General features: G+C 41.0%; 5 protein-coding genes across 8 annotated transcripts; 3 read left to right on the top strand and 2 right to left on the bottom strand.

Annotated features, from left to right (window-relative positions):
- Positions 1 to 3,108: 3,108 nt before the first annotated feature.
- On the bottom strand, positions 3,109 to 10,298 carry LOC306936612 (GTPase IMAP family member 4-like). 3 transcript variants are annotated; one of them, XM_079520195.1, is made up of 4 exons: positions 10,159 to 10,298; positions 9,188 to 9,267; positions 7,594 to 7,638; positions 3,109 to 5,752 (listed from the first exon to the last, which is right to left on the bottom strand). In XM_079520195.1, the coding sequence occupies exons 3-4, from the start codon at positions 7,622 to 7,624 to the stop codon at positions 4,518 to 4,520; spliced, it is 1,266 nt and encodes a 421-aa protein (XP_079376321.1). In that variant the 5' UTR covers positions 7,625 to 7,638; positions 9,188 to 9,267; positions 10,159 to 10,298; the 3' UTR covers positions 3,109 to 4,517. The 3 variants fall into 3 exon arrangements, with proteins under 3 accessions (XP_079376321.1, XP_079376323.1, XP_079376322.1); XM_079520197.1 differs by having other exon boundaries at positions 10,184 to 10,285; XM_079520196.1 differs by lacking the exon at positions 10,159 to 10,298 and adding an exon at positions 9,871 to 9,976.
- Positions 10,299 to 14,540: 4,242 nt separating this feature from the next.
- Positions 14,541 to 20,697, top strand: LOC306936613 (GTPase IMAP family member 4-like). The gene is made up of 4 exons (XM_079520198.1): positions 14,541 to 14,580; positions 15,718 to 15,791; positions 18,627 to 18,682; positions 19,238 to 20,697. The coding sequence occupies exons 3-4, from the start codon at positions 18,652 to 18,654 to the stop codon at positions 20,461 to 20,463; spliced, it is 1,257 nt and encodes a 418-aa protein (XP_079376324.1). The 5' UTR covers positions 14,541 to 14,580; positions 15,718 to 15,791; positions 18,627 to 18,651; the 3' UTR covers positions 20,464 to 20,697.
- Positions 20,698 to 26,439: 5,742 nt separating this feature from the next.
- LOC306937198 (cilia- and flagella-associated protein 300-like) lies at positions 26,440 to 27,231 on the bottom strand (the record flags this gene model as incomplete). The annotated part of the gene is made up of 1 exon (XM_079520864.1): positions 26,440 to 27,231. One exon carries the CDS (start codon positions 27,229 to 27,231, stop codon positions 26,440 to 26,442), a length of 792 nt encoding a protein of 263 aa, XP_079376990.1.
- A 2,591-nt stretch (positions 27,232 to 29,822) lies between these two features.
- On the top strand, positions 29,823 to 40,735 carry snrnp70 (small nuclear ribonucleoprotein 70 (U1)). 2 transcript variants are annotated; one of them, XM_079520180.1, is made up of 11 exons: positions 29,823 to 30,025; positions 31,527 to 31,680; positions 31,831 to 31,893; positions 32,797 to 32,851; positions 32,937 to 33,001; positions 33,144 to 33,206; positions 33,302 to 33,383; positions 37,972 to 38,073; positions 38,171 to 38,270; positions 38,882 to 38,934; positions 39,022 to 40,735. In XM_079520180.1, exons 2-11 carry the CDS (start codon positions 31,534 to 31,536, stop codon positions 39,918 to 39,920), a joined length of 1,629 nt encoding a protein of 542 aa, XP_079376306.1. In that variant the 5' UTR covers positions 29,823 to 30,025; positions 31,527 to 31,533; the 3' UTR covers positions 39,921 to 40,735. The 2 variants fall into 2 exon arrangements, with proteins under 2 accessions (XP_079376306.1, XP_079376305.1); XM_079520179.1 differs by having other exon boundaries at positions 29,824 to 30,025; positions 38,882 to 40,735.
- A 198-nt stretch (positions 40,736 to 40,933) lies between these two features.
- Positions 40,934 to 48,924, top strand: lin7b (lin-7 homolog B (C. elegans)). Its single transcript, XM_079520200.1, has 6 exons — positions 40,934 to 41,360; positions 42,808 to 42,926; positions 45,890 to 45,961; positions 46,781 to 46,990; positions 47,623 to 47,786; positions 48,056 to 48,924. The coding sequence occupies exons 1-6, from the start codon at positions 41,285 to 41,287 to the stop codon at positions 48,075 to 48,077; spliced, it is 663 nt and encodes a 220-aa protein (XP_079376326.1). The 5' UTR covers positions 40,934 to 41,284; the 3' UTR covers positions 48,078 to 48,924.
- The last annotated feature ends 23,165 nt before the right edge of the window (positions 48,925 to 72,089 follow it).

Here is a 72,089-nt window from a genome sequence, read left to right as displayed (position 1 = left end):
GCCACAACCAGCTCAGTGGCCTTGTGGTTAGAGTGTCCGCCCTGAGACTGGGAGGTCGGGGTTCGATCCCCTGCCGGGTCATACCAAATACTTTAAACAATGTACCACTACAATGCCTCCCTGCTTGGCACTCAGCATCAAGGGTTGGATTGGGGGTAAATCCCATACTAGCGTCATGTCCAGGGGATGTACTTGTACATCTATGCCGATGACACACAACTGTTTCTATCCTTCCCCCCCCTCTGCCACCCAGGTAGAAGAGCGCATCACTGCATGCCTGGCTGACATCTCACAGTGGATGTCTTCCAACCACCTCAAGCTGAACCCAGACAAGACTGAGCTTCTGTTCTTCCCAGCTAAGTCCTGCCCTATGCGGGAGCTAACTATCTCCGTAGACAACGCCCTGGTAAAGTCTGTCCCGACAGCCAGGAACCTTGGTGTTGTCCTGGACAGTCAGCTCTCATTCAAAACACACATCACAGCTGTCACTAGATCCTGTAGGTTTACACTCTACAACATACGACGAATTAGACCGTTCCTCACCCAGGAGTCAGCCCAGCTCCTAATCCAGACAACAGTCTTGTCAAAACTTGACTATTGCAACTCCCTCCTTACTGGCCTACCAGCATGTGCACTTAAGCCCCTCCAACTGATCCAAAATGCCGCAGCACGCTTGGTCTTCAACCAGCTAAAATTCTCACACGTCTCCCCCCTTCTCCGCTCCCTCCATTGGCTCCCGGTCGCTGCCCGCACAGAATACAAAACTCTGATGCTGGCATTCAAAGCAACCTTTTGATTGATTGATTGAAAATGTTATTAACAGTTTGCAGAATTACAGTACATTTCAAGCACAAACTCAATACAAAGGCTGTTAACTGTGAGTGGACGACCCAATTAAGCATTACACTTGTTTACAACAGGGTCCACCATGTTCAATTCATCAAAACATTTAGAGACGTACAAATAGACACTTCTATATAGACAAAGAACAGTACAGGAATTCATCATAATGGAGGTAAAAAGGGAAAAGAAACATATACAGTGAGGGGAAAAGGGGGGGGGGGGGGGGATTCAGATTTTACGGGGGCCAGTTTCGAATTGCAGCCATCCGTAGGTGCCCTTTGAGAGCGGTTTTGAAGGAGTCAAGGGATTCGCATGTCTTAATGACTGTTGGTAGGGCGTTCCACATTTTGGTGGCATAGGAGCGAAAATAATTTAGTCCCTTGTTTGTGCCGATTCTGGGTTGAACATGGTTCATTGCACTCCCTCTGGTGTTGTGGGTGTGGACTTCGTTAACATTAAGGAAGTATCTACACAGGTACATGGGTATCTTGGTGGAGTATCGAATCTTGTGGACCAGACCCATTGCAAGATGCTGTACTCTGTCGCCGACCCTAAGCCATGCCAGTCTGTCAAAGTGGGCAGGGGTGAGGTGGGTTCGGGGGGTGAGGCCAAGTAGGAGCCTGACCAGTTTGTTTTGGGAGGTCTGGAGCCTAGTTTTAAGGGCCTTTGAGGTGCTGTGGTACCAGGAGGTGCATGCATAGTCAAAGAAGCCTTGTACAAGGGCTCCTGTTAAGGTCTTCAAGGTGTTTTTGTCGACCAGTGAGAAGATCCTGTAAAGGAATCTTGTTCTTTGGTTGACTTTTTTGATTACGTTGGTGGCCATTTTATCACCGGAAAGATTAGCCTCCAGGATGGAACCTAGGTAGGTCATTTCATCTTTACGTGTGATAACATTGTCACCCACTCTAACCAAGAAGCCATTTGCCTTGCTGAGATTACTATTAGATCCAAAGAGAATGGATTCAGTTTTTCACTTTATAGTACACATGTATAATATATTATATAGTATAGTATGTATAGTTTACATAGATACTCCACTGTTACGTTCTTAGTTTACGCATGATTCATGATAACTACTTTTTATATATGTGATGTATGCCATGCTTTGTGTTATTGCTTAATGTAAGTCGCTCTGGATTAAGAGCGTCTGCTAAATGCCTAAATTGTAAATTGTAAATTGTACATCAAGCTGCCTCATGCTACAGAAACAGGAGATAGGCTCCTGCCCTATGGGCCTCATGGCTCGGTATGGCTACTTACTACTACTACCGTGGGCCACATACTGTACACTGTACAAAATAAAATTAACAAAAAACGAACATTCAAAAGAGCCCATTGCTGTCCAGAGGGCAAAAGGGCAGGTGCTCTAGCACCACCTAGTGTCAATGTGCACGCCACTTCCTGTCGGTTAACAGCATTTATGGCAAACAGTGTTCAGATGGGTTCAATTTCTCTAAAAAATGCTGCCCACCCAATCAGAACTGATAAATGGTACTGATATTTTGTGGTATGTTGTATATTGGCTACAAATAAATATTCTCCATAACTTTTGATTGGGTGGGCAGGACAGGACACAGCGTCACGCACATTTGGGTGGGGTCTGCACACCCCTGTCCCCTTAAGAACCAGCCCTGGTGGAGGTGGAGAAACTGGGAGGCCCCTGCTACTGAAATAAACACACTATGGCAATGATTACCAGAATATTGGAATACAGAGATATTTAGCATTGATTAAATTAAAGTAAGAAATAATAAATGAATGGAGAAAAAAGAAGAAAAAGGAAAGAATATACTGTGTATGAATTGAATTGTGAGTCTGTCCAGCGGCTCAGTGAGGTGCATAAAGTTAATGCGAGGCCAAGACAAATGTATTATGGAATACTGTAATCAAGTAATTGTTCATTTGTATTGACTGTACACGTCAAACGGTGAATATCAGCAGTCAAAGGGCTTTTATTGCAGATGATTAAAGTACAGTGTCCTTTGTCCTTTTGATAATTATGCTTGTATATTGTTTATGCAGTATCTTTCCAACAGCAACACAGTTACCTAAAAGATGATCGTCCGTGCCAACTTCATTCCATTCACTGCAATAAAAGTCTTGCTTCACTGCCGTCCTTTGACCCTTGCTTCACTGCCGTCCTTTGACCATGCACTGATATTCACAGTTTGACGTAGGACAGTTAATAAACTATATATATACACACACACTGAAATTATGAATAACAGTTATTTTTACTTTATTAGGGTGCACGCACGGCACGCCGCACACAGACAAAGCATGTGGCAGGTGAGGTAGAATGCCAATCTATAAATCTAATGATGAGACATTGAGAGGTTTGAGGAGTCAGTGTCATGGCTTCTTAATTTATACAATACAATTGATACATAAATTGATATAAATCTATTGATACATGATCACATATCATCTGTCTTTTGGCATCAAAACATGTTTGATCATTAGCTGGTGAGTATAATAATAATAATAATCTGTATTGTCCCGAAGGATATTCGGGATGGGTGCATGGTCATCAATATTGAGAACAACACCTAGATTGTAAACAAAAGTCATTTGTATAATTAGTTTACATAATATTGACTGTGTTATATCACATTTTCTTACATTACATTATTTTATTTTGACATTCACACAAATTGATGAACAATCATGGGTTTAAAATACATGACTCCAAAAGCAGCTGCAGTGGTCAAACCTTTCATTACATTTTATTACACAATTAGAAGTCATTTTTAGCTTGATCTTGAACAAAATGATCATGTCTTTTTTCCCAAGCCTGACAAATGCAATCTTTTTATATGAGCATGCAATTTTCCAAAGATCGCTATAAATTGCTGTTTATTGTAGTGTGGATTTCTTGACTTAATATGTCTCCACTTTCAGACAGTTTTTAAGTTGCTTGATTCAGTATTCAGATATTTGATATTAACTTTATCAGACACGCTTCCAATACAAACCCATTGTAACTTCAAATTCCATTTTAACCATGATAGATTCAATGAAAACACCAGATCTTAGTTCTGTTGGACAATATCAGTATTGTCTAGTCATGTAACGATATATCGTATAATTTATCGATATAAACTGGTGACAATTTAAATCAATTTAATAAAATCATGTATTGCGATCCAAACAGCAGAGGGTACAATCTCCCTTTCTTGTTCAGCTGCCTATGTCACGTGTTGATGTGTATAACTGCAGTGCACAGACAGAGACGCACAAGCAATATTGTAAAAGAAAAATAAGAAAATATTGGATTTGTGTAAAAGTAATGGTAATAAATAAACATTTTTTGATTATTTGTGTGGAAACTATACAAATCGTGAAAAATCGTATCGTGAACCTGATATCGTGATTCAAATCATATTGTGAGTTGAGTGAATCGTTACATGCCTAGTAGCGTCCTTTTAATTTAATATGTGAGGGAGGAATGTACTTTTTTATTATATTTTAGATTTATTTTTGGTGGAAAATGAAAAAGAATATGAAAAAAGCCATTGAAAAAACACGCCCCCCTCACGTAGTAGAAGAAATTACAAGGGGTTTGTATATAGGATCAAATTAATATATATCTAAATACTAAATCAACCAACTTAAAAACTGTCTGGGTCGCTCACAAAAGCTAAACATTTTTTTAAGTGAAATATCCTGTTCATTCATTGGATATTGCACTTGTCTGTAACTTTGTCAACAAGCTCTACAATGTCATCAATTGCGTCCCCTATAGCGGCCCCTATTTTTGCACCAGGTTCTCCTGCAATTTTCTCTCCGAAATTACGTCCAATTTCCATGAACGTTCTCTCCGCAGTATCTCTTGCTTCTCTCTGGTGTCGATCTTGCATCTCTTTCATTTCTCTTTCGTGAGCCTCTCTCTGTTCTTCCATCTCTATACGTTTCCTCTCTTCCATCTCACTGGCAATTCTTGCTTGTCCTTCCAGTTGTTCTTTCTTATATTTCTCTTCTTTTTCCAGAGCCTCTCTGTCATATTGTCTCTTCAGTTCTTCTGCCTCTTTGCGTCTCGTCTCTTCGTCCTCCTTAGCTTTCACTTTCAGAGCCTCTCTCATGAGGTCATAATTTCTCTTGATTTCTTCCATCTCTTTGCGTCTCTTCTCCTCATTCTCTCTAGCAGCTCTTTCTGCTTGTTTTTGTTGTTCTTTCATAATTTTCTCTGCTTTTTTCTTAGCCTCTTTTTCATATTTCCTCTCCAGTTCTGCCATCTCTTTGTGTCTCTTCTCTTCATTCTCTCTGAGAATTCTCTGTTTCTCCTCCTCCAGTGCTCTCTCCGCTGCCTGGAACATTGCAGTGGTGTAGTGGCTTCCTCCGTTCATCTGCACCATCGAATTGATTTTCACCAGCAGCTCAGTGACCTGAGAGGGGTCCTGTTTTTTGTTGTTGAAGACGTGATAGCGACCATCACATGTGTTGAGTATTCCTTGTAGTACTGGATCATCGTTCAACATTTCTTCAATCGTTTCATCCTCAAGTCGGTCACCATGCGTGAACAGAATCATGGAGTATGCATGTGACCTTTGGCCAAACATTTCCTGAATCATTTGCACAGATCTCTGCTCCTCTTCTGTGAATCTATCCAGTTTGATCATAATCAGGAACACATGTGGACCAGGAGAAGCAAAACTAATACACTGTGTGATCTCTCTAATGGTATCTTCTTTGCTGTACGTGGTGTCGAACAAGCCTGGCGTGTCAATAACAGCGACCTTTCTACCAGCCATTACACCTCTGACTTTCTGACAGTTGATTGTCACAGATCTAGTTTTAAACTTGGAGTCAAAAGCTTTAAAACCCAGCATGGTGTTTCCAGTGGCGCTCTTTCCAGCTCCAGTCTTCCCAACCATCACAATGCGAAGTTCTTCATCATTTATGATGAGATCTGGTGGATTAAAAGGATCTGGTTAATGAGGCTAAACATTTGTGGTTTCCAAAACTGCTTTTTGCTTGTCTTCATTAACCACCTAAACACTATAGCCTATTTGACAGGAGTCCAGCTAGGGGCCTCTTTCCTTTCTCTTTCTAAAATAGATCTAGCGCAACACTGTGTGAGCTTGTAGATGGTTTTGCCAAATGTTCCCCCAGAATAGAGATGCTAGGGTTCATGTGGTTAAAGATGGAGTGCCGTGATTTTTTTCTGTTTTGTATGTGTCTATTGAGTTAACATTACTCTAATAGACCCCTAGGTGGGGTTAGAATATTTAAATATGTCTTCCCTGTGTATTTTTGGTTTCTTCAATCTGAAAGCTGAAAGCCTTGAGTGAAAAGGCTCAATCGAAATACACCAGATATAGTGACATGATCACAATATCATTATCATCCCCTCCCCTAACCCCTCCCCCTTTATCATACAACAACAGCTGTGGGTGCGGCTTCAGTTCAGGTGGATCACCAACCATCACCACCCACCTGAAAATCAGGCATACTTAATGAGCTGGTGGGTGTGGCCACATAAAAACATGATTTTAACACTTTCTGTACACTTTTTTTTAATCTCTAATCATAGTACCTGACTATCATGTTTTGGGGGTTAAAAGATCACGACATAGAGCACCGAAGTCTGACGTCACTTTCAGTAGAGGGCGCCAATACACAGGTTCTTGTATTTTTGAGTGGTGTAAACCACTCCTACAACTGGCTTTGTTAGTTTACGTGTCTGTCCGTACCAAAAAAATCACACCCGTGTGAACTGAGTGGTGTAAGGTAATGAAATCATGTCTGACGTAATGTGTGCAGAGAAAATGACCACGGTTGCTATGTTCACCCTGTTCACCCGGGTGTGATTTAATTACGTCAGAAATTATTTTGAACATAGCAACCATGCTCATTTTTTCTGCACACAAAAGCCAGTTGTAGGAGTGGTTTACACCACTCAAAAATGAGCATGGTTGCTATGGTCACCCAGTTCACACGGGTGTGATTTTATTACGTCAGACATTACGTCAGACCACAGCTGATCAGTCTATATAAGACCTTACACCACTCAGTTCACACGGGTGTGATTTTTTTAGTTGCATTGAGATCCCCATATGGCGATTTTAGGTCGCCTCATATAAGAACTGTGTTTGAAAAATAAACCGACCACCCCGGCCTTTCTGTCAGGGGAGTGGCTGTGCGTCGTTAATGATGTCCATTCATATTTGATACAGCCAGTTTCTGGAGAAAATGGAATTAATGTGGCCGCAAAAGCCTTGAAACTACATAATGAAGGCAATGTCGCTGCTAATATATGTCACGCCCAGCTGTCAACACATTGCGTTCCTGAGATTCCTCGTTGACGTAAGCTCAGCTGGTGGTGACTCGACTCGTACTAACCACGAGACATTAAAAATCAATAAAATAAAAATAAACGTAATTAACATTCAGTTTCTGTTGTGCGACGGGCAGATGCAGCCACCCGTCTATACCGGAAATGTAGTCTCTGGGTTGTTTCACTCGTTTCTAACGCTTTTTTTGTTACTCTTTGGGTATATTTGTACATTTCCACCTTCAGTCGATGCTTCATATCCATATGAGTGAAAAGGCCGGGGTGATCGGTTTATTTTTCAAACACAGTTCTTATATGAGGCGATCTAAAATCCCCCTATGGAGATTACAATGCAAATAATAAGTAGACGAACATGTGGATTGACGCCCTCTACTGACAGTGACATCAGGACTTCGGTGCTCTATTCCCTCTTTCAAAAAGAAAACAAAATGCATGTCTCCTGCCAGGATACATACCATCAAGTCCCCTGTTGCTCCCTGAAGCCATGTCTGTTGTTCTTACTAGAGAGAGAGAGAGAGAGAGAGAGAGAGACGGAGAGAGACGGAGAGACATTTGTACCATTAGCCCCTTTCTCATATGAACACTGGCACATGTCCGGGGAATCAGATCGGGACATTGTCTGATGTTGGCCTTTCACACATGTAGCATGCAATGTAGAATGTCCATTTCAGATGCATTCACACAAAAAGGTAAATAGCCAGTTTGATAAGGCGAGGGGTGGAGTCTGGACGCACACATTAATTACTCCCACTCAAATATAACGCACGCACGCACGCACACACACACGCACACACCCACACGCGAGCATGCCAATCTATACTATAAGGGTTTGAGGAGTCAGTGTCATGGCTTCTTATGAATACAATTGATTAATGAATTGATATAAATCTATTGATAAAATAATGATCACATATCATCTGTCTTTAGGCATCAAAACATGTTTGATCATTAGCTGGTGAGTGGTCATCAATACACACACACACACACACACACACACACACACACACACACACACACACACACACACACACACACACACACACACACACACACACACACACACACACACACACACACACACACACACACACACACACACACACACACACACAAATGCCTCAAATGCCTTCAATTATAGTTATGTTATAACTTTATAAACTAGATACAAATACATTGGACATAAAAAAAGACAATAACATTTTATTACTACTCATTAAACTACTAATTTAGACTGAAGTAATTAAAGCGGGTCATGTTTTAACCCGAGGGCCACATTAAGTGATTAAGTGGTGGGGGCCGCATGTGGCCCCCGTGCCGCCAGTTGCCCATGTATGGTCTAACTCTAAAGAGTTGGATAAACAGTGGCTGGTGGATTCATGAACTAATTATATTACAGAGGTAACATTTGCAAGGTAAATGCTGAATATGCATAATTATGACTGACAACACTAAAGTTTCTCCATTATGCAAGTGAATAGAATAGAATACAATTTGAAAAATAGAGTATTTTGTGGGTTAATAAATAGGCCTACATTAAATATGTTATTTCAATCGGTGATCACTCCGTTGCACGTGCACGCAAAATAATACAAAATCCACATGAGCACATCCCTGTGAATGACTCGGTACATGTTGCCTGAAATTCTCCCTGTGAATGAGTATGCTGTCCGGAGGAAACCTCATAACTCCAAAATGTTTTTCAGGAAATGAAAAATATATATTTTTTAAGGAAAATAAAAACTTTTATTTTTTTAAACGATCCAATACTGCCTCATCAAAGTTGGTGTTGTGACTTTAGATATTGTCAATTACTTGCATGAGACGGAGAGAGGTGGTGGAGTTAGCTGTTTTAGCAGACAGTTTGAGGGTCCAATGGAGTTAAGAGGTTTTCTCCAATGCGTTTTTTTACTACTTTCCATTGGTTCAATATTTTCAAAAACAACACACAGACGTAAAGGGTGATTTATGGAATAAAATCAAAAACCTCAAAAATGGAGTTATGAGGTTTCCTCCGGACAGCAACATGTTGCCTGATATGCTGTCACTCACCTGAAGACGGGGAAACGAGACCCAAGGTGACGAGGCGTTCCTCCTGGATCTGGACCTTGTGGTGGTTCTTTGACTGTGTTCTGAGAGCAGAGAAGTGGAATAAGTAAGGAAGTTAGTAATACATAGATAAATACACCAACACACCTGCTTCGATGCTGAAATCCTTATGTACAACAGTGTAGGTCTGCAGGATATAAGCCGAGGAAGTATAAAGTAAAGCTATGAAGCTCCTTCAACAAGGACGACCAGCTCACTGACACATATCTGGTTATCTCTTTATAACCTCACGTCCCCTTCAGGTGGGGGGAGTCAGAGATCTGACGTTTATAAGAAGAGAGGGCCATTTATTGTAAATGCTGTGGCGGGATCTTTTCTTTTTTTTTGTTCTTTATTTATCCAGAGCAGCTGAGCACAAGTGCTCACAGCAACGCCTTGCATGCACGCACGCACGCACGCACGCACGCACATAAACACACACACACACACACACAAACACACACACACACACACACACACTGTAATCAAGTAATTGTTCATTTGTATTGAATGTACACGTCAAACGGTGAATATCAGCAATCAAAGGGCTTTTATTGCAGATGATTAAAGTACAGTGTCCTTTGTCCTTTTGATAATTATGCTTGTATATTGTTTATGCAGTATCTGTCCAACAGCAACACAGTTACCTAAAAGATGATCGTCCGTGCCAACTTCATTCCATTCACTGCAATAAAAGTCTTGCTTCACTGCCGTCCTTTGACCCTTGCTTCACTGCCGTCCTTTGACCATGCACTGATATTCACAGTTTGACGTAGGACAGTTAATAAAATTAACAATTACTTAATTACACCTGTTTGGCCACACACACACACACACACACGCGCGCGCACACACACACACACACACACACACACACACACACACACACACACACACACACACACACACACACACACACACACACATTCCATAACCTTTGATTGGGTGGGCAGGACGCACGTTTGGGTGGGCTATCCTTACGCCAGGGCTCCACCGGCCGTTACGGCCGGGCTCCACCGGGCGCGTCGCGTCTCCGTCACCGTCAGGGAATGTTCCCTTTTTAATCAATGAAGGGTGGCTCCACTGCCCGCGTTGACGGAGACGCGACGCGTGCATTAAAATTGAACCGGTGCGTTTTTTGACGCGACGCAGACGCAACGCAACGCGTCCGGTGGAGCCCTGGCGTTAGAACCAGCCCTGCTACAACCTCCAGGATAGGACTCTTTCGCCACCTACAGGACATAAGTGGACGTCATCATCGGATTCGATGGACAACCATTCTCTAACCATTAGAGAATGGTTAGAGATTAGAGACATTTTTGTCTACTCTGTCTGTGTCTCAGAGGACTGTGGACAGTTCAGAAACTCGCCTACCACCAGTGACATCATCAATGCGGAATCCATGCTAATAAAAAGGGCAGGCTTTCTATTCCTGGCAATGCCAAGGACTGTCTAAAGAGGACGAGGCACGAAGACCGTACGGGCGACGCCATGTTGCTCCATGGTGCTCCATGGAAGGAAAGAAACATGCGCAGTTGAGACCAGGAAGTTGTGAATGTTTGTGCCCAAATTTGTGCATGTACAACTCAACTTCGGCCCAATCCCAATTGACTCCCTCAAGCCCTGAGCCATGAACCCTCGTTGACTTTAGTGACGTCAGCTGTAAGTGCTTGAGGGTGAGAGGCTGCAAGGGCTCCAAATTGTTGTGAAAGGAATGGGACAGCACTTTGAAGATGAGTCCGCCATTCATGACACTTTGCATCACTTTATAAAACCTGTCCTTATTCACAGCCAGTGCCTACATGCATGACATGTCTATCATGTCTATTTATTTCGTTTTATTATTAGTTTCATAAATACACTTTCCTGTGTGATAGGGGTTGTAATATTCATATATAATAATATTCATCATAAATTGCATTTCCATATTATTTTACTTTGCTCATTAGTCATTTCTCATCATGTTTCCCTTATTATTATTATTGTTATTAAATATATAGCCTATCCTTCCATTCCGTCTCCCTTTGAGAACAGTGAGAAAGCACTATTGTGTTTGTTGACATTCTAACCGCGGTAAATAACTAATTTGCATACTTAAATGATTGACGTTCGGCGGATCCCCCTCATTCCCCTGGTAACGCTATGAACTGTGGGTAATTTCTTTGCCAAAGTCAGCTAAAGTCAGCATCGATGCTGACTTTGGCAAAGGGCACATAAAGGGGCGGGGCTGAGCCCTCACTGACTTACCGATTTCAAATGGGACATCCCTCAAGCCCTCGCAGACTTCACATGAACGCGCAGCTAAGTCAGTGAGGGCTCATTGAGTCAGCAAGGGAGTGGATTGGGATTGGGCCTTCCTGGTCTCAAGCCGTTTGTACTTAGACATGCATGGCTGATGGCTTAATCTTTGAGACAAGCATATATGCTACTGGCATATGCTATAATGGAAGCCATTGTATAGAGCGTCGCAGTCCCGCCACCTACCATGGACCAGGAAATGAATCACAATGCATTTTTTATTTCATTTCATTTTAATTTCAACCATTCCTGGTCCATGGTAGGGGGCGGGACTGCGACGCTCTATAGGAACGCATGTGAAAGAGGCTGGTGCCCGAGAGTACCCTAACGGGTCCATTTGGTTCCTAACTATCTCTAATTGAGCTAGGTACACCCTGGAACTCCCTCAAGTACCCCCAGGGGTCCCTGGACCCCACTTTGGGAACCCATGGATAATGTATTAATAAGTATTAATTCGGGTGATTATTATAATTCAGCAGCGGGGCAAGGGCTCAACTGGGCAGGCAGATGCCCACGTCGTCCAGCCAGCACTGGCTACACTTCTGATAACAACCATGACAGCTTTCAACCACGGTGAAGTATTGAACTGACATGTAAAACCAAATTCTATCTACAAACTCACAACAATGTCGCGGACGCAATGCATTTGAGCTTGTAGATCGGCTATGTTCCATATGTTTAGAACTCCTCCTCCTGTATAAGGACAGGGATGTCTTTAACCTTATTTTAGAAATGGCTTCAGTTGGCGAAAGGGCCTTTCTGTGTGGAGTTTGCATGTTCTCCCCGTGTGCCCTAGGGTAGGTATACCCTCACAAAAAAAAGAAATGGCTTTAGTGCTGTTATTCATTTAGTATTATTTATGTAGTACCCCAACCTATGTTTTTCACAGTGCATGTACTCGTCACATCCTTGCGCCAATAATCGTGTGATATATTTTTTTTAAAGGAGTAATACGTAATAAGTATAGTAACACATTATGTTCCTAAGTAATATTGCCCAACACTGACCAACACCAGACCCCACACCAGGCCAATGGGGTGAAACCATCTTGTCAATCTGGAGGAAGGGTGTTTGAACCTCAAATATGTTTGAAAGTGAAATCTCCCTACAAGTATAAATTTGACTGAGCAGCATGAGCAGTACATGCCTGTACTTTGACTCAAGTGGGCTTGTGTTACCATAGCAAGGCAGACAGCTGCATACTTTCACTTTCGGTTGTGTCGGTGGGCCATTTTCTGGGAAATGGCCTGATCTGCTGTAAAGCACGTGTTTCTACAGTAGGCAGGCCACACACACACACACACACACACACACACACACACACACACACACACACACACACACACACACACACACACACACACACACACACACACACATTTTAACCATTTATGTATGTCCACACAAAGGATATGCATATGGACACAAATATTATAGGTTCATTAAAGTTACATCTGCAAAGTCATGGCATGTGTTTTCATGATACAACAGGCATGTCACACAGTACTCTATGGGTATAAGTAACAGCGTCTCCGCCATATATGATGACTGCCAATTATAGCAGAGACACCACAATACTTTGCCAGGCTTTTTGCCTCCTTTTTGGGCATCCCAAGTTGTTGGAGCCCTCTAACAACCAGTCTGTGCATATGCCCTAGGCTGCCAAATATAAAGACAAATAGTCTGCACCTATAGCCCAGCTCTGAGATGTTATGTAGAAGTGGTTGGTATTTTATGACCTTGGTCATAAAGGCTTCCTCTAGGCTGTGGTCAAAGGTGCAGGCTATCTCTAATACAGACACACACACACACACACACACACACACACACACACACACACACACACACACACACACACACACACACACACACACACACACACACACACACACACACACACACACACACACACACACACACACACACACACACACACACACACACAGTGTGTTGTACATGAGACTGTAACAGTAACAGCCTCCTTGAACCTTGCAGCTGTGGGAATTTCCCTCTTCTGCAGGTCTGTTTGACCTCCTTTCTGCAGCGACAAAGCAATCGTTGCAAACATTCTACATTTTACAATAGAAGTCTTTGACTGGAGGATTGAGGCATTACCCTGATTATGTAACTGTAAATTACAGAAATAAACAATGAATTAATTAATTAATTCATTCATTCATTCATTCATTCATTATATGCATTCATTCATTCATTAGATTCATTCATTCATTCATTCATTCATTAGATTCATTTATTAATTAATTCATTCATTCATTCATTAGATTCACTCACTCACTCACTCACTCACTCACTCACTCACTCATTCATTCATTCATTAATTCACTCACTCACTCACTCACTCACTCATTCATTCATTCATTCATTCATTCATTCATTAGATTAATTAATTAATTCATTCATTCATTCATTCACTCATTAGATTCTCAAGAGGCCTGGGGGTGTTCTTCTGACCGGGAGCATCAAACTAATATACAATATTGCTATGGAATAAAAACTTCTATAAGACTGTGACTATATGTGGTTGTACTGGTCAGCTCCCATGCAGGTGTGTGTGTGTGTGTGTGTGTGTGTGTGTGTGTGTGTGTGTGTGTGTGTGTGTGTGTGTGTGTGTGTGTGTGTGTGTGTGTGTGTGTGTGTGTGTGTGTGTGTGTGTGTGTGTGTGTGTGTGTGTGTGTGTGTGTGTGTGTGTGTGTGTGTGTGTGTGTGTGTGTGTGTGTGTGCGCGTGCGTGCAGGGCGTCGCTGTGAGCACTTGTGCTCAGCTGCCCTGGATAAATAAATAAAAAAAGAAAAAAAGAAAAGATCCCGCCACAGCATTTACAATAAATGGCCCTCTTCTTATAAACGGCAGATCTCTGACTCCCCCCACCTGAAGGGGACATGAGGTTATAAAATAACAAATTGTCTGAGACAACCAGAGATATGTGTCAGTGAGCTGGTCGTCCTTGTTGAAGGAGCTTCATAGCTTTACTTTATACTTCCTCCGTTTATATCCTGCAGACCTACACTTTTTTACATAAGGATTTCAGCATCGAAGCAGGTAAGACACTAACCTCTTTACATGGATGTTAATGACAGCATTGATCAGTATTCAGCAACAAACATTTTGCAATCATTTTCCAAATGAGATTTTTAATTCATTTGAAACTGAATATAATTTGAATAACTTAGTCACTTAAAAAGTTTGCTGACCAAGTTGCTGTCACACCTCTGTCTACATGAAATGATAATTTCATTTTTGGAGAATTGTGTATCATACAATGGGGACAAATGTAGACATAAATAGGTGTGTGGAGGACGGGTCCCTACTATCTTGAATTGAACATGAATTCACTATATACATTAGACCCTCTGCAGTTTACTCACTTGTTTACTTTACTATTCTGCACTGGTGGACAAACAACCCCAGAACTTTAGTATAGATACTCCAGGTCAAATATTACTCAACTGCAAAGTGAAGGTTGCTCTGTCACATTCTCACTTGAGTAGGCTACGTATTCAAACATGAACATGCTTTTAAAAAAGAAGTACCTGATTATTCAAAAGTGCATTTTACCCCACACAAATCAAAGGCTTTCCATAAAGTTTCAAAGAAATATATAGTCTACATACAAGCTTGCTGTGCATTGCATCAAGACGTGTTGTGAGCTTGCATCTGCTATATTTGAAATGGTGCTTACTGTAAGTGGTTAATTCATATTGTACGTTTTCGCTTCCTAGAAATGAAGTGGAGTCAAAACTAATATTTGAAATGTATAGTGGAGTGAAAGTCATACAAAAAAGTACAAAAAATGAACGCAGAAATAGAAAATAATATCCACAGGAGTAATTTAGCAGAAATCAAAATATTTCCCGGTAATAATGAAGCAATGATTCATATTAAAAAATAAATAATGAGTGGGTGCATTTGTGTGGTAATTAACAATAGCATAATTTCCTGCAGTGAAGTTGTATTATGTGTTTAGCGTGATGTCAGTTCAGTTAATGATAATATCATATTAATATTAGAATAATTAATATATCGATGCTGTCCGGCAGAAACCAGAAATCTTTTGTATATTTCTTCATAGATCAATCAACGCTATTGAACACTGTGTCTGTGTGTTGGTGTATTTATCTATTTATCTATGCATTACTAACGTCCTCACTTATTCCACTTCCCCTTCTCTGCTCTCAGAACACAGTCAAAGAACCACCACAAGGTCCAGGAGGAACGTCTCGTCACCTCGCGTCTCGTTTCCCTGTCTTCAGGTGAGTGACAGCATCTCAGGCAACATGTAGGCCTACCTTAGAGGCCTACTCATTCACAGTGGTGGAAAAAGTACTCAATTTGTTTTACTTAAAGGGGCATTCCACTCATTTTCAACATTTTACTATGTCATTAATATACCTTAGAGCTGCTGTGTGGAAATAATAAAAAAGTCCCCCCATTCTGTGTTTCCTAGAACTGTAAGTATGAAATAAATCATTAACATGGTGAAACGCATCTTGATGACATCATCAAGATGTGTTTCACCATGTTAATGATTTTTTTCAGATCTCCAGTTCTAGGAAACACAGAATGGGGGGACGTTTTTTATTATTTTCACACAACAGCTCTAAGGTATATTAATGACATAGTAAAATGTTGAAAATGAGTGGAATGCCCCTTTAAGTAAAAGTACCATACTGCAATAAAGAACTACTCCATTACAAGAAAAAGTACGGAATTGAAATTTACTTGAGTAAAAGTACAAACGTATCGGCATCAAGATGTACTTAAAGTACTAAAAGTAAAAGTACTCATTGTGCAGAATGTCCCACTTCACAAGTTCAAAATGTGTAGAAAATCTACTTCTTGCTTGCCTCTAGTTTTCTTTTTCTTTGATGCAAGAAAGATGTATTGGTGCTGCACTGCAGCGACATGGGCATAAGGGCTACACTTGCATGCAGGCCCTTTGTCTAAGACAAATTTCTTCCTCGGGAGACAAATAATAAAGAACCTTAAACCTTGAGCATTCCAGGCAACATGTACTCATTCACAGGGATGTGCTGCATGTGGATTTTGTATTATTTTGCGTGCACGTGCAGCGTGCACGCAAAATCACCAATTGAAATAACCTCTTTAATGTAGGCCTATATTGATTAACCCACAATATGCTCTATTTTTCAAATTGTATTCTATTCTATTCACTTGCATAATGGGGAAACTTTAGTGCATGTTGTCAGTCATAATTATGCATATTCATTATTCAGCATTTACCTTGAAAATGTCACCTCTGTAATATAATTAGTTCTTGAATCCACCAGCCGCACTGTTAATGTTATCCAACTCTTTAGACTAGAGTTAGACCATACATGGGCAACTGGTGGCACGGGGGCAACATGCGGCCCCCACCATCACGGCCCTCGGGTTAAAACATGACTTGCTTTAATTACATCAGTCTAAATTAGTAGTTTAATGAGTAGTAATAAAATGTTATTGTCTTTTTTTATGTCCAATGTATTTGTATCTAGTTTATAAAGTTATAACATAACTATAATTGAAGGCATTTGAAATAAAACAAAAATGTTACTTCAGGATTTCAATTCAAAAAGCAAGATAACTGATCTACAAGCTCAAACGTTGAGTGTGTGTGTGTGTGTGTGTGTGTGTGTGTGTGTGTGTGTGTGTGTGTGTGTGTGTGTGTGTGTGTGTGTGTGTGTGTGTGTGTGTGTGTGTGTGTGTGCGTGCGTGCGTATTGATGACCACTCACCAGCTAATGATCAAACATGTTTTGATGCCTAAAGACAGATGATATGTGATCATTTATCAATAGATTTATATCAATTCATTAAAGGAGCATTCAGTGATTTGAGTGATTTGGAAAACCACCCAGTCCGCCCGGTAACAAAATGTGCACATGCACGCTCTACAGTGGGGGGAAGTGCAACAGGCCAACAGCATGTGCACCAAGGCCCCCACTCGATCATGGTTGGAGGAAGGCCCCTCTCATCCTGATTGGATGAAGGCTTTGCCACCCGCCACCAAAACTGAAACTAGGTTTTTTGACCCCAGGGGCTCACTGGGGACAGGGAGGAACTCCTTATATGGTCAGCACACTCTATAGTAGGGAGGATTATCCAGAAAAAAAGAAAAAATAAGTGATATTTAGATTAAGTCAAATCACTGAATGTACCTTTAAAGGGAAACTTCACCCTTTTTGCAAAAATATATATGTTAAAGACGTTTAGAAGATTTAGAACACTTTCCTGGGTGTCCTTTTGTGTGTAATATGTGGTAATATGTCATCGACACTGGGCACACTTACTTCCTGGACTACATGTTGTCTCACAGTCTCAGTAAGACAGCCCTCCCCTATCCACAAGGAGGAGCAGTGCACCAAAGCATTATGGGAATTCTAGTTCAGGAAGGAAGTGAGCCCACTTTTGATGACATCAGAGACACTAGGCTCACTGCTAAAATCTAAAATATCTAAAACCACATACACACATAAAGACCCCCAGGAAAGTGTTCTAAATCTTCTAAACATCATTAACATATACATTTTTGCAAAAAGGGTGAAGTGTCCCTTTAATCAATTGTATTCATAAGAAGCCATGACACTGACTCCTCAAACCCTTATAGTATAGATTGGCATGCTACTTCACCTGCCATATGCTGTCGCGTGCGTGCGTGCGTGCATTATATTTGAGTGGGAGTAATTAATGTGTGTGCCCAGACTCCACCCCTCGCCTTATCAAACTGGCTATTTACCTTTTTGTGTGAATGCATCTGAAATGGACATTCTACATTGCATGCTACAAGTGTGAAAGGCCAACATCAGACAATGTCCGACCCGACCTGATTGTGTGACATGTGCCAGTGTTCATATGAGAAAGGGGCTAATGGTACAAATGTCTCTGTCTGTCTGTCTGTCTGTCTGTCTGTCTGTCTGTCTGTCTGTCTGTCTGTCTGTCTGTCTGTCTGTCTGTCTGTCTGTCTGTCTGTCTGTCTGTCTGTCTGTCTGTCTGTCTGTCTGTCTGTCTGTCTGTCTGTCTGTCTGTCTGTCTGTCTGTCTGTCTGTCTGTCTGTCTGTCTCTCTCTCTCTCTCTCTCTCTCTCTAGTAAGAAAAACACCCTCAAAACAGACATGGCTTCAGGGAGCAACAGGGGACTTGATGGTATGTATCCTGGCAGGAGACATGCATTTTGTTTTATTTTTGAAAGAGGGAATGCCGTGATCTTTTAACCCCTAAAACATGATCAGGTACTATATGATTAGAGATAAAAATAAATAAAAAGTGTACAGAAAGTGTTAAAATTATGTTTTTATGTGGCCACACCCACCAGCTCATTTTCAGGTGGGTGGTGATGGTTGGGGATCCACCCGAACTGAAGCCGCACCCACAGCTGTTGTTGTTTGATAAAGGGGGAGGGGACGATAATGATATTGTGATGTCACTCAAGGCTTTCAGCTTTCAGATCGAAAAAAACAAAAATACACAGGGAAGACATATTTCAATATTCTAACCACACCTAGGGGTCTGTCTATTAGAGTAATGTTAACTCAATAGACACATACAAAACAGAAAGAAATACAAAGATCACGGCACTCCATCTTTAAAACAGTTTCGGGGCCCATGACGTAGATCACCGTCAAGTTCAAGGTCACGGTCATGTGCCCGAGACGGAGATTGAAACCACAAATGTTTAGCCTCATCCTTTTAATCCACCAGATATCATAAATGATGAAGAACTTCGCATTGTGATGGTTGGGAAGACTGGAGCTGGAAAGAGCGCCACTGGAAACACCATGCTGGGTTTTAAAGCTTTTGACTCCAAGTTTAAAACTAGATCTGTGACAATCAACTGTCAGAAAGTCAGAGGTGTAATGGCTGGTAGAAAGGTCGCTGTTATTGACACGCCAGGCTTGTTCGACACCACGTACAGCAAAGAAGATACCATTAGAGAGATCACACAGTGTATTAGTTTTGCTTCTCCTGGTCCACATGTGTTCCTGATTATGATCAAACTGGATAGATTCACAGAAGAGGAGCAGAGATCTGTGCAAATGATTCAGGAAATGTTTGGCCAAAGGTCACATGCATACTCCATGATTCTGTTCACGTATGGTGACCGACTTGAGGATGAAACGATTGAAGAAATGTTGAACGATGATCCAGTACTACAAGGAATACTCAACACATGTGATGGTCGCTATCACGTCTTCAACAACAAAAAACAGGACCCCTCTCAGGTCACTGAGCTGCTGGTGAAAATCAATTTGATGGTGCAGATGAATGGAGGAAGCCACTACACCACTGCAATGTTCCAGGCAGCGGAGAGAGCACTGGAGGAGGAGAAACAGAGAATTCTCAGAGAGAATGAAGAGAAGAGACACAAAGAGATGGCAGAACTGGAGAGGAAATATGAAAAAGAGGCTAAGAAAAAAGCAGAGAAAATGATGAAAGAACAACAAAAACAAGCAGACAGAGCTGCTAGAGAGAATGAGGAGAGGAGACGCAAAGAGATGGAAGAAATCAAGAGAAATTATGACCTCATGAGAGAGGCTCTGAAAGCTAAGGAGGACGAAGAGACGAGACGCAAAGAGGCAGAAGAACTGAAGAGACAATATGACAGAGAGGCTCTGGAAAAAGAAGAGAAATATAAGAAAGAACAACTGGAAGAACAAGCAAGAATTGCCAGAGAGATGGAAGAGAGGAAACGTAAAGAGATGGAAGAACAGAGAGAGGCTCACGAAAGAGAAATGAAAGAGATGCAAGATCGACACGAGAGAGAAGCAAGAGATACTGCGGAGAGAACATTCACGAAAATTGGACGTAATTTCGGAGAGAAACTTGCAGGAGAAACTGGTGCAAAAATAGGGGCCGCTATAGGTGACGCATTTGATAACGTTGTAGACCTTGTTGACAAAGCTACAGACAAGTGCAGTATCCAATGAATGACAACGGTTAAGACAACGGGATATTTCACTTTAAAAAATGTTTAGCTTTTGTGAGCGACCCAGACAGTTTTTAAATTTAAAGTTGATTTAGTATTTAGATATATATTAATTTGATCCTATATACAAACCCCTTGTAATTTCTTCTACTACGTGAGGGGGGCGTGTTTTTTCAATGGCTTTTTTCATCTTGTTTATTCTATTTTATTATTTTTTATTTGAATGCTTTCATTTTCCACCAAAAAAAAATCTAAAATATAATAAAAAAGTACATTTCTCCCTCACATATTAAATTAAAAGGACGCTACTAGGCATGTAACGATTCACTCAACTCACAATATGATTTGAATCACGAGGTTCACGATACGATTTTTCACGATTTGTATATTTTCCACACAAATAATCGAAAAATGTTTATTTATTACCATTACTTTTACACAAATCCAATATTTTCTTATTTTTCTTTTACAATATTGCTTGTGCGTCTCTGTCTGTGCACTGCAGTTATACACATCAACACGTGACATCTCTCAGCAGCTGAACAAGAAAGGGAGATTGTACCCTCTGCTGTTTGGATCGCAATACATGATTTTATTAAATTGATTTAAATTGTCACCAGTTTATATCGATAAATTATACGATATATCGTTACATGACTAGACAATACTGATATTGTCCAAAATAACTAAGATCTGGTGTTTTCATTGAATCTATCATGGTTAAAATGGAATTTGAAGTTACAATGGGTTTGTATTGGAAGCGTGTCTGATAAAGTTAATATCAAATATCTGAATACTGAATCAAGCAACTTAAAAACTGTCTGAAAGTGGAGACATATTAAGTCAAGAAATCCACACTACAATAAACAGCAATTTATAGCGATCTTTGGAAAATTGCATGCTCATATAAAAAGATTGCATTTGTCAGGCTTGGGAAAAAAGACATGATCATTTTGTTCAAGATCAAGCTAAAAATGACTTCTAATTGTGTAATAAAATGTAATGAAAGGTTTGACCACTGCAGCTGCTTTTGGAGTCATGTATTTTAAACCCATGATTGTTCATCAATTTGTGTGAATGTCAAAATAAAATAATGTAATGTAAGAAAATGTGATATAACAGTGTAATTATACAAATTACTTTTGTTTACAATCTAGGTGTTGTTCTCAATATTGATGACCACCGATTCCGAATATCCTTCGGGACAATAAAGATTATTATTATTATACTCACCAGCTAATGATGCCAAAAGACAGATGATATGTGATCATGTATCAATAGATTTATATCAATTCATGTATCAATTGTATTGTATGAGAAGCCATGACACTGACTCCTCAAACCTCTCAGTGTCTCATCATTAGATTTATAGATTGGCATTCTACCTCACCTGCCACATGCTTTGTCTGTGTGCGGCGTGCCGTGCGTGCGCCCTAATAAAGTAAAAATAACCTTTTTTACACATCTTGTTATTCATAATTTCAGTTGGGTCTCACCAGTTAGCAATTAGAGGATGCTTTACTTCATCACTAGAGGAAGAATAAGACTGGTTTCTGAAAATAAATGTTTCTATCCAGAGAGTACAGTACGTGTTAAGAATTTAAAACTACAAAAGTTAATGTGAATTCCTTTACTTTTGCCTTTCCTCACCCAGCATGCCCAAACCCAGCTCTGTACTGACAACGTTAGATCTGACAGTTCTCAGGTTGGGGGGATACTAGCTCCGGTCCATAGCTCTAATGCGTTGCATTTAGAGCTATGTTACTCTCAACTTCCGCCGCTCGCATGAATGCAGACCAGCCTCTCCTCTTTAGCTCCTAAATGTTCCTGTTTTATTAGATGTTTTTAATGGTGTGTTGTTGTCTCCACCAGGCCGAAGGCATGGGGAGAGAGTATGTTTTGCACTCCGTCCGTGTGTGTGTGTGTGTGTGTGTCCGTCCGTGTGTCCGTGTGTCCTTCCGTCCGTCCGTTACCAGCTAATCTCTGGCACCGTTAACCCGGTCGATGCCAAACTTTGCACACACACTCCCTAGATGCCAACGATGAACCTCTGCCCCACATTTTCCAGAACGGCCTGTTATAGCGCCACCATGAGGCAGCTTTTAACATGTTTTACCTAAAACTGCACCGATCTGCGTGAAACGTTGCATGCACACTCCCTAGAGGCCAAGGACAAACCTTTGACCTGCATTTTCCGCATCTGCCTTTTATAGCGCCACCAGGAGGCCGACTTTTGTAAAACACATTTTTTGATATTACTCCTCCAGATTCTATCCAAAAATCTCACAAATCGTTACAGAGTATCTCTATGGTCATGTGCTCAAGTCGGATCTGTCCCATATTTCATATTCCATCCTAATTGGCTATAATTGGCTTTCACAGTTTGCAAGATTGCCCCGTTTTGAACAAAAGCCTGAAATCATGAACGCAGCATGCAATTTACGTGAAATCTTTCACACATTTTCCTACTAGGCTGAGGAATATACCCCACCCTTTTCACATTGGCCTGTTATAGCGCCACCAACAGCTTGATTTTTGCAAAACACATTTTTGGAACAAAATGCCTCAAATCATCCAATTGCCATCAAAGGCAAACATGTTTAGATTACTCCTAAACATGTTGCCAAACATCTCACACAGTCCTATCCTCCTGGTGGAGACCTGTGCCCAGAAGGGCACTTTTTCTAGTTTCTTCTGCTTTTATTTTCTGTAGCACTTTGAGATTCCTTGGAATGTAAAGTGCGTTATAAATAAAATCCATTATTATTATTATTATTATTTAGCGTAAATAAAAAGAAAGTTTTTGCTACTCACCAAAACAAAGGCGGGTTGTGTCATTAGAAAGCCTACTTTCCTTAGTGGACGCACTCTAAGCCCCCCGTATAAACTGTACTTTTTGGCCAAAAGGAGATTTTGTTTCCATCGAAAAAAATACCTTTAGTTACTCCGCTGCGCCTTCTAACGATATTGCCCAGAGAATTGCCTCATAGAGAATATTTTCCCTCCGGTGAAAAATAATCCCTTTCTGGCCAAAAAGTACCGTTTATACGTGTGGTGGGGGGCTCAGAGTGCGTCCACTAAGGAAAGTAGGCTTTCTAATTACACAACCCGCCCTTGTTTTGGTGAGTAGCAAAAACGTTATTTTTATTTACGCTAAAGAGGAGAGGCTGGTCTGCATTCATGCGAGCGGCGGAAGTTGAGAGTAACATAGCCCTAAATGAAACGCATTAGAGCTATGGATCAGAGCTAGGGGAATACCAGTTGGTCCTTGATCCGGACCTTCTAAGTGAACTTTGAGTGTAAAAAACGGCCTCGACAAACTACTGCTAGCTGCTGCTGCAGTCAAGAAAACTACACTGAACATATGTGCATCTATTTCCGCGTATCGTAGCACCGCCCAAATGGCGCAAAGCATTGTGGGACATGGAGGCATCAAATCATAAAAATGTAATCAGTGGTCGGTCGGACAGATCAATGTGTCCGACCGACAGGTGTGTACGAAGCCAGAGTTAAATTAACATTGATTTTAAAATATAAATTGGGGTATCAGAGATAGAAATTCCATTAAACCAGGGGTCCGTAGCATAATGCGTGTGAAACTGGGGGGGAGGGGAGGTCCATGAAATTAATATGTTTCGGAATCACTGCTAGAGACTAAAAATCCTCCCTTATCGGGGTCACTGGCATATGTTTTCAAATGGGGGGTCCGTGGCCTAATTAATGTTGATTTGGGGGTCCTTGACACGAAAAGGTTTGGGAACCACTGCATTAATCCACAGATCAATGTGTGTGTAAGTGTATGGGAGCGAGTGTGAAAGAGGCTGCTGGAATCCCCCCCAACCATCGGCAAAAAAAGTAAAAACAGCTCACTCTTTTCTTGAATCTGTTGTTGAGTGATTAGCAGCCATCTAATGGCGCTGCTCACCAGAAAGGCAAACGATAAGTGTTTCTTTAATCAGTATACTACAGTCCTTCCTGGGTTCTGGTATGCTGCGTGTGTGTGTGTGTGTGTGTGTGTGTGTGTGTGTGTGTGTGTGTGTGTGTGTGTGTGTGTGTGTGTGTGTGTGTGTGTGTGTGTGTGTGTGTGTGTGTGTGTGTGTGTGTGTGTGTGTGTGTGTGTGTGTGTGTGTGTGTGTGTGTGTGTGTGTGTGTGTGTGTGTGTGTACACTTTCAAAAGTTCATGTGGGGCTAGGCTAGGCCGGCTTAGTGGTCCAGGCACCTTGGCTGGTAATCCAGCATGACAGTGTCGTGGGTTCGAGCCCCGATCCCGACGAACTTTGCCGTGTGTCTTCCCCCCATCTCTCTCCCCATTTCCTGTCTAGCTACTGTACAACTATAAAAAAGCCCCCAAAAAGTTAATGTGGCCAGCCTGCGACGTCAGTCATCTTTGATGTCAGTCAACTATGACATATCTATGACTTATGACCCCAAATTCGGGCAAGGTTTCAGCCGAACCCGAGCTCTGTTTATTTCCATTATAAAGTTAAATACTGTACATTATAGAAAACTATTATACATACACACATACTTAATGCCAATCAACTACTTGGAGGCCAGTGTATGACATCAGTACACACCAGTGTCGTACACAACATACAATGGATACAAAGACAAACAGAGAGACATTTGTGAATTTGTTGAGAGACACACAGTCAGACAGACAGTTAAAGACATTTGTGAATGTATCTTATGTCTGGAGAACCGCTGATCCAACTAAATTCACAATGGCATCGCCCTCGGGTGAAGTTTAATGGAAAAGTGCATACCGGGGGCACTGCACTGTTATGTATATGGAGAACATGAAGTAGGAACATACTGATGGACAGATGCTCTTATAGATGGCTGCCATCAAAGAAACAAACACAAAGTACACAAAGAACTGGCTCATGTCTGTACAGTGAGCGATATAGGTCGGTTTACATCATCTCTATTCAGACAAAACTCAAAAAATATAATATTTGAAATATTTGAACCGCATGGATCCTAATGTCTCTATTCTGGGCATTCCATATCAGGCGAACATTCCACGAAAACAGATTTGTGTTACAACGCCATTTTAGGTGAAGAGATTTGGTTTATAAAAATCCCACCCGTGAAGTGAAGTGAGGGGCGCTCTAATGACTAATACCAACCTTAAAAATTAGTTATTTAATGTTACCAAGAATGCATTCCACTGACATACCGACAGCCCATTTGCTCAGACACATATGATGTCAATTCTCCATTCATTGTCAATGGCATTTAATGTTTGTGTTAAGACAGAATCTACATTCTACACTATAGCTGTTTATATGAGGGGCCCTCAAAAAGTACAAAGTGATGTCATTGGGGGGTGGGGGTAGACATATACACATTACACACAAACCCATATGTTGGCTTTGTTTGTATGTATTGGGGGAATAGACATACACACAAACACCGCTCAAAAAAGGAGGGGACCAAGTATAGAGCCTGGGGGATCCGAGTCAACAAATGATATAGTGTTAGTATAGGGGTTAAGAAACAGGCTGATCCCTGACATTGTCTAATGCACTGGTTCTCAACATTGGGTCTGGTGACCCCCAGGCACAGCTCAGTGACCTTGTGGTTAGAGTGTCCACCCCGATACTGGGAGGTCGGGGTTCAATTCCCAGTCGGGACATACCAAAGACTCTAAAAATGGGACCCAATGCATCCCTGCTTGACACTCAGCATCAAGGGTTGGATTGGGGGTAAGTCCCTGCGACATACTAGCGTCATGTCCAGGGGGTGTACTTGTACATCAAGCTGCCTCACGCTACAGAAACAGGAGATAGGCTCCTGCCCTATGGGCCCCAAGGCTACTTACTTACTTACAGAGTTTGCAGTCCCAGAGATTTAAAAAAAACATATGAAATGATGATACCCTAATATATGATGATAGCCTATAATGGCTTAATCCTGGGGGATCCTTGACATTAAAAGGCTTGAGAATCATTGGCCTAGTGGGTCCTTGGCATCACAGCGTGAAAGTTCCCACCCCATAACAATGGTAGAACAGACACACATGCCGCTTAAACGGGTCCACAATCATGTAGGCAAAGGTTTGCTCCTGGTCTCGTCTCGCCGGGTAACAGCGGCCGGACGCGTCATAAGCGCAGACTTTGAGCACCGTGGAGACGACGCTGATCTCCTTCGTCTCCGGGTCCTTCTTTACGCTCACGAGGTCCTTGTAGATGAGCTTTGTGGTGTCGATGTAGGGAGAGACGACGTCTTCGTACTGGCAGAGCTCTCCTCCCAGACTCAGGTGCTTGAAGAGGCGGAAGAGGAACTCTGCGCGCTCCTCTCGTCCGACGACATGATAGTTCTCGCTGTCCTCGTCCTGAAGCATGCGCCGGAGCTCGTCATAGTCGGGGTAGGCCTCGTGGTAGCATTTGAGCACGTGTCCGGAGGACCTCACGATCTCGCAGGTGTAGATCGGGTCGAAAAGATCCATAGACACTTTGGTGCACGGCACCGGCTCCACCTCCACGGACACCACCGGGCTGTCGAGGGGAACCCAGGCCCCCGCCGCTTCCATCTTTCTCAGGCTGGCCCCCACGTCGGGGTCTTTGAAGAAACTCTGTGCAAAGTCCTTGCCGCTGTACGGGTAGAACTTCTGGTCAAAGCAGTAGCATTGGGCCGATATCCTCCCCAACATGGACCATTTCAGGAGTAATTGTAACGTGTCCTTGTCTTGCAGGAAGGAAAATGTCTTTTCTATAGGCGTGAAAGAAAACGTTTGCTCAAACGAGCACGTCACTTCGGCCATTTGTAGTATTTTTATTTTTCAAAAAGTACGTAAATGTGAACAAAAATGTCTGAAGTAGGCCTACAGCTACGCTGAAATAAAATATAATTGTGAACAAGAATCCACAAAGTTTACAATGGTCATGGCTTCCTTTGTATTTCAACAGCACAATGTATCACCATGGCAATGAATGCCCAAGACTGATGACATCATCTGTAAACATTGCAGGTCACGTGACTTACAGCAGTCCAATCAGTGGGAGGCCACCTCCCTCACAAAAGCTGTGATGTGTCGGGGGATCAAGTGGCACTGCAACAGAAGCCAGTGGTGGAAAGTACAATTACTTAAGTTTGATTGATTGATTGAAATATTTATTAACAGTTTGCAGAATTACAGTACATTTCAAGCACAAACTCAATACAAAGGCTGTTAACTGTGAGTGGACGACCCAATTAAGAATTACACTTGTTTGTACTGTACTTAAGTACTGTACTTAAGTACAATTTTGAGGTATTGGTCCTTTAGTAAATTTACTAGAGTATTTATATTTTCCAATTTCAAATACTTTTACTTTTACAAATATTGTACTTTTTGAAAAACTTAGTTACTAATATTTTGTAGATTTCGATTACAAAACATAAATTAATCACTTCAGCCCTATATACATTTCGGCCATTTGAAAATAGCCGATCTACAAGCTCACGATGCGAGGCATTGTGAGCTTGTAGATATGCTATTTTGCAAGCCATGCAAGGTACCAACCAGCACATCGGGAACAATTTGGGGTTCAGTGTCTTGCCCAAGGACACTTAGACATGTAGACAGGAGGAGCTGGGATTTGAACCGCTGACCCATTGATCATTGCTCTACCTCTTGAGCCACAGTCGCCCATTACTGTTTTCATTTTATGTTTAATAATTATTTTAGATTTTTTTATCTCCTCCGTCATCCTGCTGGCTGCACTTATTTTCCCAAACAATTATTAATTATTACCAAAAGTTTTTTTGAAAGTGAAATATCCCTAAGTACATGATGAAGCCAATACTTTTGTACTTCCTACTGAATTCCAGACATTTACTTGTAACAGAGTATTCTTACATTGTATTGAATTGATACTTTTACTTGAGTAAAACAAAGTGGGACAAGATGTGGGGACATCTTGTGTGGGACAGTCCTTCATTTCCAAGACTTTTCAGGTGTCCCACAAATTGAGACCCTTTCCCTATACCAGTGCAGGCATCAGTCTTCAAATGCCTATAATAATATTTGGCTTTCTGTTGTAAAGCTCTCTCATTGTCTCTTTTCTTGCAGTGTGTTTTTAAGCCTGTTAAAATAACATGAGAATATGATATCCCCTAGCCCATAGGCTACAGTACCAAGTCGGCCCATGACCAATTAGCATTTTAAAACAAAGTGTGGGAGAGGCCAGATAACACAAAACAAAAAGAAAGGCAATACTAGGCCTGTCCCGTCCCACTTGTCCCACACAAGCTATACTTCTGTTCTGTGCATCAAATGACAGTTTGGATGGATCTGGTCACTAACTATCATGTGAGTTACAGTGAGTACTTTTCCCCTGACAGAAGCAAACTGTGTCACACACGCGAGCATCTGCTTGCTGCTCCTCCTCCTCCTGAACAGTAGATGGCAGTGTTGACCAGAGGAAGGAGGACGAGGAGACTCGGCTAACACGGGCTAACAGCCCAGCTTTAATGATCTTAAATCCCTTTATTTTAGATAGTTTTTTTTGTAATAGTACAACATAAACATTAGAGAGACTTTAGTTGTCACTGTACAATACTTTACAGTTGTCATGTTGCACACATGCCTAAAATTGCTGATATTTGCGCCGCCCTCGTTGACAACAATGTATTTCAAACTCCAGCTTGTCACTCTCCAGGTAGCCTCGGAAACCCAGACGTTTTTTATTACTCTCCAGGCTGCATGAACAGCGCTCGAGCGCTCGGTTTTCTGCACCCTCAATGTCACTCTGTCTTACTCTACGGCTCTGGCTACAGCTATCAGGCTTTACTTTAGTAAGTCTAATGTAATAAACGTGTCTTCTCTGTCTAAAACATTGCATTTAATGAATTACATGAACTAGTAGTATATGATTAAATATAACTGTATATGAGTTTCTATGTCTGGATGGCCGAGCGGTCTAAGGCGCTGCGTTCAGGTCGCAGTCTCCCCTGGAGGCGTGGGTTCGAATCCCACTTCAGACAATAACCTTTTCGTTTTTATTAAATATAAAACCAAGCCATAGGCTTTATTGGGTTGTATATCCTCTTAGCAGAACAATAAAGTAATCAATCAATCAAATATTAGGATTCCTAAAGTATCAATCAAATATTAGGATTCCTAAAAACAAAATAAGTAAATATGCCACAGTCTTATTTAACATAGATCCATATATAGAGACTTGCGTTCAGAAATACCGCACCGGAGCGCACTCGCCAAACGCCAAATTGGTTATTTTAGGCAAGACTTGTTGTATATTCCGTTTCCATGGTTTCCATTCAGAAAAGGCAAAGATTTCCTTTTCGGCACGACTGAAAAATTACGCCGGTTTACGTCCGTCGTGAACGCTTTGCGGCAGTCCCGCCATTTTAATTATAAGGAAACGACAGACAACTCAGCACACTGGTTTTGCGACGGCGTTGTTGTTGTCTGCTGCTGCTTGTCCCAGTTCTTTATTTGGTCCGGTCATTTTCTTTTTAATTTGGTTGTAAAGGAGTGTTCCCTGTGATACAACAAGGAGGGATTACATTCGTCTGTTTGAGGCTGCAGAGCCGCTTAAACAAACTGATCTGAGGTAAGTAAATAAAAAGAACTCGCGAGGGGTAGCAGCACGAGGCCTAGCGTTAGCATTGTTAGCATGCTTAGCTATCTGTGGCGCCGGACACAATGCATTGTCAAGTTCAAGTAACATTTAATTTGTGTTGTGAAAACTCTGCCGGTTTACCATTATTTTGGGATCTATTTCATACAACCGTCTATACCATGAGTCAGCGCTGTTTACTTCTCAAGCCGTTTTGTCTGTTGTGTGTTGACTTGTGGTTGTGTGTACTGTGTAGCTAGCAGCTAGCTGCCTGCTACGCTAGTAGTAGGAACTGTAACATGGTGCGCGTGTAACAAAACGGTACACGTAGGTTGTTCTGAAACGCTTCGTGTATTATTGAGGTGAATTCGTGCGATCTACAAGCAAGCACACATAATGGCTTGTATGTCTGCTCTGTTTAACAAGCGACACTCGTCTTCATTCGATGGCATATTAGGCCAGTGGCAATGCTATTTATTATTTTTATTTCAAGAACCCCCATAACGCCAAATCTCCCCTATAGTTACAGCCCTGTAAAGGGTCCATTGTTTACAACCCCCTCGATGAACACGGATGGCACACGGACCTCACTTTGAGAACCATTGGAATGGGGGTCATCCCTATGTTCCCCACGTTCACTTACCTTAGGGTTAGCGTTAGGTTTTAAGGACTTCAGTGTTTTGTACCATACAATTGTATGGTATAAGTACAGAATAAAGAATGTTTGCTTTTGCCATCTTTGTTGAAGAAGAGTGAGCAATTTTGTTTTATTTTATGCCAGTGTTATTTTTTTGTTGGCTAAGACTAGATAGTTTAAGTAGCCTATGCAGGCCTAAAGTTCAATAGATTGTTCAAAGACTGAGCTTAAATCAGAATTTGCTACTAAAAGTAAGACTAAGTTGCTAAAATACTTTTAGAATTACTAGGTTAGATTTCTGGTTTAGGTTTATTCTAAGTGGGGAACAAAGAACCTTTTTTGTGGGGTGGAGAACATAGAACCTGGAGAACATAGGTATGCTCCCATTGGAATTAGGCCCATGGAAATTATAATCACGACTGAAAATGTTTATGATTGACCAAGTCTTAATGTGCGACTGTGTTGTAAAAGTGGTCCCATACCCTAGAGCTGATTCCTAAGCAATTAACACAATATGTGACACTATGATGTTTTAGTAACATTGTTCCTGCTGTTCTAGATAGTTAACTAGGTGAAGAAATAACAGACTGAGGCGTACAACCTTTGCTTTTATACAAGAGTATGGAATATCCGAGACTATTAAGATTCAATGGAAAATGCTTCTGACCATGATATTGCTAGTTTGACCACTACAGATGAAATAATAACCGAAAACAGGGCTGCACAACATGCTTCCATTAGAATAAAATGCTGGCTTGTATTGGAATCCAAATGAATGTAATCGGTCCTGGTGACTGAGAACTTTAATCTTGTAGTAGGCCTATCAATTAATCTTGTTTCTTTTCTTTTTTTTTAAAGGTGAAACATGACTCAGTTTTTACCCCCAAACCTCTTGGCCCTGTTCGCCCCGCGGGATCCCATCCCCTTCCTCACACAGCTAGAGAAGCTCCCCCATGAGAAGCATCACAACCAACCTTACTGCGGCATCGCCCCGTTCATTAGGCACTTTGAGGTACGTGCTTTTAAACTCGAGTATGCAAGTGGAAAGAGATGTGTATTTTACTGTGTGTACATAACAATCACAATGATTGCAATCTGCAGTGATGACGGAGAACTGTGTACAGTTATGCGTCTATTAATAATCATTTGCTTTTGTATTCAGGATCCCAGAGACGCCCCGCCACCAACAAGGGCCGAGACACGAGATGAAAGGTTGGAGAGAAAGGTAAGATGGAGATTTAAACCCATTAAAAATGTGGCAAAATGGTGAATTTTGAACTACTAATTTTGAAGGCATTTGTAGACTCGGCCTCAGGTCTTAATGAGCTAAGAACCTGGCTGACGTAAGTTTTCTGGCTGACAACTCCGGTTTTACCGGCTAGCTGAAGATTTGAGCCACTTCATTTAAAACAAGCTCGCATACCTGTGTGTGCCCTTTTGTGCAGTGAAATGCGGATGTAGCAGACACTGCTAGAATTAATGTCCAACATGTATAATAGTGGTGTCAAAAAATAATCGATTCAGCAATGCATCGCAATTGGCCGTGCAGCAGTGTGACATAATTGATAATCGAAGCCTAAATATACTATATAATTATAATACTGTATATAATGTATATCAATATTTTAAATATATATTTCGTATATCTGCCTGCTTGTATTGACTCAATGTTACCTGGTGAAACATAATCAAATTGAATTGTAACAGTGAGGGCAGTGCCAATGCACACCTCTAATGTATATCACAAGATATATTAAGTTGTAATACAAGTAAGGTACAGTAATAAGTAACCGTGTAAAGCGTAAGTGTGCATAGACAACATTGGTATTACACAATGACCATAATGTGGATTTATTCAATGTACAACATTACAATTTATATGGATACGTAAAATTTAGATTATTGTTTTATTTATTTCCATTGAAAGAGGTATTTATTTACGTCGCCCAAAGATAGATTATACTGGCTAGTATATACAGAGAAAATAAGTTGTATAGAATTGCAACTTCCCTGTTTTGGATGAGGATATAATATGCGTCCAAAAAAAGAAAATATACATAATGTTAAAATGCATATTGCATAACCATAACTACCATTTTCTATTAATCGGCTGCAAATCTTGTTACAGAGAAGAGAGAAGATCGAGAGGAGACAGACGGTGGTGGAGACAGAACTCAAGCTTTGTAAGTTTGCACATGATGAGAAATGTGTTGTTGACAAGTATTATTCTAGGTTACAGGTTATTACATTATCATGGTCTCTTTTCAGGGGATCCCCATAATGACCCTAATGCACAAGGGGACGCTTTCAAGACATTGTTTGTTGCACGAGTGGTGAGTAATAGTATAAATGTGCTTTGAATAGCAACTTGTAAAAGAGCTGCAACCGAGAAGTGTGTGGAACAAGTAAATACTGTATGTCCTCCCGTGAGGTGGCTGCATTTGATGTCTAATCATTCTATTATCATCGCTCCAGAACTATGACACCACAGAGTCCAAGCTTCGCCGTGAATTTGAGGTTTATGGCCCCATCAAACGGGTACGTGTTTTGACTCCATCTGACATCTTTGCCTTCTCGTGTTACCAGTTTGTCGATGACGAAGTGTGTCTAAGATTACCATTTATTTCTTCCAGATCTACATAGTCTACAACAAGAGGACCGGGAAGCCACGAGGCTATGCGTTCATTGAATACGAACACGAGAGGGACATGCACTGTGAGTACCACCAGAGACACATCATTAAAGCTCACATCTCACTGTGAGTCATGGGAGAGACTAGTTGTTGGGAGTCTCAATTCATAAGAATTATTGGGCATAGATAATTTATTGATCCAGCAGTGTTATCAATCATGCGATCAAACCTCTTACTGAGGACTGATTTCCTGTTTTATTGGGGCAAGGTTATATTGGGGCGGGGTCCAAAGCTGAATGCCCCTTTCCATACTCCCATCAGTTTTCTTTAATAGTGCAGTAATGGCATTCTCAAGTAGCTCCTTTCCTATGCCTCTGGGAAGTTGAACTAACTAATTATAATTTATTGGAAATGTGTGCAAGGCAAACAGATTTGTGCATGGTTAAAGTGTGACGTGAGTTGGATTGTGTGTCTGTTTGTGTCTGGAGCGCGTGTTGGTCGACTAATACTAGTGTGGCTGTGAAGGGGTTCTTTCAGTGTCTCGGGATGGGTTGATGGGCAGGTGGGGGAATGGAGGTAGAAATGTCTGACTTTCCTCTTTAAATCTGAACATATTTGCCCGTCATAGGGCATATTTTTTTAATTGTTAGGCGTTGTAGCTCTCTGGAAGAGCATGTCTCCTGGTCGGACTGCAATGGTAAGCACAAGGTCACGGATTGGTCATCAAGAATTGATTTTTGTGACAAGGAATGTGTAAGACTAGTTTTGGGAAAGCCCCTCAACTATGTGCTGATGATATTGATGTTCAGCCTCTCTTTCTCAAGGCTCTTATGAGTGGTATTCAACCCTGGTCATGGGGAGCTTAGCTCTACTTCACACTCAGTGCGACTATTACGTTTTCAAAGCCAGAGGTACTGTTGTAGTGGGCTTGGCCCACTCTTGTACCAAGTGTAGACGGTTAATAGTAGATGGGCTCTTCAGGACCAGAGTTGACCTACCCTTGGTTTATTGTCACAGTAAGGGGCTGATATGGAGGGGGTATGTGGGGGGCTCCTGCAGTGTATTAACTGTGTGTTGTTCTCATTGCCACTGCAGCCGCCAATCTGTGATGGCTATTGGCCAGAACTGGCTTGCAGATGATGATGATGGTTATGATACATCTACACCCTACTACCACAGCTCAGTATATGGTTGGTATAATGGGTTTGTATGATGGGTAAGATTTCTTTCCACCCTCCATCTCCAAATTAGGGAAGAGGAGCTACGTTCAATGGTAAAAGCTTGTCTCCTTTTGAAGCAAGGCCGCGGAGCCTTCGCTAGCTGATGGAACGTTGAGTTTGAGCTTTGACCATTGAACGCACCCCAGGCCATTAGCGTATTGATGGGTGCCCGATGAATCTGCCCTTTGTGTTAAAGCCACCTCGTATTGATGAGGACTGTAGTCTAGCTACAGTGTTACAGATCTTGTTATTTCCATTTCCGTTGCCTTTTGGCAATGCACATTGTCAGTGAGTGTACTTCATGCAGTAAGGAAGACTGTTGGGAAAAGCAAGTCCACACTAGCTTATCTTAAGAGGGCAAGTCCACAGTAACACTAGCTTATCTTAAGAGGCCAACAGCTTGGACCAAATCGGAACCGGTAATCAAGATGTGAGCAGGGACTGTGAAGAGAGTAATGGGGGGTGGGGATTCATTTCTAAAGGTAGTTATCGCCCATAGTACAACGTAACTTGGACCCATCTGGTATCTCAAGTGGGATATTAACAAATCAGATTGACTTGCACTTAACGTGAATTGAGCTGGCTTTAATAGAATAGGCTGAAGAGGGTACTATTTGATTAAAAGTTAAAATATAGGCTTCTCATACAATTTCACATCCACTATATAACCGGAAGATTTTAGTCAGGGTAATTAGATTACATTTATGTAGATATAGTGAGAAGTGAGATAGTTATGCATAAAGTGAATCACACACATAGTCGTATGACAGTGTAGACATTGGAAAAATCCCCCGGAGTTTTTTAGAAATCGATCCACGATCACATTTATTTCAGCATGTGAACACTTGATGAGCTCCCTTTTTTGTTTTGTTGAAATACGGTGTTTTTTTGTGTGTTTATTTATTTTTTTACGTTCAAGAAAGTTCAGGTAAGCAAGCACATTGTATGTCCTGGCCTCATCTGTGAGGGGGTTGTGGTAAGAGAACCCCTCAAGAGATTTGTTTCCTTTTAGATTAGATATATTTTTCTCAGATTGGCTGATTGTGTAGGACTATGGATAATTTGGTAAGGCTCTATTGAAAAGGGTAGTCATGTTTCGTATGTCCAGGACATGGAGGGGTTGTGGTAAGGCCCCTGGTACTATCCTTTGGGGGTTTGATAGTATGCACATAGTGCCTTTGCTGTGCTTTTTGAGGGGGTTCCGGTAAGGCCCTCTGAGTGTACAATGAGGGATCTTGGTAAGGCCCTCAAGTTGGGTGAAGGGCTTTGGTAAGGCCCTGTGTGTGTAATGGGGGTTTAGGATAAATATGGCCTCACCGTGGACATAAAAGATGAGCTCACTAGGCCTTGCCAAGGGAATCGTCACCACAACAGACCAGTGTAGCAGCCATGATGGGTCATCTGGATCTCACCCAATTCTTCAGTCGTAAAAGATGGATCATGTGTGATAATGGCGTTTGCATAACTTTGGGACGATGTAAGCAACTAAGCCATGATGTCCCAATGGTGGGACATTTGTGTTGACTGGCAAATGGAATGACTATAGTTTAGTTTGTGCAGGACAGGTAACAGCTCACAAGGCTAAACCATTAAAACTACTGTGACACTGCACAACAGAAACCTATACAGCCTCCTTAACTAACAAAACATGCTGCAATATACATTGCACTTCAACACCAACGCCAGTATTTCGGTGTCTTGCAGGATATCTTGAGGCTGTATATCCATTCTTTTTTTATTTTGTGTGTTCCTGGGGGTGGGGGGTCACTACTTTGCGTGAAAGCCTTTAATGGGCAGATCCAGTCCCATATTATCTGGCTATGATTCCTTCTGGTAAGAAGTTTTTGTCCCAGTGAAAAAATTAAGGGAGGCTCTGCACACTAAAATCTGTACACAATCAATAGATGTATTGCAAGGCTGCCTGACGAAGGTCAATAGACTGAAAGCTTGCAATAAACCTATTGATTGTGCGGAGCCTCCCTTTATTTTATTTTATTTCTATACTTTTGTGACTCCAGCACCTCACCTAAATCCTTTAGCAGATGAGCGGTGGCTTTTTTTTTTACATTTTTGTCAATTTTTGTCCCAGTGGGATTGGGTACACACTTAATATTTGAAATGTATTACTGCCAGAACTCATCTGAAAAATCAAAAATGCATTCAAAAGACGATTTTGGACAGTGTAGGATCATGTGATGGACACTAGCAATGCATTTTGTTTTATGGCGAAGAGACATCCAGTTGGCTCACACTGCCTGTGAGCAAATTGGATAGTCTAGATGTTCCATAACTTTTAGTTGCATACTGTTAGACGGCAATGCTTTGGCTAACCACAACATGTTTAACCTCAATGTTTTAAGTGGATTAGAATGTTAAACATCTGCCTCAAAACTACTGTACTTTGTAAATGTAATTATTGCAATATACCTTTTCAGGATTAAAGAGAATATAAGTCAAAATTGTGTAGTTTCAACTTGTACTTTGTGTGCATTTGATGTCAAGATCATATGGCTACTAGACATTATTTAGCTGTAAACCCTCTGGTGGTCTCATAGTTCTAAAAAGTAAATGGACTTTTAGTGTCTTGGATGTCAACTTGAGGCCAACCGTACCACTCCACAGGAAGCTGAACCATACCATGGCTTTTTTCTCCATCTCCATAAGTCTTCAGACAACCGCAGAACGAATAAGTACAACATTTGATGTCTATGACGATCACATGTGTTGACCTAAATGTGCAATATAAAAATTATTATCCACGCTTAAACTTTATACTGGGGAAGTTCTTGGCTTTAAAAAAAAATTGCTATTTTTCCACATGTACAGTTGGTTGTGCAGAGATCGGTAAGTCAAGTGGCGAGTGCAGAATCGCCATCATGTTTGAGTAAATGTTCACGAGGGGGGCCTCCCACTAATAATGGATAAAGTACAGTTTTAGACCGCACTGGAGCGGCACCCTTTAAAACAACTTGAGCCACGAGAGACACAGGCAAGTTGCTGTGTCGAACGTTGCAAAGTTCGACCCGTTCCAGGTGCAATCGGATATAGACAGAATAGTAAATCCTCGTCCCTCAGAGACCCGTAAGTAGGAAAAGTTGCGAGGGAGGTGTGACCATTAACTGAAACGCGAAGGCGATTCCGCAGCTGAGTAAAAGCCAAGTACTGTCCACTATATTACTGTAGTAGATGTATGCAGAGTTGCAAAGCTCAGAAGTCACGGTTAAGGCTGGGTAATCAGGTAAAGCTGTAATGTGTCGGGACACTCCTGTGGTGGAAGGAGTTCAGCTCCAATCCCCTTCAGCTTTAACCCAGAGAGCAGCCCTCTCGGCTTCACCTGCTCCTGGTCAGTATAACATGCACTCTTTGTTTCCTTAACCACAATGATGCAACCATGCACCCCAGTGACGTACCCTTTGTTTTCCCTGCCCTCGCACCCCACCCCTCCCTCCAGCCGCCTATAAGCATGCTGACGGGAAGAAGATTGACGGTAGGCGAGTGTTGGTGGACGTGGAGCGAGGCCGTACGGTCAAAGGTTGGCACCCTCGCAGGCTAGGTGAGTTACACAAGTTTGTCTTGAGTATTGTAATGTGTTGGTTGTAGGACTTCAGAGTTTGATATCCCATTCATGTTGATCATCTTCATTCAACTAGGTGGTGGTCTTGGTGGCACCAGGAGAGGTGGAGCCGACGTTAACATCAAACATTCTGGCAGAGATGATGCGTCACGCTATGATGATCGCGCCATAGGAGGGTGAGTGGTGTCCTCCGGAATTGAGGTTCAACAGAATGCTTGGGCTGTTATTTCCATGTTACGATAGCAGTAGGTGGGGATGTGATTGTGAACACAGCCTGAGGACATGCTGACTTATGGACGTTACGGTAATCGTGTTGAGTCGTTTGAGTTCACTTTCACACTGTCGCTGAGTTGCTACTCAGCTGACTTTATTTTTACTCTGATTTACTCTCATTTATGTCAATCCCTGCTAAACAACTAACCATCTTTGGCTATTGGGCTGCTAACTTACATGGCTGATAACAAACGCTACCATCTCTGGACCAAAGTGACGGAGCCTAAAACAAGTAATTACAGATCTATAAGCCCACAATGCATTGCAAAACGTTGTAGATCGGCTATTTTCGGCAGAGATTTGGTGTAGAGGTCAAAAAGTAGGTGACTGAGTTTAGACCTTGTAGACCCCAGTCCATTTAAGTGATGGGTGGGTTCCTACAGATTTCAGTTCTTTTAAATATTCTATCGCGGACGTGATATCATCGTATTAGGTTTTTGGTATCATCACATCCCTACCAGTGAGATCATTTATCTTGCAACCAGAATACTGAGTGTTCCGTTTCCCCTCCCAGGGACCGCGATCGTGGAGACCGCCCAGAACGCCCAGAGCGTCCAGACCGAGAGCGTCCAGACCGCGGAGAGCGTCCAGACCGCGGAGAGCGTCCAGACCGCGGAGAGCGTCCAGACCGCGCAGAGCGTCCAGACCGCGGAGACCGCGGTGACCGCCCAGAACGTGCAGAACGAAGGGAGCGGAGCCGTGAAAAAGAACGCCCTGAGCGACGCAGGTCCCGCTCTCGTGACCGCCGTCGCGGTCGCGACACCACTTCACGGGATAGGGAGAAGGGGGGCGTCCCCGACATGCCCATGGGCACGCCCGGTGAGGAGAGCACCGGGGGCGGCAGGGACGCAGGGAGACGCAGGGATAGGGACAGAGGGGACAGGGGAGGGCGGGAGGATGGAGGGCCTGAAAGCCAAAGCAGGGAGAGGAGTCGTGACCGAGGGGACAGGAAACGGCGCAGCCGTAGCCGCGATCGTAAGAGAGACAGGGGAGAGAGGGGCAAGGGCATGGACGGCGAGGAGGGTGCAATGGGCGTAGCAGATGGCATGATTGGGGAAGGTGGTGACAGGATGCCAGAGGAAGGTCAGGAAGGTGAGGAGGGGCCAGCGGAGGGGCCAGTGGAGGGGGTGGAGGGGGTGGAGGGTGGTGTGGAGGGTGGTGTGGAGGAGCGCAGCAGGGAGAGAGACAGAGAGCGCGACAGAGACCGCGACCGCAGGCGCAGCCACAGGGATAAGGACCGTGACCGTGACAGAGAGAGGCGCAGGGGGGACAGGGATAGAGGAGACAGGGAGCACAAGAGAGACCGCGGCGACAGGGAGAGAGGAAGTGGCGACCGCAGAGATGACAGGCACAGCTCCGTTCGGGAAGACATGGGCGGCCCCCAAGATGACATGGGCAACGGAGGAGAGGGAGACGTCGCACCTCCTCGACCAATCGAAGAGCTCAGCCAGGATGGAATGCCGATGGACCAGGAGTCCGTGCAGTCTGGTGGTGAAGGATTTGGATCCAACGAAAATGGCTTTAAGAGTGAGCTGCCGGCAGAAGAGTACTGAGATTACATGTTCGTTCGTTTTTTTTTTCTTTTTCTATTCATCAACAGTCAGACTCACTTCACTTGTACACATGTTGCTAGCTTGAACCTGCAGCAGCACCCCACCCATCCCTGTTTGACAATGATACTGTATAATTGACTGTCCTCCTGACTCTGGCTGCCTACAGAACAGGTTATGCATAAGGAACATCATGAATTAATTGATCGGCTTTCTCAACGTCTGTACCACAGCTCAGCATCATTCCTTCACACTTTCAGACTAATTGAAAGGCATATAAATGTTAAATTGCTCCCCTTGGTATTTTTTTGTTTTGTTTTTTTACACAGGACTTTCTTAACCATCAGGACAGTGATGGTTTACTAGCCTGGACTTAGCCAGACTGATATGTTATCAGTCTGGCTAATGAAAGGCTAATGGTTTGCCACTTTGCCCAACTAATCCGTGCCACCAAATGTTAATAATGTATTTTAGAATTTAAAGCTGGGTTGCTTTAATTGTATTTTCATAGTTTTGGGAGGGACTTTTTTTTTTGTTGGAAAAAAGCAATTGTTGGGCATCTTCAGATTGTAGAAGTCGATGTTGTGAAACAGTAGCTATGTTTGATCGTATAGTTGTTTTTTTGCTCTTTATTTGCCTCTAAATCAGAGAGGACCCATTGGAATCTCTTGAGTTGGACCCAATTACCGATTTGAAGAAAAATTGAACACAATACTGCATGAGCACGGAGTGGACTAATTGCAAATTTTCCACTGTAAAATGAATCCTCATGTTAAGCATCTTTAATCTTGGAATAAAAATGATTTTTTTTTATTTAAGCATGGTGGTTTGCATTTTTTTTTAATATGTACCGGTATATCTTTTCTTCCCTCACATATCTTGTGGTTTAATTTAGGACATGACTTTGATACAATTAGTATTGCACTTATATCAATGTAGTAACAATATATATGTAGGCTGTTTGGTTTAACCCACACAGCTGTGCTTTGACGTGTGTGTGTGTGTGACTTGATTTATGGACGAATGGAATCGCACCATGTTACGTTTTCGATTGCGTAAACCAAACCATTAACGCTGGTATTCTTCTCAACCAGAGAGGGAGAGAGTAGGTGCCCAGCAGCAGCAACCGAGTTTATCCAGCAGCTAATTCTGTGACCATTATAACCATTGTATTTACTATTACTGCGACATTGCGCCTCGCATCCGTGGTATATTATACAATATAATTGTCTGGTTGGTGACGGTCTACTGAGACTGAGTGACTGAAGAAGGCATTAAAGATACTAGGTAGGTAATCCGGTCGTTGTTCCGGCCAGCTGGAGCGCTTCTCCTCTTCTCCACCGCAACAGCGATACAGACAGACGACCATGATGTCATCCTATTATCACTCTGGGAAGGAATCGGACATGGCGACCATGGCAGAGCCGCTCTGCTTGGAAAGAGGTAAAGCCGTGTGTCGGGTCGGTGCATCATCCATTTTGGTTTTAATGATTAAATAAACGCGATCGAAGCGTTTCTTCGTTATTAAAACGACCGTCTGTGCCGCCTGGAGGGAAATTATAACGAGTGTATCTGGGTGTTTTCTTTCCATACATACTTTGCCAGCGGATTAGGATGTGTAGTACTGTATGATCTTAATGTGTACTAGTGTGTACTCCGTGCGGCAGTGTCGCTTGCCGAATGAGATTATGCGTCTGTCACGACGTCGTCGGTTCTTTTCGGTTAGTGACACCGTCGTACTATGGAGTACACTGACTGTACAGTGATAACATCAGGTTGAAGCAATTTGTCTGCTGCCTCCTCGATCCAGTCCCAACATAAACATAAGCTGATGCTTATTACTGGTGGTCACACACAGCTGAAACTGTAGTGACGACGACAGTCGCAGCAGTAGACGAGTCTCATGTTTACACTCACTCAGTTTTATATCCAATTGCTCTTAATGCTGTTAAACAACTGTCTGAGGAAGCGAATTTTGCTACATTGACCGAGTCAGTTTATACGTATTCAAGCCTGAAATCTATTCCTGTGCTGTGTGTGTCAACCAACCTAAGCCATGCATTGGAGCATGCTCATACACCTTATAGTTTATTTCAGCATTTGCTTCACAGTAGGCTATATTTGGCCTTCACAAATTGCCTTATATAATTGCTATAAAGGCTCTTACCAATCACCCCTTTGCCTTTCATTTATGTGCAACTGCAAGTAGACTTAATTGGATCAAGACTCTACATGGATTTTATATATTTTTACTTTTTCATATATATAATACATAAATGATAGTCTTGATCCAAGGCTACATATAAACAGACAAACCTATGATCTCTCAAAGACCGTTTAAAAAAAGGTGTGCATTAATTTTCTATAGAAGAGTGGTTCTGTTTTTAATTTCAAGCAACCCTAGGTGGTCAAACTGACTCCGCCAGGTGGGGGCGGTGTTGATTCACATTCATAAAACTAAGACTTAAATATTAAATATATTGACAATTTCATCAACACATATAAAAACTAGCCCCTCAATATAAAAATGGACCCTCTATTTGTAGCTTCTCAAAGCTTTAAGCTGGGGACCCCCTGGAAGGTGGTCAGGGTACTAAAGTATAATTCCATTACTCTGGGAACCAGAAAAACTCATGCCGGGAAACGAAATCTGAGAGAAAGAAAAAAGTAATTTTCTTGATTCTGACACTATTTACGTTAAGGCTCTATGACAATAAGAGGAGAATTCAAGTGGTTTTCTCGTTTTTGCCACAGTGGACTCAATGCAGTAATGGAATTGTACTTTATTAACCCCCTCAGGGACCCCTGGGGACCCACAGACAGACCCCGCACCTTGAAAACCACTGCTGTAGAAAGTGCTGAAATGTTTCTGGTTCTGTGTGTGTTACAGATGTGTGCAGGGTGATTGAGCTGCTGGACCGGCTTCAGCGCAGCGGGGAGCTTCCCCCTCCTAAGCTCCAGGCCCTGCAGAGGGTCCTGCAGAGCAAGTTCTGCGCTGCCATCAGAGAGGTGGGCCCTCATCTGCCAGACTGCTACTAATAGCATGATGCCAATTCAATCTCGCACCCTGTTTACAGCTATAGTGTAGCAGAGCAGCCTCAGCCTGATTGCCTCAAAAGTCTAATATCTCCCCCCGAGCCATCGGCAATTGCCTTTGGCTTTCCACGCCAAAGGCCAGGTTAGATTCCCGGGTGTTACAATGGTGCCGTGACCCGGATCGGGTTTAGCCTCACGTAGCCAGCCTTCATCTGCCTTTGCGATGCATATTGCCCCAGGCAATTGTGGGAGGAGTTCACGGCCGAAATGGTGGCGGCCAACCAGATTAGTCTGGATAACCAGGCGTTCCAGTATTCAAATATGGGGCGGGACATTGCGAGAAAAAAGAATCTTAACACTGAGAGGGACGAGACTAAAATCCACACAGTGATATTAGTATCGCTACGCAAGGCTAGATTGGGTTGTCAAAAGGGGGATGAGTATAGCAGAGTGGCTCCCCCCCCCCCCCCGAACGTCAAATGACGTCACATTGTAGGCTCTACAGAGCCGAACCGACTTTTATTCGGCTCTAAAATAGGAGTATGAATCGCGCCTATGTCTGCACCGCCCTGCATGCGTGCAGTCTGGGTGAACACAGCCGAGCACCAAATGGACCTTTACGGGTACACTCTCAGAGTTAAGGGGGTCCTTGCAAATACAACATTTGAGAACCACTGGTCCACTAGTACGTTGGGCTCCTGAAAAAATCAAAAATTATAATGGTGTGTCTTTCCCAAGTCTTTCCCACGGACACATGCCGTCTGTGTATGGACATATTGATGACCCCTGATTGTCACAATTATGCTTATTAAAAATAAAATAAAATGCAGTTGTAAATGCATCCCGAGGCACACATTGACACATATGGCCTTAATCCACCCGCCAAGGTGGTTTGAGACACATTTGACGTTAGTTTTTTAATTTGTAAATGCAGGCTACTTGTTACACTAGTACTACGATATAAAATATGTGATATTATGTACTTACATGTTGGGGGTGAGTTTGGATTTCAGTAGCATTTTGTTTTGTCAGAACACAAATATTTCTATTGATTTCTGCATCAAATTGCAATGCATCTGGGAGTCGGTTTTCGTTCACACATCTTGATACCGATTCATATGGCTTTACTTCTATTACTTTAGAATGTCTGCACCTCTGTGGTGTTGGCTTATGTGATTATTTTTATTTTCTATTTTACTCTACGGTGTACATGCAGAATTTGAATGTGAGGCTTGTTCAATATTTTGATAGCTGTGTGGCTTCTTGCACACCTAAATGTTTGCTGGACACATAAAATGGACAGCCAAATGCCACACGGCTGCTGCGCCCGGTCTTTTGGTTCAAACATTCTGGCCTGCTGCAGTGTGTAAGTCATGTTGCGTGTAGTTCAAGGTTGTATATCACATATGCTGCTCTAGCGATGTAATTGTAAACCATATATATCAACTGTTTCCAGTGTTTACTACAACCAGTTGGCCCCATGTGTCGGTAGGTTACCTACTATTAGATCACCTTGATAACTCTTGTGTAGCAGCACTGTCACCTGTCTGTCCTCTCGTCCAGAATAGGGATTGGAGTCCAACACCGTGGAGGGTATACAAATTGGTGTTTTCATGTTTGATTTGAGCATCTTTTTTTTCTTTCCTAAGTTGAATCTCACAAAACCAACACAATGGAGATATAATCCAACCCTACTCTGGACTAAAAGTAACATTTTAACAGGCATACTTGTGTATTACTAGACTAATTATGTTCTGTCACTAACTTAAAGCCTTTGGAATGCTCCAAGAATTCCTTAGTATCGTCAAAAATGTAATGACTTTGTTCAACTTCAATTGACGTATGGCTAGAGTGGAGGGTAAACCAACATAAAATGTTGGTTTATAAAATGTACTGTAAAAAGTACTACCTTTGTTGGTCCTTCAAGCACACTTGAATTCACCTTTAATGATAAACACAATTTTGACACACACTCAAACTATATGGCGAAAAATGTTCGTCGACTACCTTTTTTCTCTGACGAAAACGAAATAAAAACAAAACTACGATGATTAAAACTAAGACTAATTATATTGACAATTTCGTCAACAAATAAAAACTAGACTAAATGCTAGGGAGAAGACTAGTGGAGCAGAGATCCAGTATAACAATAAGACAATTCATTATGCTTAGTAGTTGCATGCTGAAAATAGCCGATCTACAAGCTCACTTTAGTCTACTAAAATCTCATGATATTTAGTCAACTAAAACTAGACTAACACTGACACATTTCAGTTGACTAAAATGGGACTAAAAACGAAATGAAAATGTATTCAAAATACTAAAACTAAATCAAAATATTTCTGTCAAAATCAACACTACGGCCTACACAGGCCTTAACACAGGCCTGTTTGCTGCATGTCGGTGTTAGCATGCCCTGCCACTTGACTTGTGCTGTGAGTTAAGTGTGAACTAAACCTATTTTCCTTTTTAAAGCACACTATTGCCACACACACATGGAATGTATTGACACAACTGCTGCATCAACGTTGGCGTCTCAATGTGTATATATTTTTTTAAATATATATATATTATTTAAAGGGTTAGTTCAGATTTTTGGACTTAAAGCTGTAGGAAATACTCGGCATTAATATAGTGGTTGCAAAAGCATTGGTATTGATTGCCTGAGTCCCGTTCTAGTCTTGTTTTGGTGAATTTTAATTAGTTCTGGTCAGTTGGTGGGGGTCTGGGGGTCACTCATTAAGAATGAATGAATCCACAAAACTAGTGTAATTTGTATTGTTGACCTATTTTTACCATATAGTACAACTTTGGTTCAACTTTGACCCTACAGCTTTTAACTCCAAACATCTGAACGAACCCTAACCTGGCCCTGAGTGTAGGAGTTTCATATTGTCAGAGAGAATTGCTCTCATCCCTAACCTGTTGCTCACCAGGTGTACGAGCAGCTCTACGACACTCTAGACATCGTAGGAGGACCCGAGGTACGCGCCCAGGCAACTGCCAAGGTAAGAAGTCATCAAATAGAATGCTTGGGCTGAAGCATGTTAACGAATTATTTGGCTATGCAATTTGTGGAACTTTACTAACTGAGAGATGTACTGTGACTGAGAGCTAGTTTAGTGGTCTAATGTCTAATGATTTGACTTTCAGCACAGAAGTTCAATTTTCTATGTCCTGCTATAGTTCAATACTGTACTATAGTACAGTATTGAACAAATTTTTTACGTTTTCAAGCCAAAAATAGAAAAGAACAAGTCAATATGAACACGCTTCCTTCTTCTTTTGGTACCTCACAAACATACGTTCACCTAGAAACAACCTAGAAATCAGCTTACTGTGGATCACACATGCTTTTTACTTTGAAATGTTTTGTTGTTTTTTTTTTAGATACACTTTTAAAGCTTGCATCTGAAAACCTTGGCACCTCACTGTCATACTTTTAACATTTAACATACTGTGAACATGCTTGCTTGACATTTTTAAATTTAAATCAATCAATGTACAGTTGGAGGCCATCGATATTGTCCTTTTATTTTTGCTGAGGTTTGCGTGATCTGCGCAAAAGGACAGTTAACCCATTTTGGGCGGGAACCCCTTTTGGTGTTTTAAACATTGTTATAATTTAGCTATTGAAAAATAGCAGATCTACAAGCTCTGCTATTTTTGAAAAATCGTGAAAATATTTATTTCAGAAAACTGGAGGATTTAGAAGGATCTTTCTTAACATTTTGAGGTCAGGACTAAATGGGTCAAATGATAAGGGACAATATCGGTGGCACCCAACTGTATTTTCTCTATTTGTTTCTTTCCATGGTCCCTGCCAGGCCACAGTGGCAGCCTTTGCAGCCAGTGAGGGCCATGCCCACCCACGGGTAGTTGAGCTGCCCAAGACGGACGAGGGGCTGGGCTTCAACATCATGGGCGGCAAGGAGCAGAACTCCCCTATCTACATCTCGAGGGTCATCCCCGGAGGGGTCGCGGACCGGCAGGGAGGTCTGAAGAGAGGAGACCAGCTGCTTTCTGTCAATGGAGTGGTAAGAGTGTGTGTGTGTGTGTGTGTGTGTGTGTGTGTGTGTGTGTGTGTGTGTGTGTGTGTGTGTGTGTGTGTGTGTGTGTGTGTGTGTGTGTGTGTGTGTGTGTGTGTGTGTGTGTGTGTGTGTGTGTGTTTGTGTGTGTGTGTGTGTGTGTGTGCAGGCGGGCGTAGGTTGTAAGAGTGGTGATATGATCCCAAATATTGCCCATCTGCAAAACAGCTCTCAAAATCACACTTTTAGAGCACATAGAGGAATTAATGGAAACTGTTATTACACACTGTCGGCTGCCGGAAATGTGGCGAAAATGTCGCGCAAATCTTTGAATATACAGGTAGCCTATATTCTTTCACAGTGAACATTTCTTTAAGCTTCTGGGGGTTCCCCGGCACAAAACATTTGAAGATGGGGGCCGGCGGCCAAATACATATAATTTTGGGGGTCCTTTGAACACCACTGACATAAAAACATAGGTTTTTCAGAAATCTGTCAGGATTTAGAAGACATCAGAAGGGTTAATTTATTTCCCAGAGCTGTACAAATGCTAATCATACCGCACCCTTTACGATGAAGCCGGACATGTGCACGCTGCTCATCTGTACGGTATGATGTGTGCCCTGGCCCTTTGCATGCAGAGTGTGGAGGGTGAGCACCACGAGAAGGCTGTGGAGCTGTTGAAGGCTGCCCAGGGCTCTGTGAAGCTGGTGGTCAGGTACACGCCCAAGGTTCTGGAGGAGATGGAGGCCCGCTTCGAGAAGATGAGGAGCGCCCGGAGACGCCAGCAGCACACCAGCTACTCGTGAGAGAGAACACCTCCTTTTAATTACAACTGATTTCTTTATTTATTAGCACATAAAAAAAGTTAAAAACAGAAGGGAAAAAAAATACACACATATAAGTTAGAAGCCTATAGGCTTTAACGAGAACTTCCCCTAAACTGTGCACAACTATTCTCTCTCTCTCTCTCTCTCTCTCTCTCTCTCTCTCTCTCTCTCTCTCTCTCTCTTCTCTCTCTCTCTCTCTCTCTCTCTCTCTCTCTCTCTCTCTCTCTCTCTCTCTCCAACACAGATCTCTGGAGTCCCGAGGCTAGCCAATCCCACGCCTTCACTGACCTCATTGACCCGCCCACCTTAGTACTCTTCTCCAACAGGAGGCTCTTGAACCTTATAGACAAGAAGACGGAAGAAACCAAAGTTAGCCAAATGAGACGTACCTGTTATATATCTGTATGTTTGTGAAGATGTTACACATTAGCCATTGAAATGCCACTCCACCTCTCCCCCTATTTAACCTTTTAGCAGGGAAATGCCTATATCTATATCATTGTTTAGCCTTGAAACCCTAATGGCTGCTGTGCCGAGTTATATTTGGTAGCACACAAAATATCCGATCTACAAGCTCGCAACTCGGCACGTTGTGAGCGAGTGCATTGGATTGCGATTGGATATTTTCGGTGCACGACTCCCGTGCGCAAGCAAAATATAACTCGGGCTTAATCTTGGTCCCATCGGTGTGAAGTCTGCATCCTCGCCTATAAGGGCAGAGTGCAGTACCATAGTAGCTGAATTAGCATATATAGCATTTTAAAAGTGTGTTTATTTTGTATTCTTATATGAGATTGCTAGTGTGTACTGAACGCATGTGTAGCGTGCAGTGCTAGACTTTGGTAGACGGTGAACACATAGCAGCAGCTACGGCAGAGTTTTTGTCCCTACAGCCAGCCACTGTTCTCTCATCAGCTTGCCGCCACCCAGAGGGCTATTAACCACAAGCATTAATACGGGGTGAGCACAACACCTGATCTGAAATCAGTGACGAGCAATGGGCAACTTAAGTCTGCAATGAGCATTCCAAGATGTTAATTTGCATTTAATTTATTCATGTGTCGATTTGTTTATGTAATTTATTCATGAAATAAAAGCCTCAAGTGGTTGAAACACTGTTGACGTTCCTGATACAGAGATGGTGATATAGCGTATATCTATTCTACGTCCGAGCATAGACATGGTAACGCCCCGCCTGCCTCTGATTGGCCTACAGACACTGCCGGCCTTACCAGAGTTTCCTCCGAGGTGGAAGATACGTATGCATAGAGGGTATGTGGCAGGTATGCATGTCATCTCATACCCGGAAGTTATTTGAGGACTGAGTGGCACAAAATGTACTTTCTGGCCTTGCAGGGACGTAGCTGACTATTTCGTTGCTCTACGCATGCATATGTTTGTGCTGCCCACCCGACATACAATTACACAAACAGCATACACAATTACACATAGATAAAGTGTGGGTATCTGCACATTTCTAAAGTGACAATTTAAAGCTATGCTATGCGTAACTTTTTCAATAAAACTAAATTTCAATTTGATATATATATATATATTTTTTTTTAAAGATTTGTTTTAGGCTTTTCTGCCTTTATTGATAGTTTCAAGTGAGGACTGACAGGAAAGAGGGAGAGAGAGAAGGGGAGAGACATGCAGCAAAGGTCGTCATGAACGGGACTCGAACACATGACGCGCTGTTAGGCCAGAGCCTATATGTGGCGTGTGTCTGGACCACTAGGACAGCGGGTGCCCCAATTTGATATAACCAACCTACCGTGCCAATAGGGCTGAGCCCGATTGGCAGGGACAAATTAGCCAACGGGCCAGTGGGGCCGTGGCCCAGGGGGCCTTGGCTCTAAGGTCCCCTTTGGGGAAATTTGATCTGTGGTACTAGGTTTGACGCCCTGAAAAGGGCTCCTGGGACTCTTCATTGGATGTTGATTTTGTTAAATTTAGGTTAAAAAGATGATATGGGAGCCCTGCAAAGATTACCGGCCCAGGGGCCCTCGTGGGGGTTAATCTATCCCTGCCGATGGGTCTTGGCTGGGGGCTACATAGGCAACTATGCGGAAATGCGGAAGCGAAATTACTGCCGAAGCAAAAACATTGTGAACTGAAATATATTAAAAAGTGTGAATGGAGTTTCTAGATGAAAGTGATTTTTTTGACATGCCAACATCTGCCATTGACCCCCATTATAAATGTCCACAATCAACAAGGGACATGTTGGAGCCGGGACCTTTAAACCTGTGGCTTCCTGATTCTCATGCAGGCTCTGTACCCAGTGAGCCACTGTGCTTGCTGTGTACAAAAAGCCAAAATAGATAATGATAGAAGAGCCATAGGCTTGTTTCCATTGTGGTTCATAAACATTTGAACGTCTAACAACAGCACAACAAACAATAGACAAATCTCCTGTTATTTTATTTTGTATTTATTTATTTGTTTTTGTATCAATGTTGTTACTCAAAGGCAAAAGGGAGACTGTAAGATGAACATAAATAGGTTTGGATGGGGTTTCTAGGTGTAAGTATAGGACTAGTAGCATACCAAAGTTTGTGCTATTGCCATTGAGAATGCATATTGGGCGTTTAAGTTAAATAACTCAGAAACTAAAAAGTTCTAGCTTGTGTCCACAGTAAGCTGAATAATAAAAAGTGTGAATGGAGTTTCTAGGTGAAAGTGATCTTTTGATGTGCCAAAATCTGCCATTGACCCCCATTATAAATTTCTCAAATTTGAAAGCACTATATTTCTAAAACTATGAAAAAACGGCATAGGGCCTACTATAGTTCATGGTTTTGGAAGACATACCTATAGTAGGCCTATGTCGTTTTTCATGTTTTTGGAGGATTTAAAAAAAATATGAAAATCATTATAGTTCATGGTTTCGGAAGAAATACTATAGTAGGGGAGAACGGGGTAAGATGAGCCAGCGTTTAAGTTGAACCACCCCCTTTATCTAGAAAACTAGAAAACTGTGTTGCCATGTGACCTTAAGCATCCATAATTTACACCTGGCTGTGAAGTTGGGAAGCACATGGGGAAAGTTAGAAAACAGTCTTTTACACAAAAAACTGTTTTTTTGTCGTTCAAAGTAAAATTTCGACACATGTAAAATGACTGTTATACAAAGCAAAATGTACCTAGGACTAAAATGTAATATACACGTTGATGATTTGCCAATGGATAGAACCATGTGAATCATTTAGCAATTAGCAATTAAAAGTAGCTTATTCTAGTCATTGTTTTCTAAATGGTGGATGGGGTAAAATGAACCAATGTCCGGGGGTAAATTGAGTCAATGGGAATCACTAATACTATTATTAAGTCTTTGCTACTCAAATTATACTGAATGACCTTTAATTTGCATGTACATACTCATTTAAGAGAAGTTTGCAATATTGTATTAACAATATTGCAAATATAAGGTTCTGAATAACAAACTTTATTTAATTGTCTTAATATTGTTTAAATAATAAATAAACAAATAAATAAGACTATTTGCAAATAGAGAGGGGACAGAGGGCAAGCAACCTGTTAAATTCTTCGAGACCTGGCTTCCCACTCTGCTTAATATCGAGACAGAAAACAGCAGTGTGAAGATTGACAGGTGTCGCAGGGCTGCAGGAGACATCAAGCCTGACAAAACCAGACCTGTGGTCATAAAATTTCAAACTATGCGAGATGCACAAATAATTATGACTGCAGCACGGGCGAAAGGCGAGCTGAACTACGAGGGCAATAAACTTCTTATCAGACCGGACATTTCATATCAGACCAGAATGGCAAGACGTGGATACAACGCCGTGTGTGACCAACTCATCAAAAAAGGGATACGATTTAAAATGCGCTTCCCTTCGAGACTAACTATCACATGCAACGACGAGGACCACTCTTTCAAGACCCCACAAGAAGCGGAAGACTTTCTGAAAGGCTTGGAATAAAGGTATTGCCCACATGGATCGGACTGATGGAATGCGGTTATGCGGAAAGGACTAAGGTCTCTCTCTCTCTCTCTTTCTTTTTCTCTCTCTCTCTCGCTCTCCCTTTCTCTCTCTCTCTCTCTCTCTCTCTCTCTCTCTCTCCCTCCGCCTCTCCCGTTCTGTTGTTTTTTTTTGTTTTGTTTTTCTCCCTCCCCTTTTTCTTTTTCTTTTTCTTTTTTATATCTCCCAGCGGTGCTTCACATCATACTGGTATGTAGGTTATTATGTTTGTATTAAAGGTCTAGTTTTTTATTATTGAAAGGCCCAGCTCTGATTTCAGGCACATGTTTGGGTTCTTTCCAACCCCACAACGAGCTGGAATAGTGTAGTCTGGATAAAACTATATTGCAAGCATAATTTATAACCCATGGAGTGCTATAGTAGTTTAGGGTTTAGATGATATATTTTTATTATTACCTTATTCTCCTGGGCTCTCCCTACCTTTCTTTTTGTTAATTTATTTTGTATCACCTTATCTGATATAGGCTATATGATATGATTTTGTCACGTGATCTATGGTTTAAATACTCTTAACACCTTCAGGTATCAAACAATGGATTTAAAATCATGATTATAGATCTGTGGTACAATTATTTTTATTTTATTATTTTTTTACACAGTACTCATGCAACTCTGACAATCAAACAGACCAATGTAACTCCAATCTCAATATATATATACAAAAAATATGATTTATTCCCTTAGGTTACTATTATTATTATTCTTTATTTATTTTTTCTCCTGTTTGCAATGTTTCCTTTAACACCACAAGGCCCACATTACGTGGACAAAAAATAAAATTAAAATAAATAAGAAACTGAGTGAAGAAAATGGGTATTAAAGGAGGAGATACTTGGTTAGATACTTGGTTAGGAAATGGCTATACTATTTTTGGTTAAATTATCGGATATCAGTAGCCTACATTATCTTTAAATATCTGGCTGAAATTACACCTACAGACAAGGAGTGAAGCTCCAGTATTACTAGGTTCTATAACTATTTACTACCAATTGATTCTGCGGTGTGGGGATGGGGGGGGTATGTGCGGAGAGGGGCCGATCTCAGTAGGGATTTTATCGCTCGGTAGATTGGCCTTTTACTCTCCTGTGGCGGGACTCCTCTCAGCTTCACTGGAGCGATGTTAATCATTTTAGCCCATCCATTAGGGATGAGCCGTATGTGTTTTATGTGTAACCCGTCTGTACAAGACAGTAGGGTTATTTTGTTTTATGTACTTCACCCCCTCCCCCCTCCGTTCACCTCCTCCCTATTCCAGCCATTTAGAGACCTGCCCACATTAGCTTCAATAGACTTCCAGTATGCACTCATGCAACACATTATGTATTGTATTAGTATTCGACATGAGTGATCTTAAAATTATAACCCTCAATGTGAAGGGTATAAATAATGTGGTCAAGCGTCAAAAAATATTGTCCTATTTGAAAAAAGAAAAATGTCAAATAGCCTTTTTACAGGAAACTCACCTGTCTGAACTAGAACATATGAAATTACAGCGTAACTGGGTAGGCCAGGTATATCACTCCTCATACAATACAAAAAGCCGTGGAGTAGCTATTCTTGTACATAAGAATCTCCCATTTACCCTAGAAAAGGCTGTGACTGACGATGAAGGGAGATATGTCTTGCTATCTGGTTACCTTTATGGTGAACATATCCTTTTGGGCTGTGTATACGCTCCTAATGTATTTGAGGCCTCCTTTTTCTCTAAATTACTGTCTGCAATATCCGCATTCTCAATTAATTATACCATCATTGGGGGAGATTTTAACTCCGCTCCTAACTCAAATGTCGACCAGTCAACCCCACGACCTACCCCGTCTCGTAAAAGTGTCAGACTTGGAGAACTATGTAATGATTTGGAGCTATTTGACGTTTGGAGAGTACTCAACTCAAGAACAAGAGACTATACTTTTTTCTCTCGACCCCACCAGGTGTACTCTAGAATCGATTTATTTCTGACGTCTAGAATGATATTGGATAGGACTAAGGAGTGTATAATAGGCATACAGACGCTCTCGGATCACTGTCCAGTTAGCCTGACTATCCGCCCCCCCTATAGAGACCCTACCAGTAGACAATGGCGTTTGAATCCTTCTTTGATGAGCAGCCCCCCGTTTTTGGAATATATCACTAACAAATGGAAGTTTTTCTTCTCTGTAAACAAAACTCCTGGGATGAGCCCCTCCACACTGTGGGAGGCAGCAAAGGCTTATCTCCGGGGCTGTATTATTTCGTACAATTCGGCTCAACGGAAAGAGGCCATCAAAAATCAATTGGAACTTGAAAAATTAATCTTAAAATTGGAATCTGAATGTAAACGTCTCTGGTCCAATAATTTGGCAAAACAATTAGATGCCGCCCGTTCAGCTCTAGACCAACTTCTGACAAAACAAGCTGAGTCCACCATTTACGCTGCAAAGCACCAGTTCTATGACTCGGGAAACAAACCCGGTCGACTTTTGGCTCGACTGGCTAAAGGTAAACAGAATTCTAACACAATATCCTCCCTCAAAGATGACAACGAAGTTAGCCATCACATCTCGAAGGATATAAATAGAATTATGAAATCCTTTTACCAAAAGTTATACACTTCGGAATGTGGAACCTCTGACCAGCAGAGGAAAGACTTTCTTGATAAAATAACATTTCCGTCATTGTCTGAAGAACACAGAGAGTCTCTCTGTAAAGATATAACAGAGGAAGAAATACTCAAAACGATAAAAACCCTTAAAGGGGGTAAGGCCCCAGGCCCAGACGGTTACGGCCCAGAATTCTACAAAAAAATGAGTAAGGTTATAGTCGGTCCTTTGAGAGAGATGTATGCAGACTCATTACAAAGAGGCAGTCTTCCCCAAACCCTGAACTTGGCTAACATATCTCTCATCCTTAAAAAAGATAAACCAGCCGACATGTGTGGCTCATATAGACCCATTAGCTTAATAGCGGTGGACAGTAAAATACTCTCCAAATTATTAGCAAGGAGGATAGAGGGACTGCTGCCTCTGATAATAAACCCAGACCAGTCAGGTTTTGTACAAGGCCGACACTCCATTACAAACGTGAGGCGGTTATTGAATGTTATACAGTACTCTAATCAGCTGAAACACAAAGCGCTAGCAGTGTCACTTGACGCGCAGAAAGCTTTTGATAGAGTAGAATGGCGGTATTTGTTCGACGTCATGGAGAGATTTGGACTTGGAGGGAATTTCCTTAAGTGGATTCAAACCATCTACCACTCTCCTGTGGCCAGTGTCCTTACCAATGGTACCTGCTCTGAGCCTTTCCCCTTAGCAAGAGGCACAAGGCAAGGGGACCCCCTAAGCCCATTACTGTTTGCCGTTGCACTCGAACCGCTAGCCGAGGCTATCCGGTGTCATCATGAAATTGAGGGGGTCTCACTCACACCCGGGGGCACCCCCCACAAAATAGCTTTATATGCAGATGACATTATACTGTTTCTTTCCTCCCCGAAGAGGTCAGTGCCTACTGTCCTCTCAATTGTTAAAGACTTTGGCGCTATCTCAGGCTATAAAATTAACCAAAGTAAATCTGAGGCTATGCCACTAGGAACCCTGACCCAATCAGACATCCCAGATAACTTTCCCTTCAAATGGACTACGTCAGGATTCACATATCTGGGCATTAAAGTCTCCCCCAACTTAAAAGATCTGTCACGTCTGAATCTGGCCCCAGTCACTACAGCTGTTAAGAGAGATCTGGAAAGGTGGCATGACCTCCCACTATCGTTCCTGGGACGGGCCAGTCTAATAAAAATGAACATTCTACCCCGCCTTCTATACCCCTTACAAATGCTTCCCTTATGGGTATCCAAAAAAGATGTCAAAGACCTGGAGAAGGCTTTTTCTAAGTTCATTTGGCATGGAAAGAGACCCAGGCAAAGATTTAAAATATTGCAGCTACCAACCAGTAAAGCGGGCCTTGCCATGCCAAATATACTTTTCTATAACTGGGCCTGTCACGCTCGTTACATCTGGGAATGGCTACAAGCCTATCTACACAATAAGAACTGTGTGGACTCGTGGGGCTGCTCACCAAATTCATTATGGGCACTGGTAACCGGTAATAAAGATACGATTCATAGGGAGATACGAGGCAATCTAATTATCTATAATTCTATCAGAGTGTGGCGACAGATTACCATACACATAGGGAGAGGAGACCAAAGGTCATTGCTAATACCAATCTCTAGCAACCATGAATTTGGACCTGGGCGCAGTTCTGCCATCTTTAAGACCTGGCACTCACTAGGGCTTCGTGTATTGGGAGATCTATTTAGAGATGGTGTTCTGATGTCGTTTCAGCAATTGCAGACACAGTTCAATCTCCCAAGAGAACATTTTTTTGGTTTCCTGCAAATACGACATTTTATTAACTCACTACAGCTGCTAACACCACTGGGCTCCCTTTACAGTAAAACAGAACATTTCATACGCAACTGTAGTAAGGTATCACATTTCATTTCTTCGTTTTACTCACTGCTGTACTCACTGGACTCCCAGGAGTTACCATCCCTCCGCAAATGGGAGAGAGATTTTAACAATGAATATATTGAAGACGACTGGCAAGAGGCCATTGACTCAGTTAAAAAGGTTTATACCTGTAACAGACTAAGAGAAACACAATATAAAATTCTTCACAGATTACACATCACACCTGTGTTACTAAACAAAATGGACCGTTCAATATCTCCTTTATGTTCGAAATGTCAAACAGATCTGGGTACCTACTATCACTACTTTTGGGATTGTAAGTGTATATCCAGGTTCTGGGGCCAAGTGGCACGTGAGTTAAGCGACATTTTCAAGGTGAAAATAAAGAAGGATCCGGGAGCTTTCTTACTGGGACTCCCGTCAAAAGAAATTAATTTGACACCCTTACAATTCAAACTATTTGATAAACTTCTACTTTCAGCCCGGAAATGCATTCTGATAAATTGGATTAAGGATAAGCCCCCATCTATACAAATGTGGTATAGAGAGATCTTCGGGGTGCTACCCCATGAAAGACTCTGTGCTATGCAGAGAGGAAATGATGCTTCCTTTCAGGTGGTGTGGGCCCCATTATTAGACTATTTTCCTACTGAAATTTCTCGGATCCTTCTAAAGGCCCAATCCCCCATTGAGTGGACAGACCTAGGATAGAAAAACAAAAATGGAAAAAAAAAACTGTACATGTCTGTCTACATGTGAATGGGCCCGAGGCATGTGCAATAATACTGTGGCTGTCTTGGTTGGCTTTCCTTTTTTGCTTGTTTTTTCTTTTCTTTCTGTTTTGCTTCATATGGTATGGTGTGGATGATGGCATAGATGAACTGGAGGAACCCCCCCCCCCCCCCCCCCCTGTCCCAATGTTTGTTTTGTCTGCTTGTAAAGTATGTCTGTAAGTAACTGTATGTGAAAAAATTTAAAAACCAATAAAAATATTTAAAAAAAAAAAAAAAGACTATTTGCAAAAACTGTTATTATATTATTATTGATAAGTGAATACATTATCTGTTCAAGTTTAAGCTTTTAACATTAAAATATCATGTGGTTCAACTTGCCCCAACTTACCCCTTACCTGGGGCAAATTGAGCCACATGACCACTTTTTTTAAAAAGGTCATATTTTCATGGCCCTTTGTCATAGATGCTTACTCATCATTTCAATTGATAGAAGACATCCTGAAATATGGGTAGATCATTAGATTTTACTTCCATCTCATTTTGCCTTGCTTCCAGGACAACTTAAGCAAAAAGTGGTTCATCTTACCCCGTTCTCCCCTATGTCGTTTTTCATGGTTTTGGAGGATTTTTAAAAAATGTTGAAAATCATGAAACAAATTACGTGGTTTCGGAAGACATACTGGACAGAACGCAATTTAGATTTTTCAATATTTCACATATATCGTTGTACATGTACATTGTATGTACATTATAAACAGTTTGGACCCAAGTACAGAGCCTTGTAAACAGCGCCTCAAACTGTGACTCCGCCCACAAACGGGGGAAGTTGTGATTTTCGCGTTCACTGCAATGCAATTTGCGGCATTTTCAAAACAATATTGAGCAGAGTAGCGATTATCAAACGTATTTGCAATGCCATACGTTGAAAGATCTGTTGCCCGTGGACAAGGCACGCTACCTCCGCAAGTTAGATAGCATCGGCATAGATGTTTGTCCGTCCACTCACAGTTACCAGCCTTTGTATTGAGTTTGTGCTCGAAATGTACTGTAATTCTGCAAACTGTTAATAAATATTTCAATCAATCAATCAATCAAAAGTGTGTCATGGAGGATTTAAAAATGGAAAACCGACGTTTTGCTGCCATCTAGTGTTCACCAGCAGACACTGCATGTGTCTGAAGATTATTATGGGTGCAGCAGTGCTTGACAAACCTTTTCATGTCAAGGACCTCCAAATTAATGTCAGGGACCCCCATCTGAGCACATGTTGTACCAGCGGGACCCCCATTTGAACACTATGTTGTACCAGGGACCCCCATCTGAACATGTGTTGTACCAGGGTCCCCCATCTGAACATGCGTTGTACCAGGGTCCCCCATCTGAACATGTGTTGTACCAGGGTCCCCCATCTGAACATGTGTTGTACCAGGGACCCCCAAAGAGAAGATTTATTTTTAAGAAATTCCATATTATTCAAACATTTTTTGACATTTTTTCCAAAACATTTCAATAATATGTAGATCTGCTATGTTTGAATAGCCAAAGTATAACATTTGGATGAAGTGGTTCAAATGATTGTGATACTGATCTCCAAGACCCCTTGGAGCCTCCCCAGGGACCCCCTGCAACCTCCCCAAGGACCCCTGCTGCTGGGGACCCCCTGGAGCCTCCCCAGGGACCCCCTGCAACCTCCCCAAGGACCCCTGCTGCTGAGGACCCCCTGGAGCCTCCCCAAGGACGCCCTGGAACCTCCCTAGGGACCCCCTGCAACCTCCCCAAGGACCCCTGCTGCTGGGGACCCCCTGGAGCCTCCCCATGAAGGACCCCCTGCAACCTCCCCAAGGACCCCTGCTGCTGGGGACCCCCTGGAGCCTCCCCAAGGACCCCCTGGAACCTCCCCAGGGAACCCCTGCAACCTCCTCAAGGACCCCCCTGGAACCTCCCCAAGGACTTCATATTGACTCCATCATCTGTCCATTGATACTGGTTTTAAATAGACCCATCTATCTATCTATCTATCTATCTATCTATCTATCTATCTATCTATCTATCTATCTATCTATCTATCTATCTATCTATCTATCTATCTATCTATCTATCTATCTATCTATCTATCTATCTATCTCTCTCTGTGTCTGTGTCTGTGTCTGTGTCTGTCTGTCTGTCTGTCTGTCTGTCTGTCTGTTTATTTATTTATTACTAAAGATAAATGAGAATAGATGGAGAATAGATGGACTTTCTACTATTATAGGCTGTTTATGTCTCTCTTCTTTTAGGGTTCTTTGTTTATAATTTATTCATGATATTAATTTAATTTAATATAAAACGTTTTTGAGTGCATGCCCTATGGTTTCACCTAGAAACTCCATTCACACTTTTTGAGTGGTGTAAACCACTCCTACAACTGGCTTTGTTAGTCTGTCTGTCTGTCTGTGCAGAAAAAATGAGCATGGTTGCTACGGTCACCCAGTTCACCCGGGTGTGATTTCATTACGTCAGACATTACGTCAGACCACAGCTGATCAGGCTATATAAGACCTTACACCACTCAGTTCACACGGGTGTGATTTTTATTATAATTTAGCTTACTGTGGGCACACATGCTGGAACTTTTTACTTTGAAATGTTTTGTAGTTTCTCAGTTATTTAACTTAAACGCCCAATGCATTCTCAATGGCAATAGCACAAACTTTGGCATGATACTAGTCCTACATACTTACACCTAGAAACCCCATTCAAACCTAATTAGGTTCATCTTACGGTGGACATGTTTGCCTGAAAAGGAATCTTTGAAATGTTTCATAGTTTTAGAAATATAGTGCTTTCAAATTTGAGAAATGTATTATGGGGCTCAATGGCAGATAGTGGCACATCAAAAAATCACTTTCACCTAGAAACTCCATTCACACTTTTTATAATTCAGCTTACTGTGGAGACACATGCTGGAACAATTTACTTTGAAATGTTTTGTAGTTTCTGAGTTATTTAACTTAAACGCCCAATGCATTCTCAATGGCAATAGCACAAACTTTGGCATGATACTAGTCCTACATACTTACACCTAGAAACCCCATTCAAACCTATTTAGGTTCATCTTACGGTGGACATGTTTGCCTGAAAAGGAATCTTTGAAATGTTTCATAGTTTTAGAAATATAGTGCTTTCAAATTTTATTATGGGGCTCAATGGCAGATAGTGGCACGTCAAAAAATCACTTTCACCTAGAAACTCCATTCACACTTTTTATAATTCAGCTTACTGTGGAGACACATGCTGGAACAATTTACTTTGAAATGTTTTGTAGTTTCTGAGTTATTTAACTTAAACGCCCAATGCATTCTCAATGGCAATAGCACAAACTTTGGCATGCTACTAGTCCTACATACTTACACCTAGAAACCCCATTCAAACCTATTTAGGTTAATCTTATGGTGGACATGTTTGCCTGAAAAGGAATCTTTGAAATGTTTCATAGTTTTAGACATATAGTGCTTTCAGATTTGAGACATTTATAATAGGGCTCAATGGCAACTCTATGGTACGTCAAAAAGTCACTTTCACCTAGAAACTCCATTCACACTTTTTATAATTCAGCTTACTGTGGAAACACATGCTGGAGCTTTTTACTTTGAAATGTTTTGTAGTTTCTGAGTTATTTAACTTAAACGCCCAATGCATTCCCATGGCAATAGCACAAACTTTGGCATGCTACTACTCCTACATACACCTAGAAACCCCATTCAAACCTATTTAGGTTCATCTTACGGTGGACATGTTTGCCTGAAAGGGAATCTTTGAAATGTTTCATAGTTTTAGAAATATAGTGCTTTCAAATTTGAGAAATGTATAATGGGGCTCAATGGCAGATAGTGGCACGTCAAAAAATCACTTTCACCTAGAAACTCCATTCACAATTTTTATAATTCAGCTTACTGTGGAGACACATGCTGGAACATTTTACTTTGAAATGTTTTGTAGTTTCTGAGTTATTTACCTTAAACGCCCAATGCATTCTCAATGGCAATAGCACAAACTTTGGCATGCTACTAGTCCTACATACTTACACCTAGAAACCCCATTCAAACCTATTTAGGTTAATCTTACGGTGGACATGTTTGCCTGAAAAGGAATCTTTGAAATGTTTCATAGTTTTAGACATATAGTGCTTTCAGATTTGAGACATTTATAATAGGGCTCAATGGCAGCTCTATGGTACATCAAAAAGTCACTTTCACCTAGAAACTCCATTCACACTTTTTATAATTCAGCTTACTGTGGACACACATGCTGGAGCTTTTTACTTTGAAATGTTTTGTAGTTTCTGAGTTATTTAACTTAAACGCCCAATGCATTCTCAATGGCAATAGCACAAACTTTGGCATGCTACTAGTCCTTCATACTTACACCTAGAAACCCCATTCAAACCTATTTAGGTTCATCTTATGGTGGACATGTTTGCCTGAAAAGGAATCTTTGAAATGTTTCATCGTTTTAGAAATATAGTGCTTTCAAATTTGAGACATTTACAATGGGGCTCAATGGCAGATATTGGCACGTCAAAAAAGCACTTTCACCTAGAAACTCCATTCACACTTTTTATAATTCAGCTTAATGTGGAGACACATGCTGGAACCTTTTACTTTGAAATGTTTTGTAGTTTCTGAGTTATTTAACTTAAACGCCCAATGCATTCCCATGGCAATAGCACAAACTTTGGCATGCTACTACTCCTACATACACCTAGAAACCCCATTCAAACCTATTTAGGTTCATCTTACGGTGGACATGTTTGCCTGAAAGGGAATCTTTGAAATGTTTCATAGTTTTAGAAATATAGTGCTTTCAAATTTGAGAAATGTATAATGGGGCTCAATGGCAGATAGTGGCACGTCAAAAAATCACTTTCACCTAGAAACTCCATTCACAATTTTTATAATTCAGCTTACTGTGGAGACACATGTTGGAACATTTTACTTTGAAATGTTTTGTAGTTTCTGAGTTATTTACCTTAAACGCCCAATGCATTCTCAATGGCAATAGCACAAACTTTGGCATGCTACTAGTCCTACATACTTACACCTAGAAACCCCATTCAAACCTATTTAGGTTAATCTTACGGTGGACATGTTTGCTTGAAAAGGAATCTTTGAAATGTTTCATAGTTTTAGACATATAGTGCTTTCAGATTTGAGACATTTATAATAGGGCTCAATGGCAGCTCTATGGTACATCAAAAAGTCACTTTCACCTACAAACTCCATTCACACTTTTTATAATTCAGCTTACTGTGGACACACATGCTGGAGCTTTTTACTTTGAAATGTTTTGTAGTTTCTGAGTTATTTAACTTAAACGCCCAATGCATTCTCAATGGCAATAGCACAAACTTTGGCATGCTACTAGTCCTTCATACTTACACCTAGAAACCCCATTCAAACCTATTTAGGTTCATCTTATGGTGGACATGTTTGCCTGAAAAGGAATCTTTGAAATGTTTCATCGTTTTAGAAATATAGTGCTTTCAAATTTGAGACATTTACAATGGGGCTCAATGGCAGATATTGGCACGTCAAAAAAGCACTTTCACCTAGAAACTCCATTCACACTTTTTATAATTCAGCTTAATGTGGAGACACATGCTGGAACCTTTTACTTTGAAATGTTTTGTAGTTTCTGAGTTATTTAACTTAAACGCCCAATGCATTCTCAATGGCAATAGCACAAAGTTTGGCATGCTACTAGTCCTTCATACTTACACCTAGAAACCCCATTCAAACCTATTTAGGTTCATCTTATGGTGGACATGTTTGCCTGAAAAGGAATCTTTGAAATGTTTCATCGTTTTAGAAATATAGTGCTTTCAAATTTGAGACATTTACAATGGGACTCAATGGCAGATATTGGCACGTCAAAAAAGCACTTTCACCTAGAAACTCCATTCACACTTTTTATAATTCAGCTTAATGTGGAGACACATGCTGGAACTTTTTACTTTGAAATGTTTTGTAGTTTCTGAGTTATTTAAGTTAAACGCCTAATGCATTCCCAATGGCAATAGCACAAACTTTGGCATGCTACTAGTCCTACATACTTACACCTAGAAACCCCATTCAAACCTATTTAGGTTCATCTTACGGTGGACATGTTTGCCTGAAAAGTAATCTTTGAAATGTTTCATCGTTTTAGAAATATAGTGCTTTCAAATTTGAGACATTTACAATGGGGCTCAATGGCAGATATTGGCACGTCAAAAAAGCACTTTCACCTAGAAACTCCATTCACACTTTTTATAATTCAGCTTTCTGTGGAGACACATGCTGGAACTTTTTACTTTGAAATGTTTTGTAGTTTCTGAGTTATTTAAGTTAAACGCCCAATGCATTCCCAATGGCAATAGCACAAACTTTGGCATGCTACTAGTCCTACATACTTACACCTAGAAACCCCATTCAAACCTATTTAGGTTCATCTTACGGTGGACATGTTTGCCTGAAAAGGAATCTTTGAAATGTTTCATCGTTTTAGAAATATAGTGCTTTCAAATTTGAGACATTTACAATGGGGCTCAATGGCAGATATTGGCACGTCAAAAAAGCACTTTCACCTAGAAACTCCATTCACACTTTTTATAATTCAGCTTTCTGTGGAGACACATGCTGGAACTTTTTACTTTGAAATGTTTTGTAGTTTCTGAGTTATTTAAGTTAAACGCCTAATGCATTCCCAATGGCAATAGCACAAACTTTGGCATGCTACTAGTCCTACATACTTACACCTAGAAACCCCATTCAAACCTATTTAGGTTCATCTTACGGTGGACATGTTTGCCTGAAAAGGAATCTTTGAAATGTTTCATCGTTTTAGAAATATAGTGCTTTCAAATTTGAGACATTTACAATGGGGCTCAATGGCAGATATTGGCACGTCAAAAAAGCACTTTCACCTAGAAACTCCATTCACACTTTATATAATTCAGCTTTCTGTGGAGACACATGCTGGAACTTTTTACTTTGAAATGTTTTGTAGTTTCTGAGTTATTTAAGTTAAACGCCCAAGGCATTCCCAATGGCAATAGCACAAACTTTGGCATGCTACTAGTCCTACATACTTACACCTAGAATCCCCATTCAAACCTATTTAGGTTCATCTTACGGTGGACATGTTTGCCTGAAAAGGAATCTTTGAAATGTTTCATAGTTTTAGAAATATAGTGCTTTAAATTTGAGAAATTTACAATGGCAGATAGTGGCACGTCAAAATCACTTTCACCTAGAAACTCCATTCACACGTTTTATAATTCAGCTTACTGTGGAGACACATGCTGGAACTTTTTACTTTGAAATGTTTTGTAGTTTCTGAGTTATTTAACTTAAACGCCCAATGCATTCCCAATGGCAATAGCACAAACTTTGGCATGCTACTAGTCCTACATACTTACACCTAGAAACCCCATTCAAACCTATTTAGGTTCATCTTACGGTGGACATGTTTGCCTGAAAAGGAATCTTTGAAATGTTTCATCGTTTTAGAAATATAGTGCTTTCAAATTTTAGACATTTACAATGGGGCTCAATGGCAGATATTGGCACGTCAAAAAAGCACTTTCACCTAGAAACTCCATTCACACTTTTTATAATTCAGCTTTCTGTGGAGACACATGCTGGAACTTTTTACTTTGAAATGTTTTGTAGTTTCTGAGTTATTTAACTTAAACGCCCAATGCATTCCCAATGGCAATAGCACAAACTTTGGCATGCTACTAGTCCTACATACTTACACCTAGAAACCCCATTCAAACCTATTTAGGTTCATCTTACGGTGGACATGTTTGCCTGAAAAGGAATCTTTGAAATGTTTCATAGTTTTAGAAATATAGTGCTTTTAAATTTGAGACATTTACAATGGGGCTCAATGGCAGATATTGGCACGTCAAAAAAGCACTTTCACCTAGAAACTCCATTCACACTTTTTATAATTCAGCTTTCTGTGGAGACACATGCTGGAACTTTTTACTTTGAAATGTTTTGTAGTTTCTGAGTTATTTAAGTTAAACGCCCAATGCATTCCCAATGGCAATAGCACAAACTTTGGCATGCTACTAGTCCTACATACTTACACCTAGAAACCCCATTCAAACCTATTTAGGTTCATCTTACGGTGGACATGTTTGCCTGAAAAGGAATCTTTGAAATGTTTCATCGTTTTAGAAATATAGTGCTTTCAAATTTGAGACATTTACAATGGGGCTCAATGGCAGATATTGGCACGTCAAAAAAGCACTTTCACCTAGAAACTCCATTCACACTTTTTATAATTCAGCTTTCTGTGGAGACACATGCTGGAACTTTTTACTTTGAAATGTTTTGTAGTTTCTGAGTTATTTAAGTTAAACGCCCAATGCATTCCCAATGGCAATAGCACAAACTTTGGCATGCTACTAGTCCTACATACTTACACCTAGAAACCCCATTCAAACCTATTTAGGTTCATCTTACGGTGGACATGTTTGCCTGAAAAGGAATCTTTGAAATGTTTCATCGTTTTAGAAATATAGTGCTTTCAAATTTGAGACATTTACAATGGGGCTCAATGGCAGATATTGGCACGTCAAAAAAGCACTTTCACCTAGAAACTCCATTCACACTTTTTATAATTCAGCTTAATGTGGAGACACATGCTGGAACCTTTTACTTTGAAATGTTTTGTAGTTTCTGAGTTATTTAACTTAAACGCCCAATGCATTCTCAATGGCAATAGCACAAAGTTTGGCATGCTACTAGTCCTTCATACTTACACCTAGAAACCCCATTCAAACCTATTTAGGTTCATCTTATGGTGGACATGTTTGCCTGAAAAGGAATCTTTGAAATGTTTCATCGTTTTAGAAATATAGTGCTTTCAAATTTGAGACATTTACAATGGGACTCAATGGCAGATATTGGCACGTCAAAAAAGCACTTTCACCTAGAAACTCCATTCACACTTTTTATAATTCAGCTTAATGTGGAGACACATGCTGGAACTTTTTACTTTGAAATGTTTTGTAGTTTCTGAGTTATTTAAGTTAAACGCCTAATGCATTCCCAATGGCAATAGCACAAACTTTGGCATGCTACTAGTCCTACATACTTACACCTAGAAACCCCATTCAAACCTATTTAGGTTCATCTTACGGTGGACATGTTTGCCTGAAAAGTAATCTTTGAAATGTTTCATCGTTTTAGAAATATAGTGCTTTCAAATTTGAGACATTTACAATGGGGCTCAATGGCAGATATTGGCACGTCAAAAAAGCACTTTCACCTAGAAACTCCATTCACACTTTTTATAATTCAGCTTTCTGTGGAGACACATGCTGGAACTTTTTACTTTGAAATGTTTTGTAGTTTCTGAGTTATTTAAGTTAAACGCCCAATGCATTCCCAATGGCAATAGCACAAACTTTGGCATGCTACTAGTCCTACATACTTACACCTAGAAACCCCATTCAAACCTATTTAGGTTCATCTTACGGTGGACATGTTTGCCTGAAAAGGAATCTTTGAAATGTTTCATCGTTTTAGAAATATAGTGCTTTCAAATTTGAGACATTTACAATGGGGCTCAATGGCAGATATTGGCACGTCAAAAAAGCACTTTCACCTAGAAACTCCATTCACACTTTTTATAATTCAGCTTTCTGTGGAGACACATGCTGGAACTTTTTACTTTGAAATGTTTTGTAGTTTCTGAGTTATTTAAGTTAAACGCCTAATGCATTCCCAATGGCAATAGCACAAACTTTGGCATGCTACTAGTCCTACATACTTACACCTATAAACCCCATTCAAACCTATTTAGGTTCATCTTACGGTGGACATGTTTGCCTGAAAAGTAATCTTTGAAATGTTTCATCGTTTTAGAAATATAGTGCTTTCAAATTTGAGACATTTACAATGGGGCTCAATGGCAGATATTGGCACGTCAAAAAAGCACTTTCACCTAGAAACTCCATTCACACTTTTTATAATTCAGCTTTCTGTGGAGACACATGCTGGAACTTTTTACTTTGAAATGTTTTGTAGTTTCTGAGTTATTTAAGTTAAACGCCCAATGCATTCCCAATGGCAATAGCACAAACTTTGGCATGCTACTAGTCCTACATACTTACACCTAGAAACCCCATTCAAACCTATTTAGGTTCATCTTACGGTGGACATGTTTGCCTGAAAAGGAATCTTTGAAATGTTTCATCGTTTTAGAAATATAGTGCTTTCAAATTTGAGACATTTACAATGGGGCTCAATGGCAGATATTGGCACGTCAAAAAAGCACTTTCACCTAGAAACTCCATTCACACTTTATATAATTCAGCTTTCTGTGGAGACACATGCTGGAACTTTTTACTTTGAAATGTTTTGTAGTTTCTGAGTTATTTAAGTTAAACGCCCAAGGCATTCCCAATGGCAATAGCACAAACTTTGGCATGCTACTAGTCCTACATACTTACACCTAGAATCCCCATTCAAACCTATTTAGGTTCATCTTACGGTGCACATGTTTGCCTGAAAAGGAATCTTTGAAATGTTTCATAGTTTTAGAAATATAGTGCTTTAAATTTGAGAAATTTACAATGGCAGATAGTGGCACGTCAAAATCACTTTCACCTAGAAACTCCATTCACACGTTTTATAATTCAGCTTACTGTGGAGACACATGCTGGAACTTTTTACTTTGAAATGTTTTGTAGTTTCTGAGTTATTTAACTTAAACGCCCAATGCATTCCCAATGGCAATAGCACAAACTTTGGCATGCTACTAGTCCTACATACTTACACCTAGAAACCCCATTCAAACCTATTTAGGTTCATCTTACGGTGGACATGTTTGCCTGAAAAGGAATCTTTGAAATGTTTCATCGTTTTAGAAATATAGTGCTTTCAAATTTTAGACATTTACAATGGGGCTCAATGGCAGATATTGGCACGTCAAAAAAGCACTTTCACCTAGAAACTCCATTCACACTTTTTATAATTCAGCTTTCTGTGGAGACACATGCTGGAACTTTTTACTTTGAAATGTTTTGTAGTTTCTGAGTTATTTAACTTAAACGCCCAATGCATTCCCAATGGCAATAGCACAAACTTTGGCATGCTACTAGTCCTACATACTTACACCTAGAAACCCCATTCAAACCTATTTAGGTTCATCTTACGGTGGACATGTTTGCCTGAAAAGGAATCTTTGAAATGTTTCATAGTTTTAGAAATATAGTGCTTTTAAATTTGAGACATTTACAATGGGGCTCAATGGCAGATATTGGCACGTCAAAAAAGCACTTTCACCTAGAAACTCCATTCACACTTTTTATAATTCAGCTTTCTGTGGAGACACATGCTGGAACTTTTTACTTTGAAATGTTTTGTAGTTTCTGAGTTATTTAAGTTAAACGCCCAATGCATTCCCAATGGCAATAGCACAAACTTTGGCATGCTACTAGTCCTACATACTTACACCTAGAAACCCCATTCAAACCTATTTAGGTTCATCTTACGGTGGACATGTTTGCCTGAAAAGGAATCTTTGAAATGTTTCATCGTTTTAGAAATATAGTGCTTTCAAATTTGAGACATTTACAATGGGGCTCAATGGCAGATATTGGCACGTCAAAAAAGCACTTTCACCTAGAAACTCCATTCACACTTTTTATAATTCAGCTTTCTGTGGAGACACATGCTGGAACTTTTTACTTTGAAATGTTTTGTAGTTTCTGAGTTATTTAAGTTAAACGCCCAATGCATTCCCAATGGCAATAGCACAAACTTTGGCATGCTACTAGTCCTACATACTTACACCTAGAAACCCCATTCAAACCTATTTAGGTTCATCTTACGGTGGACATGTTTGCCTGAAAAGGAATCTTTGAAATGTTTCATCGTTTTAGAAATATAGTGCTTTCAAATTTGAGACATTTACAATGGGGCTCAATGGCAGATATTGGCACGTCAAAAAAGCACTTTCACCTAGAAACTCCATTCACACTTTTTATAATTCAGCTTTCTGTGGAGACACATGCTGGAACTTTTTACTTTGAAATGTTTTGTAGTTTCTGAGTTATTTAAGTTAAACGCCCAATGCATTCCCAATGGCAATAGCACAAACTTTGGCATGCTACTAGTCCTACATACTTACACCTAGAATCCCCATTCAAACCTATTTAGGTTCATCTTACGGTGGACATGTTTGCCTGAAAAGGAATCTTTGAAATGTTTCATTGTTTTAGAAATATAGTGCTTTCAAATTTGAGACATTTACAATGGGGCTCAATGGCAGATATTGGCACGTCAAAAAAGCACTTTCACCTAGGAACTCCATTCACACTTTTTATAATTCAGCTTTCTGTGGAGACACATGCTGGAACTTTTTACTTTGAAATGTTTTGTAGTTTCTGAGTTATTTAAGTTAAACGCCCAATGCATTCCCAATGGCAATAGCACAAACTTTGGCATGCTACTAGTCCTACATACTTACACCTAGAAACCCCATTCAAACCTATTTAGGTTCATCTTACGGTGGACATGTTTGCCTGAAAAGTAATCTTTGAAATGTTTCATCGTTTTAGAAATATAGTGCTTTCAAATTTGAGACATTTACAATGGGGCTCAATGGCAGATATTGGCACGTCAAAAAAGCACTTTCACCTAGAAACTCCATTCACACTTTATATAATTCAGCTTTCTGTGGAGACACATGCTGGAACTTTTTACTTTGAAATGTTTTGTAGTTTCTGAGTTATTTAAGTTAAACGCCCAAGGCATTCCCAATGGCAATAGCACAAACTTTGGCATGCTACTAGTCCTACATACTTACACCTAGAATCCCCATTCAAACCTATTTAGGTTCATCTTACGGTGGACATGTTTGCCTGAAAAGGAATCTTTGAAATGTTTCATCGTTTTAGAAATATAGTGCTTTCAAATTTGAGACATTTACAATGGGGCTCAATGGCAGATATTGGCACGTCAAAAAAGCACTTTCACCTAGAAACTCCATTCACACTTTTTATAATTCAGCTTTCTGTGGAGACACATGCTGGAACTTTTTACTTTGAAATGTTTTGTAGTTTCTGAGTTATTTAAGTTAAACGCCCAATGCATTCCCAATGGCAATAGCACAAACTTTGGCATGCTACTAGTCCTACATACTTACACCTAGAATCCCCATTCAAACCTATTTAGGTTCATCTTACGGTGGACATGTTTGCCTGAAAAGGAATCTTTGAAATGTTTCATTGTTTTAGAAATATAGTGCTTTCAAATTTGAGACATTTACAATGGGGCTCAATGGCAGATATTGGCACGTCAAAAAAGCACTTTCACCTAGGAACTCCATTCACACTTTTTATAATTCAGCTTTCTGTGGAGACACATGCTGGAACTTTTTACTTTGAAATGTTTTGTAGTTTCTGAGTTATTTAAGTTAAACGCCCAATGCATTCCCAATGGCAATAGCACAAACTTTGGCATGCTACTAGTCCTACATACTTACACCTAGAAACCCCATTCAAACCTATTTAGGTTCATCTTACGGTGGACATGTTTGCCTGAAAAGTAATCTTTGAAATGTTTCATCGTTTTAGAAATATAGTGCTTTCAAATTTGAGACATTTACAATGGGGCTCAATGGCAGATATTGGCACGTCAAAAAAGCACTTTCACCTAGAAACTCCATTCACACTTTATATAATTCAGCTTTCTGTGGAGACACATGCTGGAACTTTTTACTTTGAAATGTTTTGTAGTTTCTGAGTTATTTAAGTTAAACGCCCAAGGCATTCCCAATGGCAATAGCACAAACTTTGGCATGCTACTAGTCCTACATACTTACACCTAGAATCCCCATTCAAACCTATTTAGGTTCATCTTACGGTGGACATGTTTGCCTGAAAAGGAATCTTTGAAATGTTTCATCGTTTTAGAAATATAGTGCTTTCAAATTTGAGACATTTACAATGGGGCTCAATGGCAGATATTGGCACGTCAAAAAAGCACTTTCACCTAGAAACTCCATTCACACTTTTTATAATTCAGCTTTCTGTGGAGACACATGCTGGAACTTTTTACTTTGAAATGTTTTGTAGTTTCTGAGTTATTTAAGTTAAACGCCCAATGCATTCCCAATGGCAATAGCACAAACTTTGGCATGCTACTAGTCCTACATACTTACACCTAGAAACCCCATTCAAACCTATTTAGGTTGAATACTGGACAACTCACCCCGGTGCTTGCCCGTTTTTCCTCCCGGAATTTTCCCCAGTGAGGGGGATAACTTTGTAATATGCTATTGGCTGTTTGTATTCTTTTTGGAAAAATATAAAAAGATACTCCTGTGGAAAGGCTATATTATTTTACTTATATTGACCCTATAAACAATTTAGTATTATTTAGTATATGTAAGGTTTTTCCCACTCAAATGGTACCTCGTCAGAAAATCCCCACATAGCCTACAACAACTTCTGTGAACAGACTTCACTGTAGTAGCTTTTCATAAATATATTTGTACTTAGTAGCTTTTCATAAATATATTTGTACTTAGGCTGTCTGCTGTCGTGAAAGTTTATAGTTAGAGAAATTCAAATCCCAGCTGTCCAGCCTCTCCCACCCCTCACTGGGGAAAATTCCGGGAGGAAAACAGAAAAGGGGTGAGTTGTCTTGTTACCTTTAGGTTCATCTTACGGTGGACATGTTTGCCTGAAAAGGAATCTTTGAAATGTTTCATCGTATTAGAAATATAGTGCTTTCAAATTTGAGACATTTACAATGGGGCTCAATGGCAGATATTGGCACGTCAAAAAAGCACTTTCACCTAGAAACTCCATTCACACTTTTTATAATTCAGCTTTCTGTGGAGACACATGCTGGAACTTTTTACTTTGAAATGTTTTGTAGTTTCTGAGTTATTTAAGTTAAACGCCCAATGCATTCCCAATGGCAATAGCACAAACTTTGGCATGCTACTAGTCCTACATACTTACACCTAGAAACCCCATTCAAACCTATTTAGGTTCATCTTACAGTGGACATGTTTGCCTGAAAAGTAATCTTTGA

This window comes from Electrona antarctica (genome assembly GCF_951216825.1).
Source record: "Electrona antarctica genome assembly, chromosome: 14".
Taxonomy (NCBI): Eukaryota; Metazoa; Chordata; class Actinopteri; order Myctophiformes; family Myctophidae; genus Electrona; species Electrona antarctica.
This window is presented reverse-complemented; position numbering and strand designations above follow the sequence as displayed.

Excerpts from the sequence above, each read along its gene's own strand:
- LOC306936612 (XM_079520195.1), bottom strand. The coding sequence starts at position 7,624 with ATGGCTTCAGGGAGCAACAGGGGACTTGATG. Across the intron at positions 5,753-7,593 it reads GAGCAACAGGGGACTTGATG|ATCTCATCATAAATGATGAA; the intron begins GTATGTATCCTG and ends TTAATCCACCAG.
- LOC306936613 (XM_079520198.1), top strand. The coding sequence starts at position 18,652 with ATGGCTTCAGGGAGCAACAGGGGACTTGATG. Across the intron at positions 18,683-19,237 it reads GAGCAACAGGGGACTTGATG|ATATCATAAATGATGAAGAA; the intron begins GTATGTATCCTG and ends TTAATCCACCAG.
- snrnp70 (XM_079520179.1), top strand. The coding sequence starts at position 31,534 with ATGACTCAGTTTTTACCCCCAAACCTCTTGGCCCTGTTCGCCCCGCGG. Across the intron at positions 31,681-31,830 it reads CGTTCATTAGGCACTTTGAG|GATCCCAGAGACGCCCCGCC; the intron begins GTACGTGCTTTT and ends TTTTGTATTCAG. Across the intron at positions 31,894-32,796 it reads ATGAAAGGTTGGAGAGAAAG|AGAAGAGAGAAGATCGAGAG; the intron begins GTAAGATGGAGA and ends ATCTTGTTACAG.
- lin7b (XM_079520200.1), top strand. The coding sequence starts at position 41,285 with ATGATGTCATCCTATTATCACTCTGGGAAGGAATCGGACATGGCGACC. Across the intron at positions 41,361-42,807 it reads GCCGCTCTGCTTGGAAAGAG|ATGTGTGCAGGGTGATTGAG; the intron begins GTAAAGCCGTGT and ends TGTGTGTTACAG. Across the intron at positions 42,927-45,889 it reads TCTGCGCTGCCATCAGAGAG|GTGTACGAGCAGCTCTACGA; the intron begins GTGGGCCCTCAT and ends GTTGCTCACCAG.